This window comes from Bos indicus, chromosome 1 (genome assembly GCF_029378745.1).
Source record: "Bos indicus isolate NIAB-ARS_2022 breed Sahiwal x Tharparkar chromosome 1, NIAB-ARS_B.indTharparkar_mat_pri_1.0, whole genome shotgun sequence".
NCBI lineage: Eukaryota > Metazoa > Chordata > Mammalia > Artiodactyla > Bovidae > Bos > Bos indicus.
Genome location: NC_091760.1, coordinates 153,941,249 through 154,013,337, shown reverse-complemented (window position 1 = coordinate 154,013,337; position 72,089 = coordinate 153,941,249). Strand labels below are relative to the sequence as shown.

General features: G+C 42.0%; 1 protein-coding gene and 1 non-coding gene across 2 annotated transcripts; both read left to right on the top strand.

Annotated features, from left to right (window-relative positions):
- Positions 1–18,420: 18,420 nt before the first annotated feature.
- Positions 18,421–18,527, top strand: LOC139185380 (U6 spliceosomal RNA). Its single transcript, XR_011569004.1, has one exon. It is a non-coding gene; the product is annotated as a U6 spliceosomal RNA (small nuclear RNA).
- A 12,635-nt stretch (positions 18,528–31,162) lies between these two features.
- DAZL (deleted in azoospermia like) lies at positions 31,163–54,198 on the top strand. Its single transcript, XM_070797238.1, has 11 exons — positions 31,163–31,350; positions 39,294–39,440; positions 39,859–39,950; positions 40,528–40,579; positions 41,022–41,085; positions 41,178–41,317; positions 44,422–44,493; positions 45,185–45,235; positions 46,033–46,146; positions 47,245–47,343; positions 52,220–54,198. The coding sequence occupies exons 1-11, from the start codon at positions 31,348–31,350 to the stop codon at positions 52,271–52,273; spliced, it is 888 nt and encodes a 295-aa protein (XP_070653339.1). The 5' UTR covers positions 31,163–31,347; the 3' UTR covers positions 52,274–54,198.
- Positions 54,199–72,089: the final 17,891 nt, after the last annotated feature.

The window sequence follows — 72,089 nt, the reverse complement described above, 5'->3', positions numbered from 1 at the left end:
AAGGAGATCCAACCAGTCCATCCTAAAGGAGATCAGTCTTGGATGTTCATTGGAAGGACTGATGTTGAAGCTGAAACTACAATACTTTGGCCACCTGAAGCGAAGAGCTGACTCATTTGAAAAGACCCTGATGCTGGGAAAGATTGAGGGCAGGAGGAGAAGGGGACAACAGAGGATGAGATGGTCGGATGGCATCACTGACTCAATGGATATGAGTTTGGGTAAACTCCGGGGGTTGGTGATGGACAGGGAGGTGTGGCGTGCTGCAGTTTATGGGGTCGCAAAGAGTCGGACATGACTGAGTAACTGAACTGAACTGAACTGCTCCTTGGAAGAAAAGCTATGACCAACCTAGATACCATACTAAAAAGTAGAGACATTACTTGGCTGACAAAAGTCCATCTAGTCAAAAGCTATGGTTTTCCCAATAGTCATGTATGGATGCAAGAGTTGGACCATAAAGAAAGCTGAGCACTGAAGAACTGATTGTTTTGAACTGTGGTGTTTGAGAAGACTCTTGAGAGTCCCTTGGACTGCAAGGAGATCAAAGCATCAGTCCTAAAGGAAATTAACTCTGAGTATTCATTGGAAGGACTGATGTTGAAGCTGAAACTCTAATACTTTGGCCACCTGATGGGAAGAACTGACTCACTGGAAAAGACCCTGATGCTGGGAAAGATTGAAGGCGGGAGGAGAAGGGGACGACAGAGGATGAGATGGTTGGATGGTATCACTGACTCAGTGAACATAAGACTGAGAAAGCTCCAGCTGGAAGTTGGTGATGGACAGGGAAGCCAGGTGTGTTATAGTCCATGGAGTCTCAAAGAGTTGGCCATGACTGAGCAACTGAACTGAGCTGAGCTGTACTGTAGCATGCCAGACTTCCCTTTCCTTCACTAATTTTTATTGTTGGTGTTGTTTTTTTTTCCTTTTTCGTTCACTGATTCCTAAAATGTTGATGTTCACTCTTGCCATCTCCTGTTTTACCACATTCAATTTACCTTGACTCACAGACCTATTATTCCAAGTTCCTATGAAATATTGTTCTTTGTATCATGGGTCTCTACCTTTACCACCAGACAAATCCAAAATTGGGCATCATTTCCACTTTGGCTCAGCCTCTTAATTCTTTCTGGAGCTATTTCCCTGCTCTTCTCCAGCATACTGGACACCTACTGACATGGGGGGCTCATCTTCCAGTGTCCTATCTTTTTGCCTTTTTATACTGTTCATGAGATTCTCAAGGAAAGAATACAGAAGTGGTTTGCCATTCCCTTCGCCAGTGAAATGTAAGACTGGATACTATAAAACTCCTAGAGTAAAGCAGGCAGAACATGCTTTGACAGAAATTGCAGTAATTTGGGGGCGGGGGGCGGGTGTAGGGGACCTGTCTCCTAAAGTAAAGGAAATAAAATTAAAAAATATACAAATGAGACCTAATTAAACCTAAAAGCTTTTGGAGAGCTAAAGAAATCTTCAATAAAACAAAAAGACAATCTATTGAATAGGAGGAAATACTTGCAAATGACCAATAGGAGATTGATATCCAAAATATACAAATAGCTTATACAACTCAAAAAAAGAAACCCAAACAACCTGATTAAAAAATCGGCAGAAAAACTGAATATTTCTGTTTCCAAATAAGGCATGTAAACAGTCAACAGACACATAAAAAGATGCTCAAAATCACTGATCATCAGGGAAATGCAGAACCACCATGAAATATCACCTCACACCTGTCAGAATGGCTACTATTAAAAACACAAGACATAACAAACGCTGTCTGGGATACGGAGAGAAGGAAACCCATGTATACTGTCGGTGAGAATGACTGGTGCAGTCATTGCAGAAAGCAGTATGGAGGCTTCTTCAAACACAAAAATAGAACTATCATATATGACTCAGCAGTCCCACTCCTGGGTATACATCTGAAAGAAAGCAAAAAGACCAGTTCTAAAAGATATACACATCCCAATATTCACAGCTACATTATTTACAATTGCCAAGATATGCAAGCTACCTAAGTGTGTCCATCAACAGATGAACAGATAATAAGATATGGTATGTAAACACACACACACACACGCGCACACACACACACACACACAGGAACACTACTCAGCCATAAACAGTGAATTCTGCCATTTGCAGCAACATGGACGGACTTGGAGGCCAAGGTGCTAAGTGGTTGGAGAAGGGATGCAGCCACTGCAGTGTTCCCGCCTAGAGAGCCCCATGGGCAGAGGGCCCAGCAGGCTGCAGTCCATGGGGTCACAAAGAGATGAATGTGGAATACCAGACCACCTGACCTGCCTCTTGAGAAACCTGTATGCAGGTCAGGAAGCAACAGTTAGAACTGGATGTGGAACAACAGACTGGTTCCAAATAGGAAAAGGAGTTCGTCAAGGCTGTATATTTTCCCCCTGCTTATTTAACTTCTATGCAGAGAACATCATGAGAAACGCTGGGCTGGAAGAAGCACAAGCTGGAATCAAGATTGCAGGGAGAAATATCAATAACCTCAGATATGCAGATGACACCACCCTTATGGCAGAAAGTGAAGAGGAACTAAAGAGTCTCTTGATGAAAGTGAAAGAGGAGAATGAAAAGGTTAGCTTAAAGCTCAACACTCAGAAAACTATGATCATGGCATCTGGTCCCATCACTTCATGGCAGATAGATGGGGAAACAGTGGAAACAGTGGCTGACTTTATTTTTGGGGGCTCCAAAATCACTGCAGATGGTGATTGCAGCCATGAAATTAAAAGATGTTTACTCCTTGGAAGGAAAGTTATGGCCAACCTAGAGAGCATATTGAAAAGCAGAGACATTACTTTGCCAACAAAGGTCCATCTAGTCAAGGCTATGGTTTTTCCAGTGGTCATGTATGGATGTGAGAGTTGGACTGTGAAGAAAGCTGAGCACCGAAGAATTGATGCTTTTGAACTGTGGTGTTGGAGAAGACTCTTGAGAGTCCCTTGGACTGCAAGGAGATCCAACCAGTCCATTCTGAAGGAGATCAGTCCTGGGTGTTCACTCGAAGAACTGATGCTAAAGCTGAAACTCCAATACTTTGGCCACCTGATGTGAAGAGTTGACTCATTGGAAAAGACCCTGATGCTGCGAGGGATTGGGGGCAGGAAGAGAAGGGGACGACAGAGGATGAGATGGCTGGATGGCATCACCAACTCGATGGACGTGAGTTTGAGTAAACTTTGGGAGTTGGTGATGGACAGGGAGGCCTGGCGTGCTGCAATTCATGGGGTCACAAAGAGTCAGACACGACTGAGCGACTGAACTGAACTGAACTGAACTGATCCTAAGAGTTAACCCTTCTTCTGGAAACTTCTTACTGCCCCTCAGGTCTCAGCACAACCATCTTCCCCAGACCACCACATTTCCCCTCCTCCCAGGCTAGTACAACCCCTTGTCACGTGCTTCCACTCCATCTGGCAATATTCTGCTTAAAGTTTCCTCCCACCAGGCTCCACAACGCAGGGGTTGTGTCTATGGGTTCACGGTGGGATGCAACATGGAACCGGCCACATGGTGAGTGCACAAGAACTGAATGAGCGAACAGCCCACTCTAAAAGGGAACATAGAATCAGACTGGACACGTGAAAGCCCAGGTAGGTCCTGTGAACTCTAATTTGACACATTTTCTTTCCCTAACAATAACTCTGCAGTAGAGAAGCTTGGCAGATCTACCTTGGCCATGTGATCAAAATTAACATTGCCAGTAATAAGACATATCAATACCATGTACCCCCTGATAAGATGCACTGAGAAAAGCACCTCATCGCTTCTGTGGTATTCTTATCAAAAAGTCATAACCTCAGTGCGAGCGTGAGAAAACATCAGACAAGCGCAACTAGAGGGCCATTCCACCAAATAAGTGACGACGGGCCTGGACTGTTCCAACGTGTTACAGTTATGAAAGACCAGGACTGAGCAACTGTCACAGGTCAGAGAGACCAGGGGACACGGCCACCATGTGCCACGTGGGGTCCTGCACTGGGTCCTGAGACAGTCCAAAGGACATTCGTAGGGAAACTGGAGACATTTGAATAATGCCTGTCGATTATATAATAATACTTTATTCATGCTAATTTGCTATGGATAATAGTGCTGTGTCTATGTAACATGTTAACATTAGGAGCAGTTAGGTAAAAGCTAAAGTTTCCCAGGTATTCAGAGGCCGAAAACCTTAAGCACCACGTTTAACACGCCTCCTCTTGCCTGAGCACCCGCACTGGCCCATTAGTGCCTGTGTAGGAAGCCCATCCCCTCTGTCCACCTGTCAAGGCCCCTTCCAGCCCGACTGCCCGTGGGAGCAGAATGAAGCGGGTTCCGGGGTCCCCAGCGCTCGTCTTATCTGTGTACTCACTCACCCAGTCTCCTGGGGACAAGGTCTTCGCCTCTTCCGCTTCTGCCAAAGGCATGGTCCCTCTCTGGCTTTATGTGGCTCAGAGGTCATGAAGGCCTTCCAGAATTTGCCCTTCCCAGGGCTGATGACTCCTTCTTCTCCCACGGCCTGGCCCTTGGATGAATATGTGTCCCATGGCACAGCTTCATCATGCGTTGTTAAGTCTTACCTTGCTCATCCCCTGTGATCCCAAACATCCCCTGTCCAGCCTGCTTTCAGTTGACTTTTCCAACCTTATTTCTCTTCCCCGTTCATGTTATACAAACTCGAGCCAAACAGGATGCCCATCACATAATCACCGTGGTCTTATCCAGCACCCAGCAAGGGATCTCATACACGGAAGGAAAGAACCCCAGTTTCCCTCCCAAGTCTTGGGCAGTGAGGCTCTCCCAACTGGAAATCAGTGAAGACGTCTCCTTCGTCTCTTCGTACACATTTCCACCTCTGTTATTAAGGCCTACTTCAAATACAGTCTGTCTGTTTTGGCTCTGTTGTAGGAGATGCTGTGGTATGCTGCCCAGATGCCCTCTGCCAGGCCTGTGCACCCATGCCCCAGCTTCCCTGAGGGTTGACTGCAAATAGCTCACAGATGCCTCCCTTGTCCTGAGAATAGACCTCAGCTGGCAGGATCCCCTTGTCCCTGGAAGTGACTCCCCCAATCCAACCAGGGCAGCTGATAGATAGCTAACAACTGAATGATATGAAGTGCGAAGAGCCAACCCGCTTGTCTCAACGGGGAGAGACTGTGGAGCTGTGGATGCTACAGAGCTGCCATGAGTCAGGCCAAGGCTGCTGAGTTCGTGTCCTTGCGTGGCTTCTTCCGCTGTCTTATCCGCCTGCACACCCTCCCTTATAGGTTTCTCCTGAAGTACATTTCCTCAATAAAGCACTTTCATGAGAATTCCCATTTCAGGCCCACTTCTTGGAACCTGACCTAGAGCATACAGGAAACCACCAACATCCAGCTAAAGGTGGGCAGAGACGGTTATAACTTGTCTGCAACGTGTCATGGACAGCAGCTATTTCACAGGCATTATCTCGTTTAATCTTCTCAACAATCCTATGCCTTGGAATTGCTAATCGCTCTTCTGCAGAAAGCGTAACTGCAGAAAGGCTTAAAGTTAAAATCAGAGTCATGATTTCAACTCGTTTCTGTCCTCTCCACCACACTCAGCTGCTCACTCGCATAACCTCAACCCTCAGAGGAACTCAATACCTGTTCCTGAGCAAATAAATGAGCCACAGCTAGGCTGCCTCAACTCCATTTATACAGTTTAGAGTAGCCTGTTGCTTTGTCCAACTTAAAGAAATTGGAGCCAGTACTGTGCTAAGCGTAGGGAGCTAAGAGTTGTAACCTGGGGGAAACTTTGTAAGACCCGTTCTTTCAGATTCCTTCCAGAGTTCCTCTGTCTTGGAGATAAAGATCTTCCTTTCTCCCAGGTATAGGGAGGACACCTCTCACATGAGGGTCTTATGACCTTCTTCAGGGGAAGGTCAAAGAGTTCTCATATTCCTTCAGCAGAAAATATTCAACCCACCAAGGTGCCATGTTTGGGGGTGGCATATCCTGAACATCCCCAGCGCCCCTTCCCTCACCAAAACCCTGTAAGAAGAGCTGTGCTGGGGAGAGAAGGGCAATGCATCTGCTTTGAAAGAACAGGGGACGGGTAGCTGCCTGGGACAAGGGCGGTGGGGGTGGGAGCAGGGGATCTTAGAAGAGCCTCGGGGGTCTCGAGGAACAAGGCAAGGGTCATCTAGCAAGCAGGCGAAAAGGGAGCGGAGGATGATCTCGGTCTCGGTCCGAGAGGACGTCGAGGGGCGGCATGGGTGTGAGAAAGCGCTCGGCGTGCTCGGGACGGCCGCAGGTGTGAGGCGTGGTGTGCAGGCGAGACCAGCGGGGAGACACACGGCAGAGGCAGCTGCGGGTCAGGAGCCCGCGACGGCCCGAGAAGGAGCGCGAATCCGGAGGGCCCCGCCCGCGGCAGCCCGGAAGTCCCCTCCGCGAAGGCGGGCTGGACGCAGCGCCGGGTGAGACCGGTGAGACCGTCTGAGATCGTGCAGGGAGAAGGAGGACGTGCCGGCTCCCGGCAAAGGCTCAGCCCAGCGCCCGCCCGCTCAACGGGACTGCTGGCAGACAGCGCCAGAAATAAATACCCAGCTGTAACAGAACCAAGGCACGGGTGTTTTTCAAGTAAACAGCCTCACTTCACCTCACCTGAACTCACATGAATTCTCATTTTGTCCTGCTGGCTGGAAACTGCCGCAGGAATGCAGGAATTTACTGATAAGGTGTCTCAGTTGGAAGGAAAACTGAGCGGCATCCTCTTTGGTCCTTTATCATATGTTTTAAAACACGAGGGCTAGTTCTTAAGGGAAAACTCAAACTGGGTATGAATTTCAGCCCAAAGGGGTAAGAAAACTGTTGAAGGTTAGTTTCTGCATAAGCTGGCTGGAATCAATGTCCCAGCCCACATGCTGGAGTCCAAATATTCTTTAAGCAGGAAGTTTTTCGGTTCCTGATTTCTTACCTCCTTGAACATCAGGGGGCCCAACAGATTAGAGATTCTCATAAAAATGACGTATGCTTTTACATAGGCTTGAAGACACCAGAAAATACTGTCTCCCTTCAATGTCGTATGATGAAGAACCATTATTAACATTTCTAAATAAACCGTTTTGCCTGGCATGCAATTAATGAGTTGTATTCACTAGTCAAGTGGTTCTAAATCCTTTATTCCCAAAGGTCTGTGCGACGGTAAATGAACTCTGCTCATTAATCCTGGTGACCTGTCTGAGAAGAGATGGGGAATAATAAGAGGAACCGGAACGTTCCTTGTGAGTGAACTGAGAGCAGAGCGCAGGAAGACACTGCCTGGTGCAGCAGCTGGGACCCCAGCAAAGCCCGTGCCTGGGCCTTTCCGGCCTTCTCTCCCTGCACTGCGGTCCGTTCACAGCCAACCCGAGGCCGGCACAGCCCAGGGGCCCTGGGGAGTGCAGGCCCCTCCGTCCTCAGCCTAGTTCACTGCCTGCCGACAAAGCAGGAAGGTCTCGCTCCCCTCCCCTTTACTGTTCAAATAATTACCTGGGCCTCCAAAACCCCTGTGGATCATTAATCAGTTATGGACCCTGGACTTTCTCCCGGCAGGCTGTGAGCAGGAATGCCCAGTGGGACTCCAGGGCGCAGAGCCAGAAGAGGGAATTTGTTACAGGCACCTGCTGTCAGCAAGGTCTTGATTTCAGATCCCTAAACCTAAGGCAAGGCTCAGAAGCCACACAACCCAGGGGGCTGCAGGATTAGCTTTTCCTGGGAGCTGCTCGGTAATGATAAAGTTTAGATGGATAACCGCTGGAGGTAGAAAGAACATAGCCATTTCCTCTTTTGGAAAAGGAGCCCCAAACGAGTTACTCTACAAGCTAGTATACAAAAGGCCAATTCTCTTTTCTTTTTTCCTTCTTTTATTTATTTTTTAATTTAAAAAAATTTTCTTTTTTTTTTTTGGCTGCACTGTGCAGCTCGCAGGGTCTTAGCTCCCCGACCAGAGATCGAACCCTTGCCCTCCTTGGCAGTGAAAGCATGGAATCCTGGCAGCCCCTGGACTGCCAGGGGAATTCCCTAAGGCCACTTTTTCTTAAAAAAAAAAAAAAAGAAAGAAAGAAAATGCAGTCCTTGTCATGATAGTCTGTGTTATCCTAACTAGAATCTTAGACTTTGAGGTTTGAAAAAGTGCTTTCGAGGGCTTCCCTGGCAGTCTAGTGCCAAGAATTTACCTGCCAATGCAGTGGACACGGGTCCCGTCCCTGGGCGCCACATGCTGTGGAGCAACTATGCCCACGCGCCACAACTCATGAGCCCAACGTGGCAACTCCCGGAGCCCACGTGCCTGGAGCCCACGTGCCTGCGTCCTGTGCTCTGCCACAAGGGAAGCCGTGACGAGAGGCCTGCACACTGCAACGAAGAGTAGCCCCACTCGCTGCAACTGCAGGAAGCCCACATGCAGCAAGGACGACCCAGCGTGGCCAAAAACTAATAAGCACATACGTGAATCTTGTTTTAAAAAATGCTTTCGCGATGATTTCACTTAAACAGGCCGTCTAACAGATAAGGAAACTGAGCTCAGCAAGTCCACATGACTTACTCAAGACCCTCCAGCGAGTCAGTGTCCCCAAAACTGGACGAGGAGCCTCCAGGTCCCAGCCTAGTCCAACCCCTCTGGGGTTGCAGGTAATATGCTGGCAAGAAGCAGAGAGCAAGGGAGTTACCGTGGCCCATCCTCCCCGAGCAGTTGTCATGCAATAATAATTCATTAACACATTGTTTTTATATGAAAATATACATGCTATTTTTTAAATTAAATTCTAAAGATTTAAAACAAGTCTCTTCGAGGAAATTCCACGCTTGTGGTAGTGTTTAAAGCTATGTTCCTGGGCCATGACCCTGGTGATACACCGTCAGTATGGAAGCCACATGTGGCTATGGAGCATCTGAAGTAGGGTTGATAAGAGTTGAGCTAGGCTGAAAGGGAAGACAGACTTCAAAGCCGTAGGTCCAAGAAATAATAAAGTTTCTCAATAACTTGTTGTGGTTACACGTTGAAACGATAATATTTTAGGTAAATTGGTTTAAATAAAGTACATTATTAGGGCTTCCCAGGTGGCTCAGTGGGGAAGAATCTGCCTGCCGATGCAGGAGACACAGAAGGCACAGTTTCAATCCCTGGGTCAGGAAGATCCCCTGCAGTTGGAAACGGCAACCCATTCCAGTATTCTTGCCTGGAGAATTCCATGGATAAGGTACATTATTATAAGTAATTTCACCTGCCTCTTTCTCTTTTAAAATTTATTTTGTTTTTTCATTTATCTTTGGTTGTGCTGGGTCTTCATTGCTGCATGTGAACTTTTTCTAGTTGCAGCTGAAGTGGGGGCTACTCTCCAGTTGCATGTGAGTTTCTCATCGTGGTGACTTCTCTTATTGCGGATCTTGGGCTCTTGAGCACGGGCGTCAGAGTCGCGGCACACGCCGACAGTCGCCCTGCAGCGTGGAGTCTTTCTGAACCAGGGATGGAGCCCATGTCCCCTGCACTGGCAGGTGTGTCCTTGACCACTGGACCACCAGGGAAGTCCTTTTCTTTTAGTGTGGCTTAATAAACTGGAAGTTGCATTTGGGCTTGCATTATCCCTCTGTTGGACAGTGGCCGGACTAGAGGGTGGCTATTAGGGCTGCTCAATAGCCGGCTTCTCTCCCTTTCAACACACGCAAAGAGTGCAGCTCCCTGACCCCAGTGAAATTAGGTGTGGTCATGTAGTTGGCTTTGGTCAATGACATGTGAGTAGAAAAGACACACGTTCTCCTGGGCAGTGCATGTAACTGCCCACGCGGGACACGCGAACGCCTTCCAAGGAGCTCGTGAACGTGAATGTGGAGACTAACCGCCGTTAAGCTGCGGTGAGCAGACGCTCCCACTGATTTGCCCAAGATCTGGAGTGTGAGCTCAAAATCAACTTTTTAGAAATACACAGTGAGATCTGGGGATCATTCACTCCTGTAACATCACCTAGTGCTAGGGAGTGAAAGTCGCTCAGTTGCGTCTGACTGTGCAGCCCTGTGGACTGTAACTCACCAGGTTCCTCTGTCCATGGAATTCTCGAGGCAAGAATACTGGAGTGGGTTGCCACTCCCTCCTCCAAGCATTACCTAACACATTCCTAAATATAACTTTCTGGTGTAAAGGTGTGCGGAGAATTACGCCCTGGCAGCATCTCCCAAACCTGCTTCACCACAGAACACTCTGAAGGTGTGATTTATTGACAGGAGACTAATTAGAGCTCATGCATACCCAGATTAGTGAAGACAGCAAAATCTAGAACACAAATCAGTTAATTGAGCCAAAGATCAAAATTTGACTTGTATGTTTTAGTCAATAAAACCAAAAGTTAATCACTTTTATGTTAAGAATGAACAAACCAAAATAATTTATTTTACTTTTAAAAATATATTTCATCAACATTTTTTATAAGAATAATATTTTGTGACTTTTTAAAACTTGGGTGCCTGCTCAGTCTCAGAAATACTATTGCTGATAAAGGATAACACCTCGTATGTTCTTAAATTTTGTCTTTACAACATTATGATCTGAAAAACGGTCACCTTTTCCAGAAAAGGAAGAACAATATGATCACTGTGCTCTGCTGTATTTGGGGGTTACTGAAACAGGCTTCTCCAAAATTCAATTATATCATCCTGAATAGCTCACTTCCTTCTTTTTTTTTTTTTAGAAAGCAAAGTCTGTGATTTTTCATTTTCACTTTGAAGGGTTTACTTTTTGCTTGTTTTAGACTGACACAATTTGCTAACCACCGAGCCTGCTTTTGGTTTAAAACTTTCTTTTTTTCTTTTTTTTTTTTTTTCTAAAGGCGCTCCGGTCGAGCGCGCCGGTGGCTCCCGGTGGAACGTTTGGGCACCGGGCAGGGGCCGGGCAGGATGGGCGCTCAGGGCCCCGGCTGGGCTGTGCCTAGGCCCGCAGGAGGCTCCGAGGCCCCCGGGCCGCGGCGCCCCGAAGCCAGACAACCTCCGGGGCGGGGCCGAGTGTCCCTGAGCAGCGAACTGGATGGGGGGAGGCCCGCCGAGTGGGGCCAGGCCTGGAGAGGCCCAGGGCGGGAGGGCGCCGAGACCCTCCGCGCCCCTCGCCCCACCCCCACCCCCCCAGGCCCCGCACGCACCAAACTTTCTTTTTTTCAATCGCAGATCCTCAGAGAGCAGGGTTATATAAAAATACAGTGTATTTTTACATGCAATGAGAACTATTATTACAAATTATTTTTATTGAAATATAATTATTGCAATCTCTTAAAGTGGGTTTTAGTATATTCACAAGTCATGCCACCATCGTGACCAATTTCAGAATATTTTTATCACCCCACAAAAAACCCCATCCCCATGAATAGCCACTCAGCACGTCCCTCTCCCCCCAGCTCCTGACCACCGCTAGTTAATTTTTGTCTCTATCTATTTGCTCTTTCTGGATATTTCTTACAAGTGAAATTATACATGATGTGGTCTTTAATAACCTGGAGAAGGAAATGGGAACCCACTCCAGTATTCTTGCCTGGAGAATCCCAGGGACAGAGGAACCTGGCAGGCTACAGTCCATGGGGTCACAGGAGTTGGACATGACTTATAGACTAAACCACCACCATCTTTAATAATGATTTTCATGTTGCGCTCGCCAATTCACAGTCCTCAGATGGCTGCTGCCCCTCCAAGCCTTACGACTGTGTGGAAGGGAAAGAGAAAGAATGGCGGGCAAGGGGCTTCTCTTCAGGAGGCTGTGCCTTTTCTTCAGGAGGTGACACAGTCAGGGCTGCCCCCTCAAGAGCTTCTGCCTGTATCTCACTGACCCGAAATGTGTTGTGTGTCCCACTTGCCATAACAGAGGATGAAAAGAAACATTTCAGCTTTTGCCACCTTTGCAGTTGAGACAGGTAAGGGAGACGGGGGTTAGAGTTTGAGTTTGAGTAAGCCAGCCTACAGTGTCTGCCGTGATCCTTCTTTTGTGGGGCTTCAGCTACTTATACTACTCTTGGTCTGGTCTGTACAATCCCCACAGTGCCGCCTCCTCCTGTGCTCAAATGAGGTATCTGATTAGATCACACTTATCTCCTGTGAAACCTCACGATTATACTCTTGGGAGTGGTAGCTTTCCCAGCTTCCTTGTTCAACACCTCTGCATTCCTCCCTTGGTAAATACCCTAATGCCAGCTGGTTTTCATCCAGGTGTGTAGCTGTATTAATCTTAGGTGATCAAAATTACACAAAGAAATAAATGCTTGCTTTCTATTATACATTAGAGACAGTAGCTAATATTAATCTGGTCTGATTTTTCACTAGCCTTGTACTTTTAATTCTATTCTTGGTTCAAGCTCATTTTTCCTCAGGAAAAAAAATCCTTTTTTCTTTATATGAGGCTACTAATGTCTAAAATACTAATTGTACCTGATCACACTTAAATATTTTATTCTCAGTTTAACTCCTCATGATTTGACTTCCTAATGTGTACCAATATAGCCCATGTTAAAGCCCTGATATTAACAGGGCAGAAAAGAGTTTCTTTGTACTCCTTCCCTAGAGAAGTGGGAATCTCTAGTTAGATAAGCAAGGAAAACCATTTTAAGTGTTCCTTCCCTAAATAAAAAATTTGCTTTAAAATAATTTGCTGTGTCTTATCTAGTAGAACTACAAGTTGTATAACAACTTATTTGTAAAAGTAGTACCACACTTTCAACAAGGGGTTGGACAAATAAGAACCTACAAATTCAAACAATCTGTGTGTTAAAGCCAATAGTAAACAAAGGCTAAGAAGGAAAGGCGAAGTCAAATATAATCATGTCAAATATGTATGGCAGTGTTATTCTTTCGATTTAGTGAGATGCAGGAAAATATAGGGAAAGAAGAAATGGACTCATATTTCAATCTCGAACACAAACCTCGTGCACATTTACATCTGAGCGTCCCATCAGCTCCACGTAACAGCATCATCTGCAGCGTGCCTGTCCTCACCTAATTCCCGCAGCAGCATCATGCCCCTCTGAACTTCCAGGCAGCCTACAACAGATACGCTGATGGTGGTGCTGCACACACAGGGCTTCAGCACGTCCTGCAGGGGCCTCTGAAGCTTCCGTCCAAGCCGGCTGGCAGTCACCTGTTGCTCTGTGTCTTCTCGTCCTTCGCGTCTCTGGCCAGAGTGCAGACATGATGGATGGAACCGGGCCTCTATCTTGGACCACAAGGTGCCCTCGAGACTAGAGGTCACACGTGGTGGACCTATCAGACCCAAGCAACCCTGGGTCAAGGGGGACTTCCTGGAGCCATACCTGCCCTGGACTCCCCACCTCCAGGCGTTTATGTGATAAAAAAGGCAACTTCAGTCGTATCTATGTCACTGTTGTTCTGTGCATGCACTCCACCAAGCCTGCAGAGACACACTCAAGGAGCAGTTAGAATATGTAACGCTTCCTCTGTATTTTCATGTCCCCTTCATGGGTGATCTGGCTCTCCTCCATTCCCATTGCCTCTACAGGAAAGGGTGACAGAGCCTCTGGAACCTGGCAAGATGGAGAAAAGGTGCCCCCGGTTGCTCAGGAGCCCTGTAGGGAGAAGACAGGGGAGCATGGGCTATGAGACCCGTGTATCCTGACACCCCACTCCAGGTCAAAGCCCCAGATGGTCAGGATACACCGGAAGAAGAGAGGGAAAGCCCCAGCCTGAGAGGTAAGCTGGTGGGCACGCAGAGTGATGGGGCTGGGCTGGGCTGGGCAGGGGCTAGGGCGGAGCCAGCCCCAAGTCCCCCCAGGGCCCCAACTCCTTGCTGTGCTTTGAGTGTGGACTGTGCTGGGCTCACAGCGTGGTTTTGGGATGGGTGCTGCCCAGACCCGCCCCTACAGGAGTATCAGGCCACACAGCAGGGGAGTTACCCATGTCCAGGGACCCAGGCAGGCCCCCCAGGGGTCATCGGCACAGAGAGCCCTTCCCCATGCCCCCCCACTCTACAGCTCCAACCAATGAGGAGCCAGCCTAGATCAGAGGCCCTTGTCCCCCTCCAACAAGAGGCCTCAGAAAATCTCCATCTACCAGCTGCCATTTTTGAGAGAAACGGGAGGTAAGAAAGCTTCCCTGAAAAGAAATCTTATCCCAAGACCCAAATCAAATGAGTTCACCCTAAAGGGGACTGCTAAGAGAGACGGAAATGTTACCCACAGGAGCTCGCTCAGCCTCATTCACAACCTCCTCTATCCCTGTTACCCCAGGGGACCCTGTTGAAGAAAGTTAAATTTACGGAAGCTGCCTTTTCTCTGCACTTCTGAAGGTAGCCTGGGTGAACACTGGCCCCTGATGACCCTTTCAAGGTCATCAACATCAACAGCGGCGGATTGTTAAAGATGAGGAGTCTGTGTATCTGCTGCCAAGGCTGTGATAGGAAGGTGTGGGCCTTAAATAACATTAGGTCTTGAAGCGCTTTGCTAAAACAATAGCATTTACCGAGAATAAGAGTACAGTTTTTCGTGGCCCTAATGTGAATTTGTAAGTGGAGATTGTTTCTACTTGGAATCAAAACAACAAAAAAATGTACTCACCTCATTGTCATTGTGGATACATCTGTGGTCCAGTCGTGACATCTGGAACCTGTTGGATCCAGTTCTCTTTACAAACAAAAAGAATTCTAATATTAATTCTGTTTTTTGAAGACATGGATATTTACTTTACACTGGGGCTGTTTGATATAAAATGTTCAGAGTGTTAGGAGAAAAACAGATTTGTCTAATTTGTAGCTTGAAACAAAAGCTTTTGTGATACTGGATTCTGGAGAAATTTTGTTTTTACTTGTCAGGCTTTTGCAGAAATGCCCATTAAACATTTGGACAATCTGTTAACAAAGTAGCATTCCTTTTAAACAATAGTGAGATGTCAATAAAACTCAAATGATTTTTGGCTTAAAACATAGCCAAACAATCTTTTGTTCATTTTTTAAATTGTTTTCAATTAAATAGAATTTTTTTAAAGTTCCTTAAGGGAACACTTGTGATTTGGTATCATGTGTGCTTAAAATTGGGTTAAACTTTCCTATGAGATTAATATTGAATGCACGCATGCTCAGTCACTTCAATTGTGCCCAACTCTTTGCAAACCTATGGACTGTAGCCTGCCAGGCTCCTCTATCCATGGAATTCTCCAGGCAAGAATATTGGAGTGTGTTGCCAAGTCAACCTCCAGGGCATCTTTCCAACCCAGGGATCGAACCCTCATCTCCTGTGTCTCCTGCATTGCAGGCAGATTCTTTACCCACTGAGCCACCTGGGAAGCCCGAGATTAATATTATTCTGGAGTTAAAAGTCGAAATTCAAATTGAACACTGTTTAATGAAGGCCAAAGTGTCTCTAATGTTAAAGTTTATTTGTAGCATACCCTTAGAAAAAAGAAGGAAATTAAGAAACTTGTACTAAGCGGCCAAATACATTTTTCCCTGATTGCCTCTTATGAACTTATTTCTTTTCAAATTCTGAAAGTAATTTCATGGCCTGTGTAGGAAATTTGAAAGATTAGTATGATGATAATAGATCCATAATACTACCTGTTAGACCATAATACAACAACTGTTTTTATATTAGTTTATGTCGCTTTGTTCTTCTGTCAACTTGCTATATTTTAAATTAATCAAACCAGCAATCTGGAACTGCATTTTGCTAATCTGATGGATAATATATCACCATGTCTTTGTTTTTATCTACTTTTGGAAGTGTTAAAAATACTAACTAGAAAAGAGTAGCAACCAACCAATCAAACAGTTACTCAAAAAGGATTAAGGGGACTCTTCATCCTCTGTGGCCAATACTATGGGAAGTAAGTACACAGCTGATTTCTGCCTTGAGGGATGTGCACGAAGAGACAAACATGCATGAAACCATTAAGAAACGAAAGAGGGCATTTAATATGGTAATAGTTATTATCTTAGTGATTATTAATTGGGACTGTTTAAGTGAGTCTAAGGCTCAATCAGGCTCTCTGATTTCAAGCAACAGAAACCCCCTGAAGGAGACTTACTGGAAAGATGCTGAGCTCTATCACAGAATGTCAGGCACTGGAATCGGGAACCACTGACTCCTGAGCTCTTAATTCATATTCTAATGGGAGAGAACCTCATTGATCCAGGTTAGGTCAATGTTTGTTCCGATACAACCAGTCATGGCTAGAAGAACCCAGGTGGCATCTCGAGTTACCCAGAGGGCAGTCATGGTCGACACCTACATTATAGCCATCCCCTAGAACTCCCTTCTGGTATCAAGCGGGAATGTGCCTGAGCCCAGAGGAAGAATCATGACTAGTTCAGGCTGATTACTATAAATGCATTCCCCTTTGGCCAGATACACACTTACCTAGACTCCCTTTGAGCTGGAAGTGCATACATCACATAGTTCTGGCCAATAAGGTATAAAAGGAAGTCTACTAGCAAAGATTTTCTTCCCAAATAAAAGAGAGATGTAAAAAGAGATTTCTTTTCTTCCTTCCATGAGGATAAGTCAGGCTTTCCAGTACTAACCAAAGTGACTCAGAGGTACTGGCTTAGAGCCCTGACGTCGTGAGCCTCAATACTGGCCCTAGCATTGCTTACCTCCAGACCTTATATTTATCAGGTGTTTTTTCTTAATTAGTATTACTTAATCACTTTTTACCAGGCACTTTTTTTTAACCTGTATCCCAAAAGCATCCAAAACAGTGGGCATCGCTCTGGAGCTGTGGGAAGAAGAGTTTCTCTTGGAAGGGTATGAAAACAAGAAGCAACATATTGCCTTATCTGGGGTGTTTTCTTTGTGGGCCGGGTGTGGTGTTAAGTACCAGATGCCTATCCGTTCACCTACATTCTTCTTCCACTGACCCTCTCAGGTAAAACAGCATTTCCCCCGTTCACAGACAAGAAAACAGAGCTCCAGAGAGGGGAACAGCTGCCATCCCTCCTCACCACGAAGCATGGGAGACAATGCAAAGCCAGTGTAAATCCGAAGACTTGCTATACTCTTTCCCCACCTTCAGGGGTTTTGCCACTCAATACTGCACATTACGCAACTTGGGCTCTGAAACGTCTATGAGAGAAGGAAGATAAAGGTGGGACAGACAGAAAATTTCACAGAGAAGGGGAGACTTGACTGACCTTCAGGAGCAGGCAGAATTCAGGGAGGAAATGCCCAGCTGGAAGGGTGTTCTAAAAGGCAGGAACACAAAAGGCAGAATGAGAAGGGGAGGTCGGCGAGACAGTCTGATTAGGGCAATGCCGGCGGGGTGACGCAGTGAAGGCAACTAAGAGCCAGGCTGAAAGGCAGAATTTAATGTGATGAAGCTGGAGCCAGGAAATGCTGGAGGGCTTGTGCGCAGCGCGAGAGAGCAATACTCTGACAGCAGAGTCTGATGCAGATTTATGTGACGTGCATCCCAGTCATGGAGCTATCGGAATCATCCAGGCACAAGAAGAAGAGAACGTGACCTGGCTTTTATTTTAACCCACAGTATGTCCCATGGTCTAAAAGAAAGTGGTATGAACAGAAACGAAGCTCTGTTAGAGAATCAGAATAAAGGACAACAGACAGAACTTGTTGACTGACCAGATATGGAAATGACAAAAGAATGCTTCCCTCAACTGTCTTTCTCTCTCCTTTTTTGAAGCATGCGTATTCTCTTCTTTACTATGTCTTTTCTTTCTTTATTTTCTGATTTTCCTTCGACTTGTGTTCTCCCTTTCACTTCCTTTTCCTTGTCTAGGCTGGCTGAAATGCTAGCGGCAGCTACGAAGTACAAAATGTTTACCAAATAGAGAAAAGAGGGGAGACTTCAGGTGAATAAATACAACATTCACAGGATCAGCATTTAGAGCCTAGCAGGATGGGTTCAGAAAACAATTTGATTAACACAAAGAAAAGACAGATTTTTTTTGGTCAGTTCCACAGAGGACACAGGGAAAATCCTTAGTAGGGAAAAGGAAACAGCTTGTCCTTTTTAGGGTGATCAGAGATTAATTTATGTTTGTGTTAATCAAGTAGTTTTCTGAGCCCATCCTGTTAGGCTTTAAATGCTGATCCTGTGAATGTTGTATTTATTCATCTGAAGTCTCACCTCTTTTCTCTACAGGTATTCTTTCTCTAAACAGAGGGGATCAGCGGCAAGAACAGAACTTCAAAAGTTGTTGGATCTTAGCACTGTTGCCCTGAGCAGATCTCTCAGGGTTTTTAGGCACTTTCTTTGACAGTGAGGGGCTATTTGATTTAAAAGAGTTCTTATTGGTTTTTTAGGAGGATGTCTAGGAAGGGGTTGATGTTCAAAGGTTCAACAGTCGATCTTTACACCAGAGATTTCCTTTCCTCTCATTTGTGGCTTACATCTCTTCAATTTAGGGAAAGAAATTCTTGGTAATGAAGGTAAGTAATTCATCACCTTGGATTAGAACTTTAAAGAGGTGCTCGCTTCGGCAGCACATATACTAAAATTGGAACGATACAGAGAAGATTAGCATGGCCCCTGCTCAAGGATGACACGTAAATTCGTGAAGCGTTCCATATTTTTAATTGATATCTATAGGATAGTTCATCCCAAAACAATGAATTTCACCTTTTTCTCAAGCGCACATGGAACCTTCTCCAGGAGAGATCACATCCTGGGCCATAAAGCTAGTCTTGGTGAATTCAAAAAAATAGAAATCATTCCAAGCATCTTTTCTGACCACAATGCAGTAAGATTAGATCTCAATTACAGGAGAAAAACTATTAAAAATTCCAACATATGGAGGCTGAACAACACGCTGCTGAATAACCAACAAATCACAGAAGAAATCAAAAAAGAAATCAAAATTTGCATAGAAATGAATGAAAATGAAAACACAACAACCCAAAACCTGTGGGACACTGTAAAAGCAGTGCTAAGGGGAAAGTTCATAGCAATACAGGCATACCTCAAGAAACAAGAAAAAAGTCAAATAAATAACCTAACTCTACACCTAAAGCAACTAGAAAAGGAAGAAATGAAGAACCCCAGGGTTAGTAGAAGGAAAGAAATCTTAAAAATTAGAGCAGAAATAAATGCAAAAGAAACAAAAGAGACCATAGCAAAAATCAACAAAACCAAAAGCTGGTTCTTTGAAAGGATAAATAAAATTGACAAACCATTAGCCAGACTCATCAAGAAACAAAGGGAGAAAAATCAAATCAATAAAATTAGAAACGAAAATGGAGAGATCACAACAGACAACACAGAAATACAAAGGATCATAAGAGACTACTATCAACAATTATATGCCAATAAAATGGACAACGTGGAAGAAATGGACAAATTCTTAGAAAAGTACAACTTTCCAAAACTCGACCAGGAAGAAACAGAAAATCTTAACAGACCCATCACAAGCATGGAAATTGAAACTGTAATCAAAAATCTTCCAGCAAACAAAAGCCCAGGTCCAGACGGCTTCACAGCTGAATTCTACCAAAAATTTAGAGAAGAGCTAACACCTATCCTGCTCAAACTCTTCCAGAAAATTGCAGAGGAAGGTAAACTTCCAAACTCATTCTATGAGGCCACCATCACCCTAATACCAAAACCTGACAAAGATCCCACAAAAAAAGAAAACTACAGGCCAATATCACTGATGAACATAGATGCAAAAATCCTTAACAAAATTCTAGCAATCAGAATCCAACAACACATTAAAAAGATCATACACCATGACCAAGTGGGCTTTATCCCAAGGATGCAAGGATTCTTCAATATCCGCAAATCAATCAATGTAATACACCACATTAACAAATTGAAAAATAAAAACCATATGATTATCTCAATAGATGCAGAGAAAGCCTTTGACAAAATTCAACACCCATTTATGATAAAAACTCTCCAGAAAGCAGGAATAGAAGGAACATACCTCAACATAATAAAAGCTATATATGACAAACCCACAGAAAACATTATCCTCAATGGTGAAAAATTGAAAGCATTTCCTCTAAAGTCAGGAACAAGACAAGGGTGCCCACTTTCACCATTACTATTCAACATAGTTTTGGAAGTTTTGGCCACAGCAATCAGAGCAGAAAAAGAACTAAAAGGAATCCAAATTGGAAAAGAAGAAGTAAAACTCTCACTATTTGCAGATGACATGATCCTCTACATAGAAAACCCTAAAGACTCCACCAGAAAATTACTAGAACTAATCAATGACTATAGTAAAGTTGCAGGATATAAAATCAACACACAGAAATCCCTTGCATTCCTATACACTAATAATGAGAAAACAGAAAGAGAAATTAAGGAAACAATTCCATTCACCATTGCAACGGAAAGAATAAAATACTTAGGAATATATCTACCTAAAGAAACTAAAGACCTATATATAGAAAACTATAAAACACTGGTGAAAGAAATCAAAGAGGACACTAATAGATGGAGAAATATACCATGTTCATGGATTGGAAGAATCAATATAGTGAAAATGAGTATACTACCCAAAGCAATTTATAGATTCAATGCAATCCCAATCAAGCTACCAACAGTATTCTTCACAGAGCTAGAACAAATAATTTCACAATTTGTATGGAAATACAAAAAACCTTGAATAGCCAAAGCGATCTTGAGAAAGAAGAATGGAACTGGAGGAATCAACCTACCTGACTTCAGGCTCTACTACAAAGCCACAGTTATCAAGACAGTATGGTACTGGCACAAAGACGGAAATATAGATCAATGGAACAAAATAGAAAGCCCAGAGATAAATCCACGCACATATGGACACCTTATCTTTGACAAAGGAGGCAAGAATATACAATGGATTAAAGACAATCTCTTTAACAAGTGGTGCTGGGAAATCTGGTCAACCACTTGTAAAAGAATGAAACTAGAACACTTTCTAACACCATGCACAAAAATAAACTCGAAATGGATTAAAGATCTAAATGTAAGACCAGAAACTATAAAACTCCTAGAGGAGAACATAGGCAAAACACTCTCTGACATACACCACAGCAGGATCCTCTATGACCCACCTCCCAGAATATTGGAAATAGAAGCAAAAATAAACAAATGGGACCTAATTAACCTTAAAAGCTTCTGCACATCAAAGGAAACTATTAGCAAGGTGAAAAGACAGCCTTCAGAATGGGAGAAAATAATAGCAAATGAAGCAACTGACAAACAACTAATCTCAAAAATATACAAGCAACTCCTACAGCTCAACTCCAGAAAAATAAATGACCCAATCAAAAAATGGGCCAAAGAACTAAATAGACATTTCTCCAAAGAAGACATACAGATGGCTAACAAACACATGAAAAGATGCTCAACATCACTCATTATCAGAGAAATGCAAATCAAAACCACTATGAGGTACCATTTCACACCAGTCAGAATGGCTGCGATCCAAAAGTCTACAAATAATAAATGCTGGAGAGGGTGTGGAGAAAAGGGAACCCTCTTACACTGTTGGTGGGAATGCAAACTAGTACAGCCACTATGGAGAACAGTGTGGAGATTCCTTTAAAAACTGGGAATAGAACTGCCTTATGATCCAGCAATCCCACTGCTGGGCATACACACTGAGGAAACCAGAAGGGAAAGAGACACGTGTACCCCAATGTTCATCGCAGCACTGTTTATAATAGCCAGGACATGGAAGCAACCCAGATGTCCATCAGCAGATGAATGGATAAGAAAGCTGTGGTACATATACACAATGGAGTATTACTCAGCCATTAAAAAGAATACATTTGAATCAGTTCTAATGAGGTGGATGAAACTGGAGCCTATTATACAGAGTGAAGTAAGCCAGAAGGAAAAACACCAATACAGTATACTAACGCATATATATGGAATTTAGAAAGATGGTAACAATAACCCTGTGTACGAGACAGCAAAAGAGACACTGATGTATAGAACAGTCTTATGGACTCTGTGGGAGAGGGAGAGGGTGGGGAGATTTGGGAGAATGGCATTGAAACATGTAAAATATCATGTATGAAATGAGATGCCAGTCCAGGTTTGATGCATGATACTAGATGCTTGGGGCTAGTGCATTGGGATGACCCAGAGGGATGGTATGGGGAGGGAGGAGGGAGGAGGGTTCAGGATGGGGAACACATGTATACCTGTGGTGGATTCATTTTGATATTTGGCAAAACTAATACAATTATGTAAAGTTTAAAAATAAAATAAAATTAAAAAAAAAAAAGAACTTTAAAGAGGTACCAACACCACTGTACCCTTCGCCAAAGGGGCTAAGGAAGTCAGACTCCCATGAGACAACATACAAAAGACAAGCAACTCAAAAGAAAAGTGGCCAAAGGCTAAGAACAGGCCGGAAGAAGAACCTGAACAGTCAACAGACAGCAAAAAGAGGCTCGATTCCATCAGCAATCAGGGAAATGAAAAGTAAAATGAAAATTAGATGCTGTTTCTTGCCTACTGGGCTGGCAAATTCAAGTGTAATAATATCAATATTAGGTAAGTGAGCACACAAACTGATAGCTGTAAACTGGTATATAATGGTACAGCACTTATGGGCAGTTTCCTACTCTCTACTAAAGTTTGAAAGTGCATATCCCATGACCCGGTAGTTACACTTGCTGGTGTTCACTGCAGAAAAACACTCACATGGCTCTGATTAGACAGGGCTCACCGTCTCTATTTGTAGCAATGAAACAGTGAAACCAACCTAAAGGTCCATTTAGCAGGAAATAGCTAAGAACTATGACATATCCATAATATGCGAAATTATGCCACAGTTAAAAGGCATTAGGTACTGATATTGTTAGGTGCTGATATTCGGAGAAGGCAATGGCACCCCACTCCAGTACTCTTGCCTAGAAAATCCATGGACGGAGGAGCCCGGTAGGCTGCAGTTCATGGCGTCACTAAGAGTCAGACAAGACTGAGCGACTTCACTTTCACTTTTTACTTTCATGCATTGGAGAAGGAAATGGCAACCCACTCCAGTATTCTTGCCTGGAGAATCCCAGGGACAGAGGAGCCTAATGGGCTGCCGTCTATGGGGTCGCACAGAGTTGGACACGACTGAAGTGACTTAGCAGCAGCAGGTACTGATATTAGAAGTCTCTTAATCATATTGTTAAAGGAAGAAAACCAAGTTTCAAGATGTATACAGTATGATATCATTTATGTTAAAAACATACAACAAAGTATTGTATATAAATATATATAATCTACAGTGTGTTAAAAAGCAGAGACATCAGTTTGCTGACAAAGGTCTCTATAGTCAAAGCTATGGTTTTTCCAGTGGTCATGTATGGATGTGAGAGCTGGACCATAAGGAAGGCTGAGTACTGAAGAATTGATGCTTTTGAACTGTGGTGCTGGAGAAGACTCTTGAGAGTCCCTTGGACAGCAAGCAGATAGTCAATCCTAAAAGAAATCAACCCTGAACATTCATTGGAAGGACTGATGCTGAAGCTGAAGCTCCAGTACTTTGGCCACCTGATGTGAAGAGCTGACTCATTGGAAAAGACCCTGATGCTAGGAAAGATTGAAGGCAAAAGGAGAAGGGGGTGGCAGAGGAAGAGATGGTTAGATAGCATCATCAACTCAATGGACATGAATTTGAGCAAGCTCCAGGAGATAGTGAAGGACAGGGAAGCCTGGCACGCTGCAGTCCCTGGGGTCACAGAGTTGGACATAACTCAGCAACTGAACAACAGCATGTGCTATGTTAACTGTATATAGTATATCTAGCATAAGTATCCATAGTATGTATTTTAACAAGTATACTAAAAGAAGTGCATATTTTCCCTTAGCACCAGTACTTTTGATAAATACAAATCACAAACACTGCATATAAGTATCCAAAAGAGAAAGCCTAGAAAAGGGTCTGCAAGGATTCATACCAAATTGCCAACAGTGTGTTACCTCTGCGGAGGGATCTGTGTGCAGAGCTGATGGTCGGAGGGGATTTAAACTTTGCCCTGAATATTTTAAATTTCTTTAGAAAGAGGAATGCATTCTTGAGGTATCAAAAATGGATAAGGAAAATAAAACATTTCAATGTGGAAAGAACAAAACTATGGACATGAAGGTGAGGGTGATTAGGGCTGAGGAAAGGGGGCTGGGAGAGTTCCACCAGCCTTTTCTCCTCACTCCTCCACACTGTGAAACAGCTTCTGCTTCTCTGATTTGCAAACTTCTGCTCACTGACACCTCTTGACTCAGAAAAACACAGTTTCAAAGCGATTGGGAGGAGCACAAGCGTGAGTAGGGAGCCAGCAGTGGGAGCCCAGCCTGAAGATGAGGCTGTTGAACACTTTAGATGTGACCCCAACACTTGGGGAAAGGACTGGAAGACCTTCCAACAGGCAAAATTCAGAGGGAAACTTCCGTTCATCAGGTAGCCTCCTCAGGAGCCAATTATGTTCGGGGGGTTTCCTTCATTTTGATCAAACGTCTGAAGTCTTGGTCCTGGCCCTATTTATTAATGTGACTATATCAGAAATACTGATCAGACTAAAAACGCTTTTTTTCTTTTTTTTAATAAGAAAAGCCTCCCAGCCTTCCTTCCTTGGCTGCTCTCATGGAAACTAGGGATTTAATTTGTTCCACTATATTAGCCCTTTCTTCTTCCATGGAGTTTGTTAAAACAGCCTAATGGTTAAGAACTCAGACTCAGAAGCCAGACTGGATTAAAACTGCTCCTCTGATATTTGCCAGCTGTGCAATCTTGGGCAAGCTATTTGACCTCTTTGTGACTCTGTCTCCTTCTCTATAAAATTGGGATGATCATAAAAGTATCTATTGTTATTAAAAAGACTGGATGAACAAACGGAAGTAAAATGGTTAGAATAGTGCCCAGTATGTAGTAAGCGCCATATCAGCAGCAGGGATTTTTGTTATCGTTGTTATTTTGAATAAGTGAATCAGTTTCATGATTATCTGTTTGGGCAGGTCTTATGAAGCCACTGTAAAGATTAGTCCAGCTTGGTTCAGATCGACTCCCAAATTTAGGCAAACTGCTTACAATGTTAAGAGTTGAATGAATAACGTGTGATGCAGGTAGTAGGGTAAAAGGTGAAAACACAGGCCTTAAGCAACATTGCTCAGCAAGTATGCACGGTGCCCTCAGGAGGTATGTGCGCTGCTGGGCCTTGGGAATGCAGGCCCCAAAGAAGCTAAGGCGTCAGACATTGGCTCAAACTCCAGTGTGGCGCTGGAAGAGCACAAATGTCTCTTTCTGCCTCTCTGGGAATTCTGAGTGTATGACTTATGGTTTCCAGGTCACTTCTGACTCCAAGCTTTAGTTCCTACTGAACTATTTCATCTGTGGATTGTCTTGTTGCAGACCCTGCCACTCCTATCTACACTATGTTGCTCCAGAGCAGGAGAAAAAGACCCTCTCTTGACAACCCTCATAAAACACCACCGGCACAAGCCTGTATGTGTGTAGCAGAACCTTACTAAAGGTTTGAAGTAACGGAGGGGCATCATGTTATGGAGCCCGAGCAAAGAGCCATACATCTTTTAGCTGTTAACCCTCTTCTTAAAAGTACTTTGGGTGATCTCAGTTCAGTTCAGTTCGGTCACTCAGTTGTGTCCGACTCTTTGCGACCCCATGAATCACAGCATGCCAGGCCTCCCTGTCCGGCACCAACTCCCGGAACCTACCCAAACTCAGGTCCATTGAGTCGGTGATGCCATCCATCCAACCATCTCATCCTCTGTCGTCCCCTTCTGCTCCTGCCCTCAATCTTTCCCAGCATCAGGCTCTTTTCAAATGAGTCAGCTCTTCACATAAGGTGGCCAAAGTATTGGAGTTTCAGCTTCAGCATCAGTCCTTCCAATGAACACCCAGGACTGATCTCCTTTAGGATGGACTGGTTGGATCTCCTTGAAGTCCAAGGAACTCTCAAGAGTCTTCTCTAACACCACAGTTCAAAAGCATCAATTCTTCGGTGCTTAGCTTTCTTTATAGTCGAACTCTCACATCCATACATGACCACTGGAAAAACCATAGCCTTGACTAGACCGACCTTTGTTGGCAAAGTAATGTCTCTGCTTTTCAATATGCTGTCTAGGTTGGCCATAACTTTCCTTCCAAGGAGTAAGCATCTTTTAATTTCATGGCTGCCATCACCACCTGTAGTGATTTTGGAGCCCCAAAATTAAAGTCAACCACTGTTTCCCCATCTATTTGCCATGAAGTGATGGGACTGGATGCCATGATCTTCGTTTTCTGAATGTTGAGCTTTAAGCCAACTTTTTCACTCTCCTCTTTCACTTTCATCAAGAGGCTCTTTAGTTCGTCTTCACTTTCTGCCATAAGGGTGGTGTCATCTGCATATCTGAGGTTATTGATATTTCTCCCGGCAATCTTGATTCCAGCTTGTGCTTCTCCCAGCCCAGCGTTTCTCATGATGTACTCTGCATAGAAGTTAAGTAAGCAGGGTGACAATATACAGCCTTGACATACTCCTTTTCCTATTTGGAACCAGTCTGTTGTTCCATGTCCAGTTCCAACTGTTGCTTCCTGATCTGGATACAGGTTTCTCAAGAGGCAGGTCAGGTGGTCTGGTATCCCTCTCTTTCAGAATTTTCCACAGTTTATTGTGATCCACACAGTCAAAGGCTTTGGCATAGTCAATAAAGCAGAAATAGATGTTTTTCTGGAACTCTCTTGCTTTTTCGATGATCCAGTGGATGTTGGCAATTTGATCTCTGGTTCCTCTGCCTTTTCTAAAACCAGCTTGAACATCTGGAAGTTCACAGTTCAGTATTGCTGAAGCCTGGCTTGGAGAATTTTGGGTGACCTCACTCACCACCTATTTCAGTCAAGGTTTCTTGTTGCAAGCAATAACCACAGTACTTTTGGCTGATTTAAACAGGAAAGGAATCTCAAAAAGGACTGAAGAGTCAAGTTGGAAAGCTGTGTCTCCAGGAACGACACGCAGGACCATGCTGGAGAACTGGTACAGTGACGACGCTTCAGACACTACCTCTGGGCCCTGAACAGCATCACAGCTTGCACAGCTGACCACAGTGGACACTGATGCTCTAACTGATGAAGGGCTCACTGCTGCTGTTGCCACCCTTCCAGAAAGCATTCTCTGCCGTCTCTGATTGTGGCATCCTTAGTCCCCTAGGGTGGATGAATTTCATTGGTCTTCTTCAGGTCACAGGCCCAGGTGCGGCTACAAGAGAGGCTGGAAAAGCAGTCTCTCCCTATAAAGGAGGGATTCTCAGATCGAAGAATGCAGGTTGTTTATGGCAAACATTCTCTATGTCTGTACGTCCCGAACGTTTTGTTTGTGAGCCATCTGGAGACCTTGTCAGTGCAGATTCTGATTCAGTAAGTGTAGGGGCGCCTGAGATTCCACAGCAGTGCTGCCGGTCTGAGGACCATGCTTTGAGTAGCAAAGCTTTATACCAAAGATTTTCAAATTTAGTTGCATATTAGACTCATTTGAGAACCTTTTTTTTTTTAAAATACTAATGTCTGGGTGTCATCCTCGCTGACTTAACTGGTCTGAGGGAAGGCCTCGTAATGCAAATTTTTAAAGCTCCAGACGATTGCAGTGACCTCAGATACCAGCTTTCACTGCAGGTTCCAACCGTTTGTCACTTTGCAGGGTTATTTCTTTTTTCCAAAAGCCCAGGTTGCCACTTTTCCAATCTGGCTTGGGTCCCCCTTCAAACTGAATAACTCTTATTTATTATGCAGAACAATTTGACACTCCACCCCCTATTTCCTGAGACCTAACTCTGTAAATCCAAAGACTGGATAGAATTCTCCTAATCTAGGATTTTCCTGTTGCGCTGGGAGAATGTGATCTAAAGTGATCCATGGACAAAATTGTTATGAATGTTAACAGTTCTATATTTTAACATGCATTGCCCCAAAATGTAACTAACACAATAAATATAATTTCATAAATATTTTTATTTAGGACAAGTCAGTACATTTTTAAAAAATAGGTAAATAATGAGATAGAGATTCTGAGCAGATACAACTTAAATTATGAAAATGATTTGCAAATGAATGAGAGTGTTTATACTGCTAATTTTAAGCTTTCTATCCGAAGTCACAGGCTTTGGGAGCACAAAAGAACTGGCAGAAAAATTTTATTGGTCTTTTTTCTTCTCTCTTCACTATCCGTCTCTGGAGGACAGGAAGCAATACAGATTTATTTCTGAATTTATGTGAATTACACTATCAATCTTAGCACACTGAAGTAGTTACAGTCAATTTTGATCTTAAATCACAATTGTTTTTCTGTATATTACATGGAGATTTTATAAGGTTTTAAGAAAATATGATCAACTTTTGAAAAGTCATGAGCTAAACAAAAATAACCATAAGAATTGCTTATGGAATATGAAAAATAGGTGAAATTCCTTAACCAGTTAATCTTTGACAAGAAAATGGGTGAAATTTTTTAGAATTCTTGAAAGTTAATCTACAATTCCAGAGAGTCCAAAAACTCCTGAGGAGAAATTTTTAAAACTCTTCAGCTTGCCACATCGTTGTGAAATTTCAGAACACCTAAGAAAAACAGCAATTAGATTGACAGCAGAGTTCTCTAGCAACAGAAACCAGAAGATAACAGAATAATATGTTCAGTATTCTGAGGAAAAAAGACAGCGGCTAACCTAGTATTACATATCCAGTAGAATTATCTTCAAGGAACAAGGGCAAAATCAACGAGTTTCAGGTGAAAAACTTGAGTTTGCCACACATCACACTTATTAAAGGAAATTCTACAGAATTTACTTCAGGCAAAAGGAAAACCACCCAGAAGGAAGATCTGAGATATGCAAAGAAATGGTAATCAAAATATTTTTACACATCCAGATGGGTCTAAAAAAAGAATGATGTCTAATTTACAGAAGGAAAACAGGATAGAACTAAAGTAGGGATTAATAATAGCTTCTAAATTAGTAGGGGTGTGCCAAGTTAAAACATCCTAAGACCTTCGAATTTTTCAAGAGGTGAGTAAAGATATTTAGTGGCTTGAGACTTTAAAACTTTTATAGCTTTGTTAAAAGCTATAAAACAGTAGAAAAATCACCTTACAATATACAAGGTGAATGACTCCAAATAGAGAAAAACACACATGCCCAAGTGCATGCACACACCCCAAAAGACATTTCTTTTGCAAGTTTCTGACATTTTAATCTTCATTGTCTGCCATTCTTATTCATGTTAGATAGTGTAATTTTTCATTCTGAGCTTAACTTTAAAGGGTTCTTTTATCCTGAGAATCCCTTTCACCCTTTTATGGAAGCATACTACAGGCTGGTTTTGTTTTTGCCAGGCATTCCAGTTGCACCTTGTCTGGGAACATTTTGCGGGGAGGAGGCAAAGGTTAAGAGGAATTAATTTGTAGGTTTTGAAATCCCAACACCAGCCCAAGTTCTATAAACTCCAAACTCATGAAATGCAGGCTTAGGATTTTTAAATTTCATCAGTTAAATTATTTTCATTTTCATCCAGAAAGAGGACAGCTGCTTGTCTCCTGGGTGTTTTCCATTTGCCGTAGTCTGCCCTTTTCCTGAGTTGATGTCTCTCATGGCCAACCGCCTTTTGCAGTGTAGTCAGTACCAGCGCCCACCCTGAGCCACTCCACACCCCGACCTCTGCCCCTGCACTTTCAGGCCTCAAGTTACAAAGACCAGTGTTCTGCCCACACCTAAGATGACACTGGCACCCCACTCCAGCACTCTTGCCTGGAAAATCCCATGGACAGAGGAGCCTGGTGGGCTGCAGTCCATGGGGTCGAGAAGAGTGGGACACGACTGAGCGACTTCACTTTCACTTTTCATTTTCATGCACTGGAGAAGGAAATGGCAACCCACTCCAGTGTTCTTGCCTGGAGAATCCCAGGGACAGGGGAGCCTGGTGGGCTGCCGTCTACGGGGTCACACAGAGTCGGACACGACTGAAGTGACTTAGCAGCAGCAGCAGCAGCAAGATGACACAGCTGTTCTCTCGTCCGCCTCCGACCTGGTTTCCAAGAATGCAGCGGTTTTTCAATTCCAAAACCAGTAAGGTTCAGGGCAAACCAGCAGATTAATCACTGTACACCCTAGCCCTCACACCCACGGTCAGAGAAGAATCAGTTCAACAACTCACTGCTCTGATTTTCAGTTTATTTTGATTTCTGGCATCTTGGTATTTGCCTTCATTTTTATAAGTTTAGCAGCACATTCAAAAGAAGGTTAATTATACATACTATCCAGTGATGTCAGGTGTTTGTGGTCAGTTTTCTGGTTCCTGAAAAAAATAACATTTTCTTGTTTCTCATCGGTTCAGAAGTGAAATCAGCGCAACAGTCACGGGTACTCCTTGTGGACACAGCGTGCTAGGGTAGTTTCCAAAGTTCTGTGCTTTGCTGCCCCAGCTGCCCTGCAGCTCACCCTTGCTCTCGGCCTTGTTTCTCTGACCTTGAGGTGGTTTTAGAACTCTCTAGGCAGGCCTTGCTTCTTTCAGTGATGCCTAGAAGAAAAATTCTCCCCCTCACAACGTAAACTCCCCAAACAAAGGAATGTTTGACTGTTTTGTTCCCTCCTACACCTTGGGTTTCTGGCAACCACAGGCCTTGATGACTGTTTCTTCAAAGAAGGAACATCTTGAACGCCAAGCTGGCCTGCCCTAGCTGGTGTTTCTTTCAATCCAACCCCATCTCCCTCAGAGTTGAAAGGAATTCGCCCAAGTTTTTGTACTTTTGACGCCTCCGTGCCTGTTCTCCATATCCATATTTTTATTTTCTATTTCTGTTGGCGTTTCCATCGATTTTGGTGGCGAGGGTAGGGGTGACCACGATCGGGCTAATCCTGTGCCTTCAGGATGCCATTTTGAAACTAGCGCCCGGACATATTCAAGTTTGTTTTTAACTTTAATGTATATGTGAGTATGCCTACTTATTTCAGGCGTGCCTCCACAGCACTTTTGGGGTAACACGCCTTTCGGTGGGTTGGCCAGCCCCCTCATCTGGGGCGGCGCTTGTGGGGGGGCGGGATGACCGCCCTCACGCGCCCCTTGCGTACCCCCAGCCTGCGCAGTCGTGCTGCGCGAGCCTCCCACCCACCCCTCGCCCCGCCCCCGCCCCCGCCGCCGGGGGGCGCCAGCGCGGCCGCCCATTGGCTGAGGCGCCTCCCGACGAGCCCCCCCGCACCTTGCGCAGGAGCCACCTCCCCGCGCCCCGCTGGCCACGCCTCAGTCCGCCGGCGCCCCTCGGCATCGCCACCCGCCTCTGACTCTCTCCGTCGGGTCTGCTGCCGCTCCCTCTGCCCAGTCCGGCCGGGCAGCGGGCACGAGCAGACCCAACAGCAGCTCCAAGCGCGGTGCCCGAGGCCAGGCTCTGCTTCGTCCTCGAGCCCCTCTGAGTGAACACTGGCTGTCGCCATCATGGTGAGTGGAGGAGGCCCAGGGGGCTCCTTGGGGTGGCCAGGACGCTGAAGGGGGCCTGGGGCGGCACCCGGAGCGGGGCTGCCGGGCTCGCCTGTCCTAGGGGCCCAGCCTGAGGGCGGCCGAGGCGGCCTGGCACGGCCTCCGCGGCACCGAGGGCGGGCGGAGGGGATGAGGCCGGGCTGTCGGAGCCCTGGGGGCCGCCGCCCAGCACGTGCAGGGCTTGTGGCCTTCGGGCCGCAGGAGCCGGGGTGTGGCGGGGCGCCTGGCACTCGGCCGGCCGGGCTCCGGGCGGGCCCACGCCACCCCGGAAGGCTCATTTCCCGCGCTCACCGAGGCAGGCGGGCGGCCCGGCCTCCGCGAGATGGCGTCGGGCCTGGCGGCCCGTGAGGCGCACGCGGGCGGGACGCCGGCGGGCGGGGCCCCCACGGGCCGGGGCGGGGCCGGGGCGGGGGCCTGGGGGTGTGTCCCTGCGGGAGGGCGCGGGCGCCGCGGGGACCTCGTGCTTGTGCGGCGGCAGCAGCCGCGCCGACCTCGGGTGAGACGCCATCATCTCCTCACGAGGTCGGCGCTGCCCTCGCCTCGGAGCGGCCGCGGAGTGGGGAGCTCGAGGAATTTTTAACTTGGGAAATTCTTTTCCCTTAAAGAAACCAGAAACCTTCCAACAGAGCGTCCCTCCAGTATTAACGGGGTCTGTTGGGTGACATTTATGAGCGTTTTGTTAAATGCATTAGAGTTGATGCCACCTCGAGGAGCATCTCTTGAGAACAGTTTTGACCAACCATCAAGCTTCCGATGATGTATATAGCATTAAATACTGTAGTGTAGTATATCGCCTGTAGTGTAATAACCAGTATACACTATTTTTAGAAGTAAAGGGAGAAAATTTATATAGTTTATTAGTGCACACAAAGTTTAAAGTAAAAGTTTACAAGTGTATGCCACTGCTGTTTGTACTAATTGTGTCTTGTACTTATCCACATCAGTAATTACTTAATAAGCTGAGTTACTGTGAATGTTTACAGTTTTGTTCGTTTTTTTTTTTTTTAAGAGGGCGGGGAGAGAAATGCATATGTTTATTGATTTTTTTCTTATATAAAACTAGCATATTAACTCATTAGAAAGTAATCAATGTAAGGAAGTAGAGGTCCATCTTAAACTAGGTATGTAACCACTCTGAAGTTTTGATGTATGTCCTCCCAGATTACTTTCATGTATGTTTTGCAAATAGGTGTATTTTATAAAAAGTGTACCATACTATGTAACAGTATATTACAACCTGTATCCTTCACTTAATATAGTGGGCCTTATTCCAAAGAGAAATTTAAAATAATTTTGAATACATAACTTCTTACTTTACCAAAAATTGTGTACTTATATATTACTATCACTTATTTTTATAATGAGTAATTTGTGTGCATTAAAACAGTACAATAATGGGTGTCTTTGTGAAAATGTTTTGGCCTATTTATTCTATTAATAGCTTGAAATAAATTGCCAGGAGTAGAATGAATCCCTGGTTGAAAGGTTATACCCATATTATAACAATTTTGAACTATGATAATTTTTTCCTAGTAACTCTTGGTGAAGGATATACTAGTATATATTCCCACTAGTGGTGTGTAATATCACCCCCTTTCCACGCAGCGAAAGGTAGTATATGTTTTAAATTTGCCAGTCTAATTGGAAAATATTCCACTTGTGTTGATGTACTTTTTTTTTTTTTATCACTAGTGAAGTTAAAGTTTGTCATTAACGTTTTCCATTTCTCTTTTTTCTATTCTTGATCCACCTTTCTATTTGTATTTGTCTTTTCATGGTGATTTATAAGAACTCTATATTAATATTTACATTTGTCATATATAATGGAAAAAATTTATAGTGGTGATAAGGAGAGACCCTTATTTCTAGTTTCAGCATAAATTACTGTCATGTTTTACTTTGAACTTAATGATAATCTAGAATTAGATTGATAGAAAATAAAGTTCTTTCATTTACTTTTCTTTAAATTAAGAAATACTGTATTTTATCAAATGATTTTTCTGTGGTGAATTATAGTAACAGATTTCCTAATAACCATACTTGAATTTACAATAAACTGTTCTTAACTGTGTATTTTTTGTATGCTGCTAGACTTTCCCATCTCTGTGTTGGGTGCAGGAGTGTACCATCTTAACCAGATTTTGGGATAGTAGTCATATCCCATTTTTTTCAAGACTAATGTGTATTTTTGTATTCTTGCCTTTTTCTTGCTTAGCTTTCCCAGGATTGTATGTTTATTGTTTGGATTCCACCTCCCCTCCCCTGAGAGTCGACTCTTGGATTTACATAAAAGGCTTTATTCTGATTTTCATGTACAGTTTCCTTAATAGAATTTCCTGTGGCTCAGACAGTAAAGCGTCTGTCTACAATGCGGGAGACCTGGGTTTGATCCCTGGGTTGGGAAGATCCCCTGGAGAAGGAAATGGCAATCCACTCCAGTACTATTGCCTGGAAAATCTCATGGACAGAGGAGCCTGGTAGGCTACAGTCCATGGGGTCTCAAAGAGTAGGACACTCACTCCATTTTTTTCTTTAATAACTACTTCCTTCTCTGGATGTAACACTGATGACTGCAAATTACAGACTTTTAGTCTGACCTAGTCAGTATACATAGATTTCAGTTTGCTTGCATGTAGACTTTAATAGTTGAATGAAATGTTGTCAAAGAGCTGACATCGCAGATGCTTTAGTGATGATAAGTTTTATTTCCAGTTTTTAGTTATCTTTGTCACTTGATCATTCAAATATAAAAGGGAATCCGTTACTGAAAATAGTAGTGATGAGAATTGTGTATATGATGGCCTCCAAGTTCACCCTTACTTAATATTCCAGAATTACTCATTTTAGAACCCATCAACTCACTTGAAGGTGTAATTAAGAAAAATAATTACTTCTGTCATCTAATTTACATGTAATTTATTTTCTGCATGTTATTGATTAGTTATGATTAATTCTTTAACACCAAACTTTTAGCTTTAACCTAAAATAGCGTCACTAGCTCAGTGGACATGAGTTTGAGTAAAATTCAGGAGAAAGACACAGAAGCCTGGTGTGCTGCAGTCCATGGAGTAGCAAAGAATCAGACACAACTTAGCAGCTGAACAGCAACAGGAATTCATTTGTAGAGTATTTTTGGCAATAGTTTAAAAGTACGCAAAGATTGTCTATTGGTTGTGGATTTGTATGCATAAGTTATGTGCTGCTAATGCTAAGTGGCTTCAGTTGTGTCCAACTCTTTGCAACCCAATGGACTGTGACCTGCCAGGTCCTCTGTCCATGGGATTTTCCAGGCAAGAATACTGGAGTAAGTTGCCATGCCCTACTCCAGGGGATCTTCCCCACCCAGGAATCAAACCCACGTCTCCTGCAGGCAGATTCTTGACCCACTGAGCCACCTAGGAAGCTCATATATAAGTTAATAATTGTATGGAAATATACACACAGGCAGTTTTAAAATCCCTGTTGTTTACGCCTCTTGAAAGGAGTACATTCCTTAGTTTAGCTTTGAGCGCCATCTGCTGGCTAAGGAATAGGATGGACAGAATGGTGCCTTCCTTAAGACTTGACCCTAGTGAAATCACTAGATGAATTTTATACTTAATATCATGTAGAAGGCAATGGCACCCCACTCCAGTACTCTTGCCTGGAAAAATCCTATGGATGGAGGAGCCTGGTAGGCTGCAGTCTATGACGTCGCTAAGAGTCAGAAACGACTGAGCGACTTCACTTTCCCTTTTCACTTTCATGCACTGGAGAGGGAAATGGCAACCCACTCCAGTGTTCTTGCCTGGAGAATCCCAGGGATGGGGGAGCCTGGTGGGCTGCCGTCTATGGGGTCACACAGAGTTGGACACGACTGAAGCGACTTAGCAGCAGCAGCAGCATACTTAATATCACAACGTGTACAACCCAAATTTTTCTTTTTCTCAGATTACTGTTTTTTTGTCTCAAATATCCATATTACTTAAAAGAACATGAGATTAGAACTTTACTCTTCAATTCTGCCAACAATATCACGGGGTTTTTCAACTGACCCTATGCAGATTCGGGGCCAGATAATTCTTGGTTATGGGGGGTGGTGTTGGATTGTGTGTTGGATTGTAGGATGCTTATTATATCTCTGGTTTCTACCAACCAGATAACCAGGTTTGTTGTTGGTCAGTCACTAATCACTGTCTGACTCTTTGAGACGCTGTGGACTGCAGCTCACCGGGTTTCCCTGTCCTTCACCATTTCCCCAAGTTTGTTCAACTCATATCCATTGGGTCAAGGATGCGATCCAACCATCTCATACTCTGTCGCTCCCTTCTCCTGGAGCCTTCAATCTTTCTCAGCATCAGGGTCTTTTTCAATGAGTCGGCTCTTCTCATCAGGTGGCCATAGTATTGGAGCTTCAGCATCAGTCCTTCCAATGAATATTCAGAACTGATTTCCTTTAGGAACAACTGGTTTGATCTCCTTGCTGTCCAAGGGACTCTCAAGAGTCTTCTCTAGCACCACAGTTCGAAAGCATCAATTCTTCTGCACTCAGCCTTCTTTATGGTCGAACTCTCACATCTGTACATGATTACTGGAAAAACCATAGCTTTGACTATACAGACCTTTGTTGGCAAAGTGATGTCTCTGCTTTTTAATATATTGTCTAGGTTTGTCATAGCTTTTCTTTGAAGGAGCAAGCAACCTTTAACTTCATGGCTGCATTCGCTGTCCACAGTGATTCTGGAGCCCAGGAGAATAAAGTCTGTCACTGTTTCCATTTTCCCCCATCTGTTTGCTGTGAAGTGATGGGACCAGATGCCATGATCTTAATTTTTGGAATGTTGAGTTTTAAGCCAACTTTTTCACTCTCCTCTTTCACCTTCATCAAGAAGCTCTTTAGTGCCTCTTCATTTTCTGCCATTAGGGTGGTGTCATCTACATATCAGAGGGTGATATTTCTCCCAGTAGTCTTAATTGCAGTTTGTGATTCATCCAGCCCGGCATTTGGGATGATGTACTCTGTAAGCCACACTGGTGGCTTAGATGGTAAAGCGTCTACCCGCAATGCAGGAGACCCGGTTTCGATTTCTGGGTCGGGAAGATCCCCTGGAGAAGGAAATGGCAATCCACTCCAGCATTCTTGCCTGGAAAATCCCATGGACGGAGGAGCCCGATAGCCTACAGTCCATGGGGTTGCAAAGAGTCGGACACGACTGAGCAACTTCACTTTCACTTTCACTCTGTATAGAAGTTAAATAATTAGGGTTACAATATACAACCTTGCCATACTCCTTTCCCAATTTTGAACCAGTCCATTGTTCCATGTCCAGTTCTAACTGTTGCATCTTGACCTGCATACAGGTTTCTCAGGAAGCAGGTAAGGTGGTCTGGTATTCCTGTCTTTTGAAGGATTTTCCAGTTTATTGTAATCCACACAGTCAAAATCTTTAGCATAGTTTAATTGATGAATTAATTCATTAATGAAGCAGAAGTGGTTGTTTTTCTGGAATTCTCTTGCTTTCTCTATGAACCAGAAGATGTTAGCAGTTTGATCTCTGGTTCCTCTGCCTTTTCTAAATCCAGCTTGAACATCTGGAAAGTCACGGTTCATGTTCTGTTGAAATCTAGTCTGAAGTATTTTTAGCATAATCTTCCTTATGTGAAATGAGCACAATTGTATGTTAGTTTGCACATTCTTTGGCATTGTCCATCTTTGGGATTGGAATGAAAACTGCCCTTCTCAAGTGCTGTGGCCACTTCTGAGTTTTCCAGATGGGCTGGCATACCGAGCGCAGCACTCACACAGCATCGTCTAGGATTTGCAGCAGCTCGGCTGGAACTCATCACCCCCACTAGCTCTGTTGCAGTAATGCCTCCTAAGGCCCACTTGACTTTACACTCCAGGATGTCTGGCCGTAGGTTAGTGACCACACCATCATGCTTCCCCAGATCATTAAGACTTTCTTTGTACAGTTCTTCTGTGTATTCTTGCCACCTCTTCTGAATCACTTCTGCTTCTGTTAGGTCCTTACTGTTTTTGCCCTTTATTGAGCCCATCTTTGCATGAAGTGTTCCCGTGGTATTTCTGATTTTCTTGAGGAGAGCTCTGGTCTTTCCCTTTCTGTTATTTTCCTTTACCAGGTACACCCCTCAACTGAGAAAACCAAAAGGTGCCCCCGGGTCACAGAATCTTCCCCAGGTTGAGAATCAATGTTATCATAACCCTTTTTACTCCAGCACAGTTTTCTGCGTGAATACTGCACCTCTCAACTGAAATACATCTATCCATTGTGGTTCACATACAGCTAATAATAGAAATAGTTTATCAAATAAAAAGGTATTGAAAATTCATTCACAAATGAAGGGGAAATTGAAGAGAAAGTCTGTAAGAATTTCAGAACTGCCTTGAGTGTTTGAATGTGAGTTAATTGAAAGAGATTGGTAAATTTTCTATCTTGGAAAGAAATCTAGTCGAATTTCTCTATAGTTCAAGGTATGTGACTTATGTAATATAGTCCCATTTAGAAAAAAGTTATAAAACATTAAAAATGGAAAAGCTTTAAAATAGTTTTTGTTCTCTCTGACTTCATTGTCATGAAATATCACTGTAACATAGTTAAAGGAAAGAGTTAGGAGATGTTCAGATAGAAACACAAAGTATGTTAGAACATTAGCATGAGCATGAATTAATAGAGAAAAGCCCAAACACTCCAATTTGGTAATACAGCAATTTTTATTTCATCTCTATAGCAGTTTGTAGAAATCTTAAATTTATCATAATTTCTGGCATCTAACAAAATAGGAACTCTTAATTTCCATTATTGTAACTAATTTCTATAACATTCTGCTAATATTTTCAAAAATATCTATCGGTTTCTTTTGTCCTTGTTCCTGTTTTCCTTCATAAGCTAAGGCATAATATCTTCATCTTTACCTTGCAGCCTTTTGTGCTTACTATTATTGTTATTGTTGTTCAGTCATTCAGTCCTGTCTGACTCACTGTGACCACATGGACTGCAGCATGCCAGGCTTCCCTGTCCTTCACTGTCTCCCTGAGTTTGCTCAAACTCATGTCCATTGAATCGGTGATGCCATCCAACTATCTCATCCTCTGCCACCCTCTTCTCCTTTTGCCTTCAGTCTTTCCCAGGGTCAGGGTCTTTTCCAGTGAGTTGGCTCTTCACATCAGGGGGCAAGAGTTTTGTAGCTTCAGCCTCAGTCTTTCCAATGAATATTCAGGGTTGGTTTCCTTTAAGATTGACTGGTTAGATCTCCTTGCAGTCTAAGGGACTGTGAAGAGTCTTCCCCAGCACCACCATTCAGAAGCATCAGTTCGGCGCTCAGTGTTTTTTATGGTCCAGTTCTAACATCCATTCATGACTACTGGAAAAACCACAGCAGTGGACCTTTGTCGGCAAAGTGATGTCTCTGCTTTTTAATATGCTGTCTAGGTTTGTCATAGCTTTTCTTCCAAGGAGCAAGCGTCTTTAACTTCATGGTTGCAATTAGCGTCCACAGTGATTTTGGAGCCCAAGAAAATAAAGGCTGTTGCTGTTTCCATTTTTCCCTGTCAGTTTGCCATTAAATGATGTGACCAGATGCCAGGATTTTAGTTTTTAGAATGTTGAGTTTCGGGCTAGCTTTTTCACTCTCCTCTCTCACCTTCATCAAGAGGCTCTTTAGTTCCTCTTCACCTTCTTGGATTAGGGTGGTGTCATCTGCATATCTGAGGCTGGTGATATTTCTCCCAACAATCTTTGATTCCAGCTTGTGATTCATCCATCCCAGCATTTTGCATGATGTACTCTGCATAGAAGTTAAATGGGCAGGGTGACAATATACAGCCTTAAAAACAAATTATATTTCATAGCATCTATGATTTTAGCCTGTGAATCTAGTGATGACATCTGCTTTCCAAATTACAGTCTGCTGCAAATCCTGAGACTCCAAACTCAACCATCTCCAGAGAGGCCAGCACCCAGTCGTCTTCAGCTACCACCAGCCAAGGCTATGTTTTACCAGAAGGCAAAATCATGCCAAACACTGTTTTTGTCGGTGGAATTGATGTTAGGGTAATGTATTCATGTTTTCATTTATTGAAAGTGTTTTGTGAATAGTGGGATTTGGGTAGTGTTGTAAACATAAGGAGAAGGAAATGGCAACCCACTCCAGTGTTCTTGCCTGGAGAATCCCAGGGACGGGGAAGCCTGGTGGGCTGCCGTCTATGGGGTCGCACAGAGTCGGACACGACTGAAGCGACTTAGCAGCAGTAAACATAAGACTTTTTTTTTTTTTTTTTTTAAGTACTTCATGCAGGTTTGGAATTGTTTTTATGTATAACCTTTAGGGACTAAAAATATCTTTGATATAGATGTGTAGTTTGGGGATGCTTGGAGGAGATATTTCCACATCACCAAAACTTCTTTATAGTATCATTGAAATTTTTGAATGTTGAATTTTTACTTTTAAAAATCAAATTCTTCTGCATAGATGGATGAAACAGAAATTAGAAGTTTCTTTGCTAGATATGGTTCAGTAAAAGAAGTGAAGATAATCACGGATCGAACTGGTGTGTCCAAAGGGTGAGTAAAACATATGTTCAATATAAATTATAATAAATACCTCAACTATATAGCATGTATAGAATTCCAGAAAAGAAAAAATCGAAAACGGATTCTCACATTTGCATAAGAGAAATTTGTTGCTTTGTAACTTTCATGTAGAGGGTAAGTTTTGCTGCCAGCTCTTTTATTTAATCATTTGCCTAGTGTTTGTATTTAAATATTTCTTGTCTTCATTTCACATAAGAGGATTAGTCAGTTTTATCAAAGAATTGTTTTCTTCATACGTTTCACAGTATCTTAAATTTTAATGATTTTGCCATAGATAATAAGTTAAACTCAGATTCATAGGTATGAATTTTTTGTTAATTAAGTTCCTACATTGCCTTAATCTTTGTGAATTCTGACACAAATCTGTAGATCAGGATAGGAAAGTAAAACAGTAGTATTTATAGAGAATCTACCATGTACATCTTACAGTTATTTATCTCAGTATATTTTTCATCCTTTATCATTATTTAGTCAGTTATAGAACACTAGTTTTAAACCATGTACTGATACGGTGGTGATTTTATGCTTCATCTCTCTGACTTTCTAGCTATGGATTTGTTTCATTTTATAATGACGTGGATGTGCAGAAGATAGTAGAAGTAAGTAATCTTCTTTTGGAAAAAATCTCTCATGTTATGGATGTGGTGTTTAGTATTATTTGTGTCCTGAATATATACTCATTCTTTTATAAGATATAGAAATAAATATATTTCCTGTTTGAAACTCAGGCTTGGAATAATTTACATAACTTAATCAGAACCTCTGTATTTTTGATTGAACATCCAGCTTCATGAACTGGAGACAGGAATGATTAGAGACAGAGTAAAGGTTTTTTTTTTTTTAATCAAATTCCATAACTTCTCAAAATTTTATTAGAGTGAAGGTAAGTAAGGTGGTTTCATGCTGTAAGTTTTGATTTGGTATATTCTTAACACTGATCTTACCTGATACTAGTAATTTTAGAGAACTTGGGTATTAATCAAAGTCTTGGAAGTAAAGACTTGGACATTAATTCTAGTTTTGATACTGTTTTATTTTCAGTCACAGATAAATTTCCATGGTAAAAAGCTGAAACTGGGCCCTGCAATCAGGAAACAAAATTTGTGTGAGTAAAGAAATGAATTGTTCTTGTTGACACATGTGTGGCTTTTCAGAGAACTGAAAATAGGCTTTGTTTTCTTTTTATTCTTTAAAAAGGTGCTTATCATGTGCAGCCACGTCCTTTGGTTTTTAATCCTCCTCCTCCACCACAATTTCAGAGTGTCTGGAGTAATCCAAACGCTGAAACTTACATGCAGCCTCCAACCATGATAAACCCTATAACTCAGTATGTTCAGGTAAGAAGTACCTCCGCTCCTTTTTTTTATTTTTTTTGGTGTGTGTATTATACTAGAGATCTTATTATTGATGCGAGCACCTTAAAGAGTAAGCCCGTCTTAGTTCTTACCCTCTATGGAGTCATGTCAACGATTTCCATAGTAGGTGACAATACTGAGCTGTTTGAATCCTTCTAAAGGATGGGACACTGTGTTAGAAATGTCATTCTTAGCGTTGCTTGTTCTTGTTATTGTTCAGTTGCTAAGTCCTGTCCAACTGTTTGCAACGCCATGGACTGCAGGATGTCAGGCTTCCCTGTCCTTCACTATCTCCTGGAGTTTGCTCAAACGCACGTCCATTACTTCAGTGATACCATGCAACCATTTCATTCTCTGTTGTCCTCTTCTCCTCCCACCCTCAGTCTTTCCCAGCATCAGGGTCTTTTCCAGTGAGTTGGCTCTTTGCATCAGGTGGTCATATTGGAGCTTCAGCTTCAATATCACTCCTTCAATGAATAATCAGGGTTGATTTCCTGTAGGATTGACTGGTTTGATCTCCTTGCTGTCCAGGAGACTCTCAAGAGTCTTCTTCAGGATCACAGTTCGAAAGCATCGGTTCTTATGTGCTCACGCTTTATGGTCCAACTCTCACATCCATACATGACTACTGGAAAAACCATACCTTTGATTATACAGACCTTTGTCAGCAAAGTGATATCTCTGCTTTTTAATATGCTATCTAGGTTTGTCATAGTTTTTTTTTCCAAGGAGCAAGCGTCTTTTAATGTCATGGCTGCATTCACTGTCCACAGTGACTTTGGAACCCAAGAAAATAAAGTCTACCACTGTTTCCATTTTCTCCCGTCTATTTGCCGTTAAGTGATGGGACCAGATGTCAGAATCTTACTTTTTTGAGTGTTGAGTTTTAAGCCAGTTTTTCCACTTGCCTCTTTCACCTTCATCAGGGAGCTCTTTAGTTCTTCGCTTTCTGCCATTAAGATGGTATCATCTGCATATCTGAGGTTGGTGATAATTCTTCTGGCAATCTTGATTCTAGCTTGTGATTCATCCAGCCCAGCATTTAGGATGATGTACTCTGTGTAGAAGTTTATTTATCAGGGTTACCACGTACAGCCTTGCAATATGCCGTTCTCAATTTTGAACTAGTCCATTGTTCTATGTCTGGTTCTAACTGTTGCTTCTTGATCTGCATACAGGCTTCTCAGGAGGCAGATAAGGTGGTCTAGTATTCCCATGTCTTGAAGAATTTTCCTTAGTTTTTTGTGATCCACACTTTGAAAGGCTTTAGTATAGTCAATGGAGCAGAAGTAGTTGGTTTTCTGGAATTCTCTTGCTTTCTCTATGACCCAAAACATGTTAGCAGTTTGACCTCTGGTTCCTCTGCCTTTTCTAAATCTAGCTTGTACATCTGGAAGTTCTTGGTTGACATGCTGTTAAACCCTAACTTGAAGGCTTTTGAGCATTACCTTGTTAGCATGTGAAACAAGGTCAATTATATGGTAGTTCAAACATTATTTGGCATTGCCCTTCTTTGGGATTGAAATGGAAACTAACCTTTTTCAGTCCTGTGGCCACTGCTGAGCTTTCCAAATTTTCTGCTATGCTGAGTGTGACACTTTAACAGCATCATCTTTTAGGGTTTGAAATAGCCCAGCTGGAAATCCCATCACCACCACTAGCTTTGTTTGTAGTGATGCTTCCTAAGGTCCACTTGACTTCACACTCCAGGATGTCTGGCTCTAGGTGAGTGACCACATCACTGTGGTTGTCTGGTTTGTTAAGGCCTTTGTTATACAGTTCTTCTGTGTATTCTTGCCACCTCTTCTGAATCTCTTCTACTTGTAGTAAGTCCTTGGCGTTTCTGTCCTTTATTTCGCCCATCTGCATGAAGTGTTCCCTTGGTGTTACTTCTTATCCTAAGCTTAAGTCTGCTTCTGTATAGTTGGTAAGTCTTTATCTGAGAACTGATCACTGTAGCCACATGGAATATATCTCCTTTCTATTTTTCCCCCAAATAACTCCTAAAATGCTTGAAGACAGTTTTCTTCATGTGTTTACCTGGTTTATTCTTTCCTAGGGTCAACTAGTCTTTATTTGCAATGATTTCCAGGTGCCTCTTCATACAGATTGTTGATTTCTAGATGTATTGTGGTTCTAACATGGATAAATTTCTGACGATTTAATTATATTTGTAAGTTCTATGAGTTTCTGGCATATAATTTGTCTTGTCTTGATTTCTTTAATATTGAAATTTGGAATACTTGTCTCCTGTTGATAATAAATAACATTTATTTTCTTCCTACTTCAGTTTACCTTCTTCGTTCAAAAGACATTTTATTCTTAGGAAAAGAAATAAAATAATAGTGAAAAGGCTCTGCAGTATCTCTCGTTTATTTGCATTTTTCATCTACCTGAAGTATAGAATATATCTTTTCTTACATTAAAAAAAAAAACAGCTACAAGAAAAGCCCTGCTTGTTCATAAAATTTACCATGAGGTATTATTACCTGTTCTGGTATATTTTTGTATACTAGTACCTAGATATTTTCAGTCAATAAATATTTATTGAAATATTTTTTGAATATTTATTGAAAATATTTATTGAAATATCTCTTTTCCAGGTTGGGGTTGTACATTGCCCTTAGCTTTTAGAAGTAAAACACAGAAAGAGCCAAAATGTCTATGGGGCGTATTCCATGTTACCCCAAAATACTGTCAAAGGAATACAAAACTGCCTACGAATATCTTTACAAAACATAGCACACATGTATTCATTTAATGCTAACATGGAAATCTGTTCTAAGAGCTTCATCATGATTAAGAAAGAACTTCTGGGTGGGAATAAATATACAAAAAAGATGAACTTGGGCTTGCAAAATCAGTCACTGCCTTTATTTATCTCTTCCTTCTCCCAGCCCAAAGGCTAACATTTGACAGAGAATACTTATTTCTTCATGAAAGCACTCACTCAGAATTTTGGATTGGATATAAAAAAATGAAGATTTCCTTATTTTCATGTTTTTATTGCATTGGGAATGATACTCCTTTCTGATTTTTAAAAATGTACGTTGTTCATTCATTCTTTCTGTAAACTTTGTTTGCAGGCTTATCCTCCTTATCCAAGTTCACCAGTTCAGGTTATCACTGGATATCAGCTGCCTGTTTATAATTATCAGGTAATTTAATAGGGATCAAAATTATTTACTTTGGAATATTATTTAGGCCTTTATGTAAATTTCCCTAATAGTTTGTCATTTAAAAGTAGTTGAGTGTGCCTAAAATTTAAGGAAAAACAGAATTAGTCTAAAATTAGGGCTTCTTTATTATTTAGAATAAGAATAATATTTTGACAGAAATGAGCTTAGCAAGCTTTCTCTTGTACTGTCTTACAAGTTTTGGTGTCCTCTTCTATATTTCAGCATGTAGTCTTCATTTGCTGTCTAATAGCTAAAACATACAGGCTGGATCTTATGAGTCTTTATAGAGGCATAGGTTGAGATAAAATGGTTACTCAGTTCTTAGAGCATTGAATTGCAATTATGTTTGATAATGTTTATTTTAGTTGGCTACTAGAATTTCTGTCCATAGATAATGACCATATCTGTGACACTATGGTAATAAATTCAAAGAGCTACTGTCTCTTGAGTTTTCCTGAAAACCAACTCCAGAAAATTGAGAAAAAGATGAAGTTAATATATGAAAGTAACAATAAAATCATACATATCATAAAGTACTTTTCCATTGTCTTGTTATAACAAGCTCAAGGAAACCAACACCAGTACTTCAGCATTGTCTATTTCAGATCCTTGTGACAGTGTAAAGGAATATTTAAGTAAGCGTTCTTTTCTTTCTTTCTTTTTTTTTAAGATGCCACCGCAGTGGCCTGCTGGGGAACAAAGGAGTTATGTTATTCCTCCGGTAAGGTGAAGTAGCCGAGCATGTACTTCCTGTTCTGTATTTTAAAAGTATTTTACTGTTACGTATTTCTTGACCCTTGCCATATCAAGTATGCCTGGAAATATTTTAAATGCCTTTTTACTTTATGTGTTACATTTCTTTGCAACTCAAGTGTACACACACACACACACACACACACACACACACACACTCCCATGGGAGAAACTCTGCTTTTTGTTTCTCAGATTATTTTGTCTGTACTTGAGCAATGGCCGCCCTGCATACCCCGGTGCTCAGAATATGTAACCAAGAAAGGTAGTACTAATACCTGTGCTATTTATAACTCCAAGGATTTATAATTAATATTGAATCTGCATCGAGTTTTCTAGCCAAAAAAAAATCTGTTGAGAGAAGCAAAAATGTTTTGCTCTCAACACTGTTACATAAGAAAATGAATAAAACAGAAGAGGAAGCTACCTCTAAAATATCTGAGCCTTTGTTACCTTCTGTCTTTTATCAGGATTGGATATTTGAAGGACATAATGTGAGCAAAAATCCTCAGGCACTGGGAAATTCCCTTCCCATTCCCATATTATATGTTGAAGTTTCTTACGGAAATTCTCTAATTCTAATTATGTTGACATTTCAAAATATAAGATTCCCATATTGCATTTCAACTATTTAGTTTAAAATAGTTTCTGAAATAATGTAATTGAACCTCAGAACAATACACATTTAAACTTTCAGTGTGAGCTCACTATTTTGAAGACTATCTAATGTATATCTCTTTAATTACACTTTTATCCTTTTAAATGTAGGCTTATACAACCATTAACTACCACTGTAATGAAGTTGATACCGGAGCTGAGGTTTTGCCCAGTGAATGCTCGGTTCATGAAGCTACTCCGTCCTCTGGAAATGGCCCACAAAAGGCAAACGTTGAATTGTGTTCATTAACGTTTATGTTTCTATATGTGCTTTATTCAAGTTTTAATAATGGCTCTTTGAGAAACAGATATCTTTGCTCAAATTTAAATATAAAAAGCTTGAGTTACTGACTGAAAGCTTCACAATTTACGTAAAAGTTAATGAAATTCTAGGTACCTGCAAACCAGTTACTGATTTAGTTGTCCTTCCCTTTCTTCCATTTTCATTGGGTTTTTTTGGTTTGTTTTTTAACCATGGTTTAATAAATATTAACATGGTTTGACAGAGTCCAAAGGGTAGTTTTCCTCAAGAATCCTACTCTTCAAAAGAGGGATTAGTGTGGCTTCTGTCCGCCTGTTTTTCACCAGTGTAGACATTTGCTTAGATGAATCACATTGCACAGTTGTTCATGGCATTCTCACCACAGCATCACATCTAGTGGCAGTCCTCGAGAGTGCTGGGCTCACTAGTAATGGAAATACTTAAATAGAGGGATTTCTTTTTATCATTTTAGAGCAAATCCCTGTAATCTCTCATTCTTGAATTCTGTGTCTTTTGAATGGATGAGGATGTGAAAAGTAATTGATCTGACTGGAATATGCACAACACTGAACGATTCCCATAACAGTAAACAATTACCATTGGAGTATGTGTACTTCCTTCATGTATTTCTCAATGGAAAAATTTTTTAATTACTGAACTCTGCAGTGAAAATAATCCCAGATTTGTGATACAATTTAAATTTTTAAAAAACCACCAAAATAACTTACAGTTATATTATCAGAGTTTAACCTGAATAAATGTTTCTTGAAATGTTGAGGGCTCACTATTTCCAGTCTAACAGGAAAAATTAAAAAGACTTAAAAACAGCTATCTGAAGGCTTGACTAATTGAGCTTTCTAAACCAGTACTCTATCACTAAGTTTATGAAACAATTCTTAAATTTGGTATAAAAGTTACATACTATGTGACATGGTAAAAATGAAAAAATTGGATGAGAATTCTTTAGAAATAAGTGTATGTATTCATTAAGATTTTTCAAAAAGCTTGTTACCAGTGAGTAAAAGAATGAATAGTCTTTACTGAAAACTTCTGTGTTTCAGAAATCTGTGGACAGAAGCATACAGACGGTGGTATCTTGTCTGTTTAATCCAGAGAATAGACTGAGAAACTCCGTTGTCACTCAAGATGACTACTTCAAGGTATGAAAAGAATTATATGTAGGATAAAAAGAACACTTGTCACCCATAAAGCATCTTTTTTTTTTCCTGTGGTATACGTATGTGTATATATATATATGTGTGTGTATATATATGTGTGTGTGTGTGTGTGTGTGTGTGTATATATATATATATAGAGAGAGAGAGAGAGAGAGAGCTTACATAGAGCATATAATTGAACTCTTAGCTTTTGACTGTAGCCTGAGAGTGAGTTTTAAGTAGCAGTGTATCTGCTTAAATCTTGGTATAGTGTAGGTTACCCTTAGGGAAGAAATCTTTAGCAGAAGCGTATGATTTAGGTACTAAACAGCAACAATAATACTGTAATTCAAAGGGTTCTCGAAAGTTGACCAAATAGGAAAAGAAAATTTTAGATACCAAAAACAGAACTTAGAGTATGTGGATCTTGGACTAAGGAGAAGAAGGAATTGAATACTCAGCTGATGCACTTGAACCTTTTGGTGGAAGACGTAAGTAGTAAAAAGAGCTGAGTAGAAAGAAAGTTGATTCAGAGTTGGTACAGTGGAGAAGAATGTGGGTGTTAGAATTTAAGAATGGGTCTGCAGTTTCTGATCCTAGTGCTATCACCTTGGACAAATCACTTAGATCTTACTAAGGCTCTAGTTTTTACAAGTCTGAAATGAGTCTCTAAGATCCCTTTAGTTCTCAGTCTCTGAACATGGAAAGGAACTTGTCGCTTCACCAAAGGAAGAATATTGTGGTTAGTAAAGGGAAGTTTTTTGTTGTGTTTTTACAGCAGGCTTATTGAGATACAATTTTCATATCCTGCAATTCACCCATTTAAAGTGTGCAATTTAATATTTCATAGAATATGCACAGAGTTGTACAGTCATAACTGCAATAAATTTTAGAGTATTTTGATCACCTCCAAAATAACGCCCCCTACCCATTAGTCACTCTCTGTTCTCCCCAACTCTCTAGCCTTCAGTTCAGTTCAGTTCAGTTCGGTTGCTCGGTTGTGTCCGACTCTTTGCGACCCCATGAATTGCAGCACGCCAGGCCTCCCTGTCCATCACCAACTCCTGGAATTCACTCAAACTCCTGTCCATCGAGTCAGTGATGGCCATCCAGTCACCTCATCCTCTGTCATCCTCTTCTCCTCCTGCCCCCAATCCCTCCCTCTTTAAGAATTTGCCTGTTGTGAGTGTTTCATGTCAATAGAATAATACCTGTTACCTTTTGTGACTGACTTCTACCGACTGAAATGTTTTTGAGGCTCATCGATGTTACAGCATGTATTAGTACTTCGTTTTCTTTTTATTTATGGATCTACCAGTTTGTGTTTATCAATTCATCACTTGCTAGACATTTGGCTTATTTTCCACTTGGAGGCCCTGATGAGTAATGGTATGAACATTTGTGTACTAATTTTTGTGTGGACATAGGTTTTTATTTCTCTTGGGTATATACCTAAGAATGAAATTGCTGAGTCAAATAGTAACTATGTTTAACTTTCCAAGGAGCTGCCAGAATTTTTCCGAAATGCAGCATTTTACATTCAAAGGGAAATTTTAAACCATTGCTTTGTATTTTAAAACAGGGAAAGGCGAATAACTTTTTTCCACCAATGAATGGAAATAGGATAAAACTTCAAGCATTTTTAGAAGAAGTACTTGGGGCTTCCTTTAATACAAAAGACTAGAGCTGTAGCAGAATTAAGTTCTTAGCCATCTTCTCAATAGGGAGTAGACTTAGTCATTTAAAGTTGACTTTTGTTCTCTTGTTTTTCATTGTACATAGATAGTAAATTTAAAAGGAAAGAATTGGGGGCCGTGTGACAGCTTACTTTGCCCAAGGTTCTGAAGGTTAAACAGGCAGTACTAACGGATTTGTTTGTAAAGCAGAAACTCTCTACCCAGCGAATCTTTACACTTGACTTTTTACCTGGTACTAAGCAAAGGCCTACCTTTGAACCTTGCAAAGTTTTCTGCTCCTCTGAGCAAAAAGTTGGAAGTTGTCTAGTATCTAGACCTGTTTATTTTGATTAGCTAAATGTTGTTATTGTTGTTTTAATTGAATTTAAATGTACTAAGGCAGGATATGGAGAAGGAAGTGGCAACCCACTCCAGTTATTCTTGGCTGGCAAATCCAATGGACAGAGGAGCCAGGTGGGCTACAGTCCATGATGTCGCAAAGAGTCGGACACAACTGAGCACTCAACACAACACAGGATGTACCCTCTTTCCATGATAAATTCCACTCTTAATTCCAGCCCCTTCATAATCTTTCATACCCTGTCTGATTTTTTAAAATACTTGAGTTTGTGACCACTTTTCTGGACTTTAACCTAAATAGGATATTACCCTGTTAACACGTTACATAATTTCCAGAAGCTACCCTTTATATGATAGCGGAATTTAATTCCTAGGAAAAGGACACAATTAAGCCAAAAGCACAGAGAAGAAAATACTTTTATTATGTTATTACTGGTTCTCAAACTTCCCTGGTGGTTCAGACGGTAAAGCATCTGCCTACAATGCGGGAGACCTGGGTTCAATCCCTGGGTTGGGAAGATCTCCTGGAGAAGGGGATGGAATTAGAGATACCAAAGGAACATTTCATGCAAAGATGGGCTTGATAAGGGACAGAAATGGTATGGACCTAATAGAAGCAGAAGATATTAAGAAGAGGTGGCAAGAATACACAGAACTGTACAAAAAAGATCTTCACAACCAAGATAATCACGATGGTGTGATCACTCACCTAGAGCCAGACATCCTGGAATGTGAAGTCAAGTGGGCCTTAGAAAGCATCACTACGAACAAAGCTAGTGGAGGTAATGGAATTCCAGTTGAGCTATTTCAAATCCTAAAAGATGATGCTGTAAAAGTGCTGCACTCAATATGCCAGCAAATTTGGAAAACTCAGCAGTGGCCACAGGGGTGGAAAAGATCAGTTTGCATTTCAATCCCAAAGAAAGGCAATGCCAAAGAATGCTCAAATTACTACACAATTGCACTCATCTCACACGCTAGTAAAGTAATACTAAAAATTCTCCAAGCCAGGCTTCAGCAATACGTGAACCGTGAACTTCCAGATGTTCAAGCTGGATTTAGAAAAGGCAGAGGAACCAGAGATCAAATTGCCAGCATCTGCTGGATCATTGAAAAAGCAAGAGAGTTCGAGAAAAAAGATCTATTTCTGCTTTATTGACTATGCCAAAGCCTTTGACTGTGTGGATCACAATAAACTGTGGACAATTCTGAAAGAGATGGGAATACCAGACCACCTGACCTGCCTCTTGAGAAACCTATATGCAGGTCAGGAAGCAGCAGTTAGAACTGGACATAGAACTGGTTCCAAATAGGAAAAAGAGTACGTCAAGGCTGTATATTGTCACCCTGCTTATTTAACTTCTGTGCAGAGTACATCATGAGAAACGCTGGGCTGGAAGAAGCACAAGCTGGAATCAAGATTTCTGGGAGAAATATCAATAACCTCAGATATGCAGATGACACCACCCTTATGGCAGAAAGTGAAGAGGAACTTAAAAAGCCTCTTGATGAAAGAGTGAAAAAGTTGGCTTCAAGCTCAACATTCAGAAAACAAATATCATGGCATCCAGTCCCATCACTTCATGGGAAATAGATGGGGAAACAGTGGAAACAGTGTCAGACTGTTTTTTGGGGCTCCAAATTCACTGCAGACGGTGACTGCAGCCATGAAATTAAAAGACACTTATTCCTTGGAAGGAAAGTTACGACCAACCTAGATAGCATATTGAAAAGCAGAGACATTACTTTGCCAACAAAGGTCGGTCTAGTCAAGGCTATGGTTTTTCCAGTGCTCATATATGGATGTGAGAGTTGAACTATGAAGAAAGCTGAGCGCCGAAGAATTGATGCTTTTGAACTGTGATGTTGGAGAAGACTCTTGAGAGTCCCTTGGACTGCAAGGAGATCCAGCCAGCCCATTCTAAAGGAGATCAGTCTTGGGTGTTCATTGGAAGGGCTGATGCTAAAGCTGAAACTGCAATACTTTGGCTACCTCATGCGAAGAGTTGATTCATTGGAAAAGACCCTGATGCTGGGAGGGATTGGAGGCAGGAGGAGAAGGGGACAACAGAGGATGAAATGGCTGGATGGCATTACTGACTCGATGGACATGGGTTTGGGTGAACTCTGGGAGTTGGTGATGGACAGGGAGGCCTGGTGTGCTGCGGTTCATGGAGTCGCAGAGTCGGACATGGCTGAGTGACTGAACTGAAACTGAACTGAACTGGTTCTCAGCTCCATCCTTCTACATTGTAAGGCCTCATTTCTTGTATCTGCACATCTGTTGGCAACAAAGTGAAAGGAAATTTTTGCATATACTTTAATTTTTCTATTCATTTCCTTAAAAATTACGTATCTTCATTATAGCTTAAGGATATGCCTTTAAAGATGCCAAAACTTGTATCTTTTAACCTAAAAGCATAGGGTTTCAGATTGAAATGGAGTGCTGTTCTCAAACCATCATAAAGCCATGATTTCTGTTAGATGTATTTTAGTAAAAATAAGACTTTTAAAAATTTCATGTTTTTCACCAGCTGTCTTTGGGACATCAGTGCAGAATCATGAATTAATAAGAATCTACATATTAGAAAATGAGATTTCTAAGTCCTCTTTTTCTGAGTCACAGATTTTTTTAACTGAATTGTTGAATAAAACTGATCATTGGTACATTTGTTATCTGAAAGTTCAGGAATGCTTTCACAAAAGGATCACTTTTCTGTCATTATTTATTGTTTTAAATCTAAGAAAAATGCTTTCTTTTAAGTAATTTTCAAGTCTCTTAGGTCATAATGGTAATAGGAATTTTCAATGAAATTAAAATGGATTATTTCTGTCTTTTCTAGGATAAAAGAGTTCATCACTTTAGAAGAAGTCGGGCAGTGCTTAAGTCTGTTTGATCCTCTCTGCTAACTTTCTAGTCTCATAGGAAGTCACAGGTTTTGAATAGTAAGAGACTGAAAGTTTTCCACTGTTATAGAAATTTAATTCTGAATTTTGATAAATCACACTCAGACTTTATATGTTATATTAGATTGCTTAGTTTTATTTTACATTGAAACTTTTTCATTAGACATTGACTTAGAAACTGGTTCTGTGTTGAATATATAGTTAAAAGTAAAAAAATAATTGAGACTGAAAAGAATAACTTTAAGATATATCTGTAAGGATTTTTACCTGACGTTTTAAGAGTTTAAAAACAAATGCTGATTTTTTGGGAAAAAAAAATTGTTTTAGAAAACCTATTTTGAAAGGTCAGAATTTTGATAGTTTAAATACAAGCACTTCACTTCTCCAACAAGTACCTATGAACAGTACAGTATCTGCAATATTGTGCTTTTATGATTTGTCTAGAAATTTACCACAAAAGCAGAGTTTTTAAAACTGAATTTTTAATCAGTGAAACTCAATGTATAGTTAGCTTTATTGAAGTTTTCCTTATCTAAACCCAGTAAAACAGATTCTAAACAAACAGTCCAATCAGTGGGTCTTATGTTTATTACTTCAAAATACTTTATCTTTTATCTAGAATCCACACATAGAGGTATCTGATGGGATGGTAATTAGGATAACTAAAATTCTGGGCCAAATTTTTTTTTAAAAGAATCTAAAACAAACTTAACTTTTCTAGGTACATAAACTTCTTAGTTGAGTTACCATTCTTTTTTCTTTTACTTTTTTTTTCCCCTTGAAATGTTAAACTCAATGGCTGTATTTTAAATTGTGCAAAATATTGGTATTAAAGAAGGCTGAAACTTTGTCACTTAAAAGTTAATCAGAGTATCTGAAAGGAATTGTTTTTATAAGAAACATTAAAATATTAGCTATTTGTTAAAGAACAGATAGATTTTAATTTTTTTTTAGCCTGTTATTTTTCTTTCTTTTTTTTTTTTAAGTAAAATATGTCCAGGAGAGTCAGAGTAGTTTTGATGTTTCTAAACCACAAAAGTTGTTTAGTAATAAGCATATCCCCAAAACACACTTGAGTTAGTTAACAGTCCATTTTTAGATTAGGTGGCTCCTCCTCAGACATTGGAAATCGTGACAAGCGCCTAGAGATCCAGAGCCCCTTTGCTGTACCCACAGTCTTGCTTCTCCAGTCTCCACTGTTCCTGCAGGTGCTCCTGGAACAGCGATGTAAAGGAAGGAAGGAGTAGTGTAAGCAGTTTGAGGGTTAAGCCTTGGAAGGAAAGGGTAGCAGTGGGATAATCCCTTTCTAAGGGAATCACTTGTAGCAGTATCGTTTGACCTGCCATGGGTTTAGAGGAGCTTCCTGGCTTTTCTGTCTTGGGCCAGCCCCTTCATTAAAACACGGAAACTCCGTATAGCCCTGTCCTGACGAGGCTTCCATGGGCCGTGCCATCAGTGCCCGTTGTCTTATCACTCCTAATAATTTTCGTTCTGAATCTGAAGGGAAGAATCTTTTAACTTAATGATACCCAAGAGGGCTTTTTTATGCCTCAGAATTTGAAAGTGCCCTGAAATTTGTTCTTTTAAAAATTCTCTGTACTTTTTTGTGTGTGTGCTATAACATTCTTACATGTATTATTCTGTGATTAAATCTCCAGGTTACTAAAAATGATACCTAAATTCTAAAGAGCCAATTCTCATTATTCCAGTATGACCTTATTCCCTTAAGAAAAAGGGAATAAACATTTTGTCTGCTATTTTGTTGGACTGAAGTATTTAAAAGAGTAAGGTAGAAGAGACAAAATCCTGAACCTTTCAAAATGGAAAATTAATTTTAAATTTAAAAATGTGTTCCTATTACCTATGCTGATACTGTCTTTGCATAAATGAATAAATAGAAATAAAGAAACATTTTTTTCAGAAGTGTTTTGACCTGCTTACTCATCTCATATTATCTTTAAAAAATGGTGAGAATTTGGGTGGGTAGTATGTGACAAGATTTAGTGAGATCCTTGAAATTCAGAAGTGTAAATATTGTTCAGTTTCTTAAATCTGTCCAAGTTAGTTTATAAGAGCACATTTTGGTACATTGTAGTTTTGTTGCTTTATCTTATGAAGCTGAGATATTTTCATGAGGAAATAATTTCTTTTTTTGATTTTCTATTTGGTTAGTTCTGACCAAGCTTAAATAAAGTTTATAACATTTTGGGACCCTAAAACTAGACTATATATGTATCTTAAAACTGTTGCTTTAAATATGCTTGATAATTTAAGCACATTTGAAGTTAAGGATTACCACAAAATTCACAAAAAAGAGCCAAGCCATTAGGATGGAAAAAAATTTTATACCACGCCTTTTTTTTTTTTGTAAAAAATTGCAAATTATGGCAAAAATCAACTCCATGAAGTTTGGTCACCCCTGTAAGAAACGTATTCTGCCTGCTTTCTTTTTTTGTAATAAGAACATGTTAACCTTGTGATTGTTCAAAATAACTTCAATATTGATTAGCACCCTTGAATTGCAAGGAAGTCATTGGGTTTAGTTTATAAAGCCTCGTGCCCACCTCTCTGAAATTCTCTTGGTTGTCTTTAAAGGTGAGCTCATAAAACTGGACGGCCACATTGCTTAATTGTTTTCCCTCCTTTCACTGGTGGTTTGGAGGTAATAAGGAGCAGCAGTGGTAAGAGAGCACGCCTCGCTGCTTTCATGAAGAAACACTAGAGAGGGTGGGAGGCCATGAGGCAGAGGAAAGCTTCCCACTGACCAGGTCTTGCAGACAGGCCCCGCTGCTGAGCACGATCATTTGGAATCCTCGGAACACTTCGAGATGAAGATTGCTCCTGTACATACTTTAATAACTGTGGAGTCTGGCTTTTCCCAACGTTATGTGTAATATGTTTCCCTGTGTGTAACTGAATATTTTTGAGCGATTCCTCACCACCCATGATCAAAGACACTGAGTTTTCCATCTTTAGATGGTGCATTTGGTAGTAGAACACAATAAGCATGAGAAGTTGGAGCTATAAGCGTGCGGTGTTGCACGCTCAGAGAGAGTATTCAGTCTGCATAGCAAAGAAGCGATAGGTAATTCTGCATTACATTTGGAGTTAAAAACATCTGTCCAATACGGCTGTAGCTGTGGGCCAGTATCACAAAAATGCAAAAAAATGGTCTCTTGATAGAGAAACTGAAGCTATCACTGTACAATTAGCTCTTTCTGTGATGGTTATATTTTATGTTTTTAACTGGTCTGAAAAGTTTTCCAGTTGAGTCTCCAGTTCATTTTCCCAAGACACATGGGGGCTTTGTATCCTATATTCACCTCTATTAAGGCTGTGTGCCAGGAATATGCCTTTTCTCACATAATGAAATCCTAGATACCAGTTCTCTAGGTCCTTAACAATAGAACAAGTGCTTGCATTACTGGGATGTTGGGAATCATGAAATCTCTATAAATTTGAAGCAATAGTTAAATTTCAAGCAGTTCAGAAAGTTGAAGGTATTAACCCTTAATCAGTTCTTTTTTTTTTTTTTTAACAAACGCAAAAACACATTAAGGCTGTAGTTATATATATTGTCTTTCCCCAGAATAAAATGAATAGAGATCCGCTAGATTCTGGTTCACCATTGGCTAAAACTATTTACTGTAGAAGAAAGTCAGGGCAGACACGCAGCCGTCGGTGCTGAGAAGGCCAGGTCAGCTGTTTCCAGTGGGCTGGTCCCCTCTGCAGTGCTCACGCATTGAACATAGTTCATATTTCCAACCTATACCCATCCCCGAGAGTAGATCTGACTGGACCAGTGAGAATAGGAGGAGTGACTTACAATACTGAGGCCATTTTCTCTTCACTTTTACCTAAGCTAGACCTCCTTCAGAGTGTCAGTAAAGTGTAAACAATATTAAAATAGCGTAACTGCTATTGAGGGTAGGAGGAGAAGGGGGCAACAGAGGATGAGATGGTTGGATGGCATCATTGGCACAATGGACATGAATTTGAGAGGGTGAAAATAGTGAAGGACAGGCAAGCCTGGCGTGCTGCAGTCCATGGGGTCGCAAAGAGTCGGACTGGACAACAACATACCTGCTAAATGAGTGAAGCTCAACTGCACTTTTTTTCTGAATGTGGCGTGGTTGCAGCTCATTATTTTGGTTGGTGATATGTCTGTGACGAAAAACCCATACACTGCCGTGCGAGGTTTTATCTGTGATTAGATCCAGCCTCGTAGGATGTCAGAGGACATTGAAACAAACACCCGGGGTGGTTTTCAGAGATTCAGACTCCTGGGCCCCAGGCTCAGATACTTACTCTGCAGACATGGGTGGGCTCAGTAACACCCATGTTTGTGAAAGTTGCTTGGGGTTCATCTCTGTAACATTCACTTTGAGAAGTACTGCCCCAGGTGGGAGTATCTCAGTTAACATCTCAAGCTACTTCTACTCTGAGGATAGCTGAATTTGGAGAACAGCTCTATCAGGCCCATTTTGATTCCTTCATAAGAAATTTTATTGGCTTACTCTCCCTGCCAAGCCTGTGCCCAGGAGTGCCAGTTGTCCAGGGATGACTCATGAATAGGCGGAAAAGTAAATCGAATGAAGTCTGAAAGTCAAGACTTGTGACCAAAAATGAATGGTAAGAGGGACTTCAGGAGAAAAGCTGAATGTTGAGGCCAGGTGTATGTCAAGGGTGAGGGACTAGCCCCAGCTAGGAGGGCAGAGTGGACTTTTTGGAGGCCAAGATACCGTATTTGCTTCCTGGAGGAATGACCAATGTCTTTGGCTCACTTGGCCAATTTTAATAACATATAACTGAGCTTAGAAAAGTATGGCTTTAACTCTTGAGAGTCCCTTGGACTGCAAAGATAGCAAACCAGTCCATCCTAAAGGACATCAGTCCTGGGTGTTCACTGGAGGGATAGATGCTGAAGCTGAAACTCCAATACTTTGGCCACCTGATGCGAAGAGCTGACTCAGAAGACCCTGATGCTGGGAAAAATTGAAAGCAGGAGGAGAAGGGGATAACAGGATGAGATGGTTGGATGGCATCTCCCGACTCAATGGACATGAGTTTGGGTAAACTCCAGGAGTTGGTGATGGACAGGGAGGCCTGCCGTGTTGCAGTCCATGGGGTCGCAAAGAGTCGGACACGACTGAGCGACTGAACTGAGCTGAAATGATAGCCTGTTGTTTCTCCTACTCCTGCCTTGGAATGAACTAATATGTCTCATCCTTAACAAGATTATTAGTAACACATCAATATTGGAAATAAAATGTTAAAAAATCAAGTTCCAGAAACAGTTTTGAGCATAATGAAATCTGAATTGTGTTTATGTGTGTGTGTTTTAAAAAATTCACCCACAATTCATGTTGAAGAGTGTAGAAATAAGTATACCTTTAAAGAACAATAAATACCCCAATTAGCTTAAGAAATATCTTATCAATAAGCAGCAATTTCCTCAAAAATGTAATATTCCATTGATTTAAAAATTCCCTGTATGTCTTCCCTGACCATAGCCTTTTTCTCCTTAACAAGAGTTAGCCACTAAATTGAATTTTGGTTTAATTATCCACTAACTCATTTGTTCTCACATGTGTTTTTAGATGCTTTTAATTTTTTATTTCACTTTTTTGGGGATTTTGTTTATTTAAAGACATTTCTTAGAGCAGTTTTTGGTTCATAGCAAAACTGAGGGGAAGGTACACAGATTTCTCATATACCTGCTGACCTCACACATGCACAGCCTTCCCCCTTCTCAGCATCCCCCAACAGAATGTGATGGTTGTTACAACTGATGAACCTACACTGACACATCATAATCCCCCCAGATCCGTAGCTTGCTTCAGGGCTCACTCTTGGCATTGTGCATTCTATAGGTTTGGGCAAATGTATGACGGGACTCCACATACAGAGTATTTTCACTGGCCTGTAAATCTGTTCTCCGCCTGTTTATTCCTCCAACCTTACCCCCACTGCCAACCCCGGCAACCACTGTTCTTCCTCTCTGCAGAGTCTTGCCTTTTCTGGAATTCCATGCAATTGGCATTTTACAGTGTGTAGTCTTTGCAGACTGGCTTCTTTCACTTAGTGACACACATTTCTTTCTTTCATGTCTTTTTATGTCTTGATAGTGTATTTCTTTTTAGAGCTGATGAATAATATCCTGCTGTCTAGATGGACCGTAGTTTATCCTTTCGCTACTAAAAGCATCTTGGTCACTTAACAAGTTTTGGCAATAAAGCTGCTATAAACGTCTGTGGGCAGCTTTCTATGCATGTGGGAGTTTTCAAATCGTTCGGGTAAATACCCAGAGTGCAGTTGCTGAGTCACAGCATAAGCGTAGATTTAGTTTTCTAAGAGACCTCCACACCGCCTTCCAGCGCGGCTGCACCGTTTTGCGTTCCCAGCAGCAACGAGTGAGAGCCCTGGCGCTGCACGCCCTCGCCAGCTCTGGGCGTTGCCAGTGTTGCGAATCCTGGTCGTAGATTCTAATAAGTGTGTAGTGGTTCCTTACTGCTTTAGTTTGCATTTCCTAGATGGCATGTGACGTGGGGCACCTTTTCCTATGCTTATTTGCCATCTGTGTATTTTCTTTGGAGAAGTGTCTGTTAAGGTCTTTGGCACATTTTGGATTGAGTTGTTTGTTTTCTTATTGAGTTTTAATAGTTCTTCATATTTTGGGGAAACAGTTGTTTATCAGATGTACCTTTTATTTATACTTTCTCCTCCAGGATATTTCAGATGTACCTTTAGAAAATACACTCTACAAGTCTGTGACATGTCTTCTCATTTCCTTGAAAGCATCTTTTGCAGAGCAGATGGTTTTAATTTTAACAAAGTCTAACATTGATTATTTCTTTCATGGGTCATGATGTTGCATATAAACAGTCGTCACCATACCCAGGGCCATCTAGGTGTTCTCCCATGTCATCTTTTAGGGTTTTTCTAGTTTTGCATTCTACATCTAGATATGTGATCTATTTTGAGTTAAATTGTTTTGAAGGGTGTGCAGATTCTTTTTCTTTTTTTACCAGTGGATGTCCAGCTGTTGCAGCAGCATTTGTTGAAAAGACCAGCTTTGCTCCTTTGCCACCTTTGTTAAAAATCAGTTGACCACACTTTGCGGATCTTTTTCCGTGCTCACTATTTTGGTCCATTGATTTTGTTTTTCCTTTTCTTTCTTCCCATTCTTCCTTCCTTCCTTTCTTTCTCTTTCTTTTCATTTTAACAGCTGTATTAAAGTTGTATAATTAGTGTGCATTAAGCTGCATATATTTTTTTTAATTTTATTTTATTTTTAAACTTTACATAATTGTATTAGTTTTGCCAAATATCAAAATGAATGCACCACAGGTATACATGTGTTCCCCATCCTGAACCCTCCTCCCTCCTCCCTCCCCATACCATCCCTCTGGGTCATCCCAGTGCACTAGCCCCAAGCATCCAGTATCGTGCATCGAACCTGGACTGGCATCTCGTTTCATACATGATATTTTACATGTTTCAAAGCCATTCTCCCAAATCTTCCCACCCTCTCCCTCTCCCACAGAGTCCATAAGACTGTTCTATACATCACTGTCTCTTTTGCTGTCTCGTACACGGGGTTATTGTTACCATCTTTCTAAATTCCATATATGTGTGTTAGTATACTGTATTGGTGTTTTTCCTTCTGGCTTACTTCACTCTGTATAATAGGCTCCTCCTACAGCTCAACTCCAGAAAAATAAATGACCCAATCAAAAAATGGGCCAAAGAACTAAATAGACATTTCTCCAAAGAAGACATACAGATGGCTAACAAACACATGAAAAGATGCTCAACATCACTCATTATCAGAGAAATGCAAATCAAAACCACTACGAGGTACCATTTCATACCAGTCAGAATGGCTGCGATCCAAAAGTCTACAAATAATAAATGCTGGAGAGGGTGTGGAGAAAAGGGAACCCTCTTACACTGTTGGTGGGAATGCAAACTAGTACAGCCACTATGGAGAACACTGTGGAGATTCCTTAAAAAACTGGAAATAGAACTGCCTTATGATCCAGCAATCCCACTGCTGGGCATACACACTGAGGAAACCAGAAGGGAAAGAGACATGTGTACCCCAGTGTTCATCGCAGCACTGTTTATAATAGCCATGATATGGAAGCAACCTAGATGTCCATCAGCAGATGAATGGATAAGAAAGCTTTGGTACATATACACAATGGAGTATTACTCAGCCATTAAAAAGAATACATTTGAATCAATTCTAATGAGGTGGATGAAACTGGAGCCTATTATACAGAGTGAAGTAAGCCAGAAGTAAGCTACATATATTTAAGTTGAACAGTTTGATGACTTTTGACATACGCTAGTGGAGGTGATGGAATTCCAGTTGAGCTTTTTCAAATCCTGAAAGATGATGCTGTAAAAGTGCTGCACTCAATATGCCAGCAAATCTGGGAAACTCAGCAGTGGCCACAGGACTGGAAAAGGTCAGTTTTCATTCCAATCCCAAAGAAAGGCAATGCCAAAGTGTGCTCAAACTACTACACAATTGCACTCATCTCACACGCTAGTCAAGTAACGCTCAAAATTCTCCAAGCCAGGCTTCAGCAATATGTGAACCATGAACTTCCTGAGGTTTAAGCTGGTTTTATAAAAGGCAGAGGAACCAGAGATCAAATTGCCAACATCCACTGGATCATGGAAAAAGCAAGAGATTTCCAGAAAAACATCTATTTCTGCTTTATTGATTATGCCAGAGCCTTTGACTGTGTGGATCACAATAAACTGTGGACAATTCTTCAAGAGATGGGAATACCAGACCACCTGATCTGCCTCTTGAGAAACCTATATGCAGGTCAGGAAGCAACAGTTAGAACTGGACACGGAACAACAAACTGGTTCCAAATAGGAAAGGAGTTCGTCAAGGCTATATATTGTCACCCTGCTTATTTAACTTATATGCAGAGTACATCATGAGAAATGCTGGACTGGAAGAAACACAAGCTGGAATCAAGATTGCTGGGAGAAATACCAATAACCTCAGATATGCAGATGACACCACCCTTATGGCAGAAAGTGAAGAGGAGCTCAAAAGCCTCTTGATGAAAGTGAAAGTGGAGTGAAAAAGTTGGCTTAAAGCTCAACATTCAGAAAACGAAGATCAAGTCCCATCACTTCATGGGAAATAGATGGGGATACAGTGGAAACAGTGTCAGACTTTATTTTTTTGGGCTCCAAAATCACCGCAGATGGTGACTGCAGCCATAAAATTAAAAAACGCTTACTCCTTGGAAGGAAAGTTATGACCAACCTAGATAGCATATTCAAAAGCAGAGACATTACTTTGCCAACAAAGGTCCGTCTAGTCAAGGCTATGGTTTTTCCTGTGGTCATGTATGGATGTGAGAGTTGGATTGTGAAGAAGGCTGAGCACCAAAGAATTGATGCTTTTGAACTGTGGTGTTGGAGGAGACTCTTGAGAGTCCCTTGGACTGCAAGGAGATCCAACCAGTCCATTCTGAAGGAGATCAGCCCTGGGATTTCTTTGGAAGGAATGATGGTAAAACTGAAACTCCAGTACTTTGGCCACCTCATGCGAAGAGTTGACTCATTGGAAAAGACTCTGATGCTGGGAGGGATTGGGGGCAGGAGGAGAAGGGGACGACAGAGCATGAGATGGCTAGATGGCATCGCTGATTCGATGGACGTGAGTCTGAGTGAACTCCGGGAGTTGGTGATGGACAGGGAGGCCTGGCGTGCTGCGATTCATGGGATCACAAAGAGTCGGACACGACTGAGCGACTGAACTGAACTGACATACGCACAAACATACACGCCCCCGCCCCCATCACAGCAATCAAGACAAGTAGCATTGCCATCACCTCTTTGTAACTCACTCCCCACTCACCCCCAACTATCACTACAGATTTGTTTTACACTTTCTAGAATTCTATGTAATGGGATTGTACAGAGTATCTTTTCACATCTGGCTTCTTTCAGCATGATTATTTTTAGATGTGTCCATGTTGTTGCGTGTATCCGTATTTCTTCCTTTTTGTTGCTGTGTTGTATTCCATAATATAAGGCTTCCCAGGGGGCTTAGTGGTAAAGAATCCACCTGCCAGTGTAGGAGATGCAGGTTTGATGACTGGGTCGGGAAGAGTCCCTGAAGGAGGGCATGGCAACCCATTCCATTATTCTTGCCTGGAGACTCACTCCATGGACAGAGGAGCCTGGTTGGCTACAGTCCATGGGGTCGTGAAAGAGTCAAGACACAAATTAGTGTCTAAACAATTCCATGATATAAATCTACCACAATTTGTTTATCCATTCTTCTGTTGATGGATACTTGGATTGTTTCCAGTCTGAGGCTATTACAATAAAGCTGCTGTGAACATCTGTATACAAGTCTTTGTATGGACATACGCTTTTATTTCTTTTCTGTGAACACCTGGGATCAGCTGGGGCCTATGATAGGTTCATTTTAAATTTGTAAGGAAGCTTCGAGACTGTTTTCCAGAAACACACAGGTAAGGCAGCGTCACGATGTCTCCTGTCATGTGTGCTACTGTGTTGCTTAAAGTTTCTTATAAACTTAAATGTGAGCGTTTGCTTCACCTGTGCTTCTGATTGCCTGGAGACAATTTCTTTCCTTTCTCTGCTTACCGTTTTATTTTTTTTGCAACAGTTTTATTTTCATTATTATTTAGAATTGGCTGTGCTGAGTCTTCTGCGCTGAACAGGCTTCTCTCTAGTCGTGGCGAGCTGGCCGTCTCTCATTGTTGTGCACCGGCCTCTTGTGGCTTCTCTTGTGGAGCTCGGGCTTGAAGGTGTGTGGGCTTCAGTGGTTCAGTAGTGTGATGCTCGGGCTCAGTAGTTCAGTAGCGTGACACACAAGCTCAGTGGTTCAGTAGTGTGACGTGCGGGCTCAGTGGTTCATTAGTGTGACACGTCGGCTCAGTAGTTCAGTAGTGTGACACTCGGGCTTGGTGGTTCAGTAGTGTGACATGTGGGCTCATTGGTTCAGTAGTTCAATAGTGTGTTGCACGGGCTCAGTAGTTTAATAGTGTGATGCACGGGCTCAGTTACTGGGGTCCAGCCCTGGTTGGATCCAGGGATTCCCTCAGGATGATGGCGTTGGCGATTTAAAGGAATAGTGTCAGTGGAGAGAATCAGAGCTCTAATTATAATTGGTTTACGTGGGAAATCAATATAACCCGTGACACCAGGTTTGCACTAACCACGGAGGCCACAGGCGCTCTCTCGAATCGCGGAAGGTACCCCACCTTAGGCACCTTCTCGAGTGGGTCTTAGAAGCCCAGGCAAGTAAGTGGTCTCAGCGGACCCCCACGCTCCAATTACTTTGGCCTGAAGAAACAGTAGAGACAAAAGGAGAGAAAAGGAGACGAGAAAGAACGACACGGGGAGACCGAGCTTAGTGAGCAGGGTCCGTAGCTTTATTTTCAACGGGGCTTTTGTACCCCAAGTAGCACATAGAAGATAATAGGGGATGCAAAGTCATGCAAGGTTAGCAGACCTTAATCATTATTGAAACCAGGCGTTCTTTCAGACACCAAGGCTTTAGGTGATTTACATCATCTTCTGGTCAGGAGTTGGAGAAGGAAATGGCAACCCACTCCAGTACTCTTGCCTGGAAAATCCCATGGGTGGAGGAGCCTGGTGGGCTGCAGTCCATAGGGTCGCGAAGAGTCGGACACGAATGAGCAACTTCACTTTCACTTTTCACTTTCATGCATTGGAGAAGGAAATGGCACCCCACTCCAGTGTTCTTGCCTGGAGAATCCCAGGGACGGGGGAGCCTGGTGGGCTGCCGTCTATGGGGTCTCGCAGAAGCGACTTAGCAGCAGCAGCTGGTCAGGAGACCTGCTAACGTTTTTCTTCTGATAAGAGTTAGTCAACCAGAAAAACTTATTTTCTCTAAAGGTGACTTTTCTTAGAGTTTAGTACCACTCCCCGAAAGCAGTAGACAGAGTTGGATTCCTATAGGGCAGGAGTCTCGTGGGGGTAATTAAGGGAAGAATTTATTAGCTTAGGGGTCTACGGTTATTATTAACATTAAAGCTTCTACTTATATTTCTTATATATCAGCTATATTAATCAATACACTCCCAGGAACACAGTGGGTGAGAAATATGGAAACTTGGCAGCAGGTATTAACTCAACAAAGAAATCTTCTATCAGTTCTATTTTAACAATTTCTAACTCCCCAGGAGGCTCTGCATTGTTAGAATAACTTAAGTCTCCTGTGCCTCACATGGTTGGGAGGCCGTAAACAATCACACGCGTAGCTGTAAGAGTCCGGGAACCTGTTAGGCAGGTTAGAAAGCTCTCTGAGGGGATCACAATTGGAACACAGCTTATTATACCCTGGAGACTTATTAACTAGAGCTCTAAGTTGCTTTTCTTACAGATAAAAGTGGTTGGGGATAGCCCCTCGTGACTGTCAGAGGAGTTGGTGAAAGTCATGAAGCAGTAAAACAGACAGGCTCAGGTTTTGGGATAGACACTTAGGCACGTCCAGAGGGGCACCCTTCAAGTTCTGGCTCGCCTTGCCCACCAGAACTCTCCCACATGACCTTGTCATGGGTGGGGACTCCCCTGCTGGCTCCCGGCACTCAGTAGTTCAGTAGTGTGACGCACAGGCTCAGTATACAGTAGTGTGACGCGCGGGCTCAGTGGTTCAGTAGTGTGCTCCATGGCATGTGGGAACTTCTCTGATCAGGGATGGAACCCACGTCTCCTACACTGGCAGGCAGGTTCTTTACCCCTGAGCCACCAGAGAAGCCCAGCAGTTTTGTTCTAAATCAACTTTTTTGAAGTGTAATTTGCATACAATGAGATCTACCTATTTTAGGTGAACAGATCGAGCTTTGGCAAACGTAGGTCCCCCTGAAAGCACTAACCAGGTATAGAGCATTTCTGTCCTCCCCAAACACCCCTGCCCCTCCCCCAGGTGACCACTGACCTGACTGGTCACTGTGATTGTGACTCTGTAAGCACTGGAAGTTCGTGTAAATGAAATCGAGCAGTCTGCTTACGTGGACGGCATCGTGTTTATGAGAGTCATCTTGTCCCTACATGTTTCAGTGGTTCATTCTTCTTTCCCCTGCTAATTAGTATTTCGTTGTGTGGAGGCACCACGCTTTGTCTGCTCACCCATTGTTGATGGATAGCTGGGCTGTTTCCAGTTTATGGATGGTTATGAATGATGCTCTGTCAACATTCATGTGAAGGTTTTGTGTGGATATGTATTTTCATTCTCTTGGGGAAATGCCTAGAAATGGAATTTCTGTTCATATGCTAAGTATCTGTGTAACGTTTTATAAGAAACTTCCAAGCTGTTCCTCAAGATAGTTGTATTATTTGCATCCCCACTAGCAACATCTGGAGAAGGCAATGGCACCCTACTCCAGTACTCTTGCCTGGCAAATCCCATGGACGGAGGAGCCTGGGGGGCTGCCGCTCTGGGGTCGCACAGAGTCTGACGTGACTGAAGCGACTTAGCAGCAGCAGCAGCAGCAGCATCTGTGAGTGCCACAACATTAGGTATTGTCAGTGTTTTTAATTTTACCCAGTGTCACGCATAGCAGTTTTTAAAAGCTCCTCGAGATACATATACTTTTCTGTATATAATAAATCAATAAAAAATTAAGAAAAAGGGACTTCCCTGATGGTCCAGTGGTTAAGACTCTGCACTTCTGGTGCAGGGGGCCTGGGTTTGATCCCTAGTTGGAGATCTAAGATCCCACATGCTGTTCAGTGAGGCAAAAACAATGGAAAAAAAGTAAAAAAAAACAACTCCCTAAATGATTATAATGTGCAGCCAAGGTTGAAAACTGCCAAGCCAGACTAGATAGGTTCCAAATGTTTAAATAAGGGCAGGTATTTTCACTTGCGCATTCACGGTTTTCTTTCCCCATTCATCCCCTCATTCACCCCAGGAGAGCTCTGTCAGCTCTTTACTGAGCATGGAGAATACAGACGCAGCACAGCCCTCCTGCATGACTTCAAGATGTTTGGTGTCGAGCATTTTCTTTTTTCTCATGGTCACATGTTATGACCACAGTCATTTCAGAGTTGGTTTTTTGCTGATGCTGGACCTTTGCAGCTCCGGCCTACGTTCAGTCTGATGGTGGTGAGGGGAGGCGGTGGGGTGCTTCGCAGTGTTGAGGTATTGCTTTGTTGCTTTTGTGCTTTTCCTTCCCTGCCTTCTTAGACACTGGTACTTTGTTATGTACGTATTTAACTTTGGGGACCATGTTTTGTGGGGTTCTTTTTTTTTCCACACTGCTCAGCATGGGGGATCCTAGTTCCGTGACCAGGGATCAAACCCATACCCCCTGCAGTGGAAGCGTGCAGTCCCAACCACTGGAGCAAAGTCTTTAAATGATGATGTGGCAGGGGGTTGAACAATAAATAAAAAATGGACAATTTTATCCCTGGTAATCGCACCAGTGCCTGCACACAGCATCATGGCTGGTTTCTGATCTTTGTTTTTTATTTCTCTCCTTTTTTTTAATATAGAAAAAAATGCACAGAATATTCTTAGAAAAATAAGACAAATTGGCATAATATTATAACATTGTCACCAAAACCTAGTAAAGAATATAGTAGGTGGGTGAAGGTAAGATGCATATAAACCGAGCAAAGCTCACATGTTAAAGTTGTGTCATAATAGTAAAATATTCTCTTATTTGATATTAAACTTAACACTATAAAAAGATTTTGAAGTGATGCAGCAAGGTCTGCCTCCCTGGAACTGTTAGAATGAGTTATAAAACTAAAGCAGAGTCTATGCAGAATTGTTTTATCTTCTAGGGTCCAGGTCACTTTAAGGATTGTAAAATTGCCCATAACTTGCAAAACAGATTCTGCACAGAGAAACTAATAGAAAATAGATTCCATTTTCCTTTTCCTTGTGGCCTGAGTGGTTCCAGAGACCCCAGAAGCCTTGATGCAAAATAGCTGGTGAAAAAATCCTGACAAAGAATAGAAATTTATTAGTCTAGCTTTGGATCTAAAGAAATCTCATCTCTAACATGGCTAAGTGTTCATCAAGAAGGTATTCTCCAGAGCAATCTCAAGCCAATTTCACCCCTTGACTGATATTCTATACAATGGAATTAAACCATTTTCAATACTTGCTGCGTTTATTTCATTGAAATTTCTTTTCATTGCACTTGTTCTTTTTTTTTTCCAGACATGGAAAATTCCATTCTTTTAAAAATATTTTTACTGAAGTACAGTTGATTCACAATGTTGTTAGATTCAAGTATATAGCAAAGTAGTTCAGCTGTGCACATATGTATCTATTCAGGTTCTTTCCCATTATAGGTTATTACCCAGTGTTGAGGTAATACACTGCATTACACAGTAGATCCTTCTTGGATCTTTTTCCTATGTGTATCGGTTTTTACACAAGTTGAACGCATTATCAGTTTTTTCCAGCTTTATTAACTGACACATTTTGTATACATTTAGGTTGTACAACATGGTTTTTTTAAGTATACATAATGTTTGAAGTGATTACCATAATCAAGTTCATTAGCACATCCATCATAGTTACTTTGTGTGTGCGTGTGTGTGGTAAGATATATTCTCTCAGCATAGTTCAGACATATAGGACAGTATCATTAACTCTAGTCATCATGGTATACATTAGATCTCCAGAACCTACTCATCTTAAAACTGAAAATCTCCCCCATTCTCTCTGATCCCCAACCCCTGGCAACTCCCAGTCTCCCCTCTGGTACTATGAGTTTGACTTTACTAGGTCCCGTATCTGAGATGGCACAGTATTTGTCTTCCTGTGCCTGGCTTCTTTAACGTGGCATAATGTCCTCTAGGTTTGTTCATATTGGCGCAAACGGTAGACTTTTCTTCTTTTTTCTCCTTGAATAATCCCCAGTGAGTGTGCATATGTGCACGTGCCCCGCGTGGTTTATTCATTCGTCCGTCAGGGCACGCCTAGGTTGTCTCCGTATCTTGTATTATAAATAAGGCTGCAGTGAACATGGGGTTGCAAGTGTGTTTAAGATCGCTATTTCATTTCAAAAAGTGAAATTGTGGGATCACATGGAAGATCTACTTTCAGTTTTTTGAGGAACCTCTGTGCTATTTTCCATTAGTGGTTGCACCAACTTACATTTCCAGCAACAGTGCACCAGGGTTCCCTTTGCCCCACAGCTTCACCAACGTGTGTTATCTCTTGTGTCTTTGAGAATAGATTAGTTTCTTGAACCACATCAGTTTTTCCTCATTTAGTTTCAACCATTGTGATGTTTGTTTTGCTTTTCCAAAACCAAATTTCCCTGAGGTCAAATCTCGTGTATCTAAGTTTCATCAAGAAAATGTAACCCTTCTGTCCAGTTTTAGTCAATAGCGTATTTTTGCCGTGCACAGCTTCATTTGTTTTCAGTTTTGTTTTGTGTTGATTATTTCTACCAGTGGTAACAATTAGAAGTTAAACGAAAATTGGTTGTATTTATTTCCTACATAATCAGTGAAATTGGGGCCATTTAGTAAGAGATAAGGGTGCACAGAAAGAGAGGAAGGGCTATACTTGTGCATGCGTGACTAAACTCTCAGTTACTGGATCAAAAACGCAGAGTGGAGTGGGATTGCTGGGTCATATGGTAGTTCTAAACTTATTTTTTTCCAGAGAAAGCCTCCGTTCAGAAAGGTAATGCACCCCAATATTCACTGCAGCACTATTTACAACAGCCAAGACATGGAAGCAGCCTAAATGTTCATCGACAGATGAACGGATAAAGAAGATGAGGTACATACACACGGGAATATTGCCCAGCCACAAAAAGAGGGGAGTGATGCCGTTTGCAGCAACGTGGATACACCTAGAGATGATCATGCTGAGTGAAGTAAACCAGACAAAGACAAATAGATGACATCACTTGCACGTGGAATCTTAGAAAGGTACAAAGGAACTTATGTACAAAACAGAAATAGAGCCACAGATGTAGAGAGCAAACTTACGATTACCGGGCGGAAAGATGAGGGAGAGATAAATCGGGAGGTTGGAATTGACATATACGCACTGCTATATATAAAATTGATAACTATTAAGAACCTATTGTATAGCTCAGAGAACTCCACTCAACACTCTGTAATGACCTATATGGGAATGTAATGACCTTTTCCCATATAGGAAAGAATTAAAAAAAGTAGATATATAACTGATTCGCTTTACTGTACATTTGAAACTAACACAGCCTTATAAATCATCTATACTTCAAAAAAAAAATTTTTTTTAAATACATAGTGGAAACATCGAGGTCAGCAAAGGCAGCTCCAAGACCAGAGCCCAAGCACCCTGCTTCAGCTCTGGGCCGCTCTCTCTGAGGCCAGCCTTCATTCTCCACTCCCCAGCAGATCTCTGGTCTCTTCTCTTCGGGGCTGCCTGGCCGTGAGCTCTCCTGGCTCAAGCCACTGGCCTGAATCGGACAGAAACTCCTAATCCCCTGAGTTCATACACATTGAACTTCTTCAAAAGGAACCAATTTCACTTGAGTCAACGAAACATGGCCAAACTACACGCAGACCCCAGAACAGCACAGAGCTGGACGGGGTAGGAGGAGCTGTGCTTCAGGACTGGTGTGAACAGCAGGGCCGTTCCCCGCCCCTTTTAATTACCTGCATTCTTTCAGGTGTGCGTGGCCCCTTACATAGCCCATCTGCTACTGGGAGTTATCCTGAGCTGAAACTCTGCACCCCTGTCCCAAGACGTAGATAGAAACTTGTGTCAACAAAAATTGGCCGCAGACTAAATGTGTACCAATAGGGCAATGATTCATTCAGGGTATTTTCATGCTATTTAATACTCAGCCACAAAGCAAAGATTAACACATTCCTCTGTTAAAAAACAGAGAGTGAAGGGACTTCCCTGGTGATCCAGTGGTTAAGGATCTGTGCTCCCACTGCAAGGGGCCTGGGTTCAGTCCCCGGGGACTGAGATCTGCATGCCGCATGGTGCAGCCAAAAAAAGAAGGGTAGTAAATATTGCAGACTTTGTTGGCTGAGTGGTTTCTGTCACAAGTAATCAACTCTTCCATTGTAGCCTGAAAGCAGCCATAGACAATATGTAAAGGAATGGACATGGCTGTGTTCCAGTTAAACTCTATTTATAATTTTTAAAAAAGGGTAGATTTGGTTTATGGGTCTTAATTTACAGACTCCTGGTTTAAAAAGAAAATACAGGTTTGCATTTATTGACGTGGAGAGTTCATCATAATATACTAGTGGGTTAAGAAACAACAGATTTTGTTATTGTCATGCCAATACTGTAAGACAAAGGGTTATATGCGCAAATAAGTACAGATTCCCAAGTGGCGCAGTGGCAAAGAATCCATTTGTCGGTGCAGGAGACACAAGAGACACGGGTTCAATCCCTGAGTCGGGAAGATTCCTGGAGAAGGAAGCTTAAACCTGCTCCGGTGTTCTTGACTGGAAAATTCCATGGACAGAGGACAGTGGGCCACAGTTCATGGGGTCGCCAAGAGTCAGACACGACTGAGCAAGCCACGCTGGCATAGAGAAGGGTCTAGAAGGATGATCAACAAATGATAAGATAATATCTCATGGTTGAAGGTTTGGGGATGATTTTCTTCTTCTTTATGTTTTTATATATTTTTATTATCAGAAAAATATTTTTATTTAGTAACATATACTCTGGCATATAATAACATGGTTGTTGTTGGGGTCACTACAAACAGCTGTGGAGTCCGTGCACTGCGGTGTTTGAAGATGTCGCTCACATAGACTACAGCATAAAGGGTGCCCCCTGGAGTTGTGTTGTGGAGAGGCCCTCTTCTCTCCCATTCTCTGTTCAGCCCTGTCCAGTTATTTCAACAAACATTTACTTGGAATCTACTATATCAAACATTGTTGCACGCACGACAGAAATAGCAAAAAGCAGGCAACAATCTCTGCCCTTCCCGCGGTTACATTCCAGCGAGGGAGGGAGGCAATAGGCGGAATAACCTGAGGGGTGTTAGAAGCAGTCATGAAGCAGGGTGGTTAGGAAGGCCTAGGATGCTGCAGCAGGGATGGGGCTTCAACTTTAAACAGTATTGGCTGAAAAAACGCACAGCCTAAAAGCTGAGAATTGTGTTTTATCTGACAGGCAAAACTAAGGACTGAAGCCCAGAAGACTGCCCCTCAGATAGCTCTGAGGGACTGTTTTGAAGAGGTGAGGAAAGAGCCAGGATATTCAGGAGTTTTTGTAACAAAGCCCAGGTAGTTGGAACCTCACAAGATTGCTGTTAATTTAAGTCAGATGTCTCAAGTCAATGACTTGAGCTTGCTTTTCTGTGTGTGGGAAGATGTGAGTCTGAGCTGATTAAAATGGTTCCTTTGTTACCCATCTTAGTTATCGAGGGCCAGTCGCCTGTTTCTCTCCATCCTGAATCCTCTCAGGGTGCACAGTAGGGGCGGCTGCAGTGGCTGCCAGCTCAATGGCCCCAACATCCTTTGTTTACTGCGCTAGTGGTAGAGAACCTGCCTGCAGTGGGGTTCAGCTGAGACTGGGGTTTGATCCCTGGGTTGGGAAGATCCTCTGGAGAAGGGCCTGGCCACTCACTCCAGTATTCTCATCTAGAGAATCCCATGGACAGAGGAGCCTGGCAGGCTATGGTCCATAGGGTTGCAAAGAGTTGGACACGACTCAAGCGACAGCATGCATGCCCATGGCAGGTGACGTTCTCCATCCACGGTGTGAGAGAGTTAACTTCGGCAGGTCAATGAGGAGGAGGTGAACAGTCTGTCTTTTTTTAACATTCT

Excerpts from the sequence above, each read along its gene's own strand:
- DAZL (XM_070797238.1), top strand. Across the intron at positions 44,494-45,184 it reads TGCCTGTTTATAATTATCAG|ATGCCACCGCAGTGGCCTGC; the intron begins GTAATTTAATAG and ends TTTTTTTTTAAG. Across the intron at positions 47,344-52,219 it reads CTCAAGATGACTACTTCAAG|GATAAAAGAGTTCATCACTT; the intron begins GTATGAAAAGAA and ends TGTCTTTTCTAG.